The sequence below is a fragment of the Staurois parvus genome, unplaced genomic scaffold, assembly GCF_062004578.1.
Source record: "Staurois parvus isolate SC_StPar_1 unplaced genomic scaffold, SC_StPar_1.0 ptg000832l, whole genome shotgun sequence".
Classification (NCBI taxonomy): domain Eukaryota; kingdom Metazoa; phylum Chordata; class Amphibia; order Anura; family Ranidae; genus Staurois; species Staurois parvus.
Window position 1 is genome coordinate 1,433,123 of NW_028318628.1, and position 72,089 is coordinate 1,505,211.

A 72,089-nucleotide genomic window follows, 5' to 3' on the forward strand; every position below is an offset into this window, starting at 1 on the left:
AGTGCATTTTGCGTTGCATTTTTGCCGCATTCTGATGCATTTTGCTTTTTTACATTTTCTTGTTGCTAGGCAGATTAAAAAGCAAAACGCATAAGAACCACATCCAAAATGCTTTACATGCTTTTCTGCAGCGTTTCCATTGAGGTCTATAGAACCAAAAACACAACTTTTTTGCGTTTCAAAAAGTCCCTGACCCTTTCCAAAAAAACGCTCGGGGCAGGGGCGGACTGACCATTTGGAAACTCGGACACTACCCGAGGGCCCGGGGTCAGTATGGGGCCCCATGAGATGCCCCTGGTACCTTTTTCATAGGCTTTTTTGAGTTTGGGCAAGGACACAGGGGCCCCATGAGTTGTCAGTCTACCCCTGGCACCGGGTGAAATCGCAGAGATGTGAATGTGTCCCATAGGAAATCATGTTTTGTTTTTCTCTGTTATGGTTGAACTGGATGGACTTTTTTCAGCCAGACTAACTATGAAACTATGTAAATGAACTGTAGTGCATTTCTGCAAAATGCTGTGGAAATCGCTTTTAAACTCCGGTCACATCAAAGCTGGTTTTGAAATCGTCTGACTTACAGTAAAATTGCATGATTTAAAAGTCAGGTGACTTGCCGATTTGAGGTGCGATTTGCAAGACATCTGACACAGATGTCTATGCAAATCGCACCGAAAGTAGTGAATTCACTACTTCAGAAATCGGTGCAGATCCGACCAAGTAGGAACCACACTGATATGACTGCTTTAATAGCAGACAATAGGGTGTGACTTGGCATACGATTTGCAAATTGCATGCCAAGTCACACCCGATGTGACCAGGGGAGGGGGGGGGGTTAGGCAGGCCATACACTATACAATTTTCTTGAGAATGTTGCTTTAGATTTACCAAAAACCATATAATATGAGGTCAAACCTAAACCACACTTTCAGTTGTATCCAATTGGGAAAGCCCTTGCACTACATAGTTGAAGGTAAATCTAAAGGAAATTGGACAGACATTTGTAAGAAAATTGTATAGTGTATGGCCAGCATTAGTCCACAGTCACACAGGGGCAAATTTATTACAAGGCAAACAAGGCATTTTCCTAGGGTGGCATTTTTTAGGATGGCAGCACTGGAACCACGGAAAAAGGGACATATGTGGCATGGGGACCAGGTGGGATCCCAGAGAGGCTGCAGACTAATAGTGTTTGAAGAGCCCGCTGGCCAGACTGTGAAGGTGAGTGTCATTTTCTCTGTCGCTGGGGGGGGGAGGGTGTTAATGGAAGGCTCTCTGGTGGGGGGGTGGAGCAGGGGTGTTGTTGGTCACTGTCAGGCTCTATCCGCAGGAGGGGGGGGGGGGTCTGGCGTTGGTTAGTATTATGCTCTCTTTGCTGGGGAGGGGGGGGGGTCCAAATTTTGTGTTGCCTAGGGCAGCACAAAACCTAAATACACCATTGCAGTCACATTAAGCCCGACTTTGTAATCGTGCAACTGACAGTGAAGTCACACGATTTCAAAGTTGGGGGGACTGCTAATTTCAGGTGCGATTTGCAAGACATCTGATACAGATGGCTATGCAAATCACATGAAAAGTAGTGCATGTACTACTTTAGAAATCGGTGCGGCTCCGACCAAGTTTGAACAACACTGATATGACCGCTCTAATAGCGGACAATAGGGTGTGAAGTGTGAATTGGCATACGATTTGCAAGTCTCATGGCATGCAAATCGCCCCCAACGTGACCAGGGTGTTAGTCTACGGTCCCATTAAGCCCAACTTTGAAATCATGTGGCTTACAGTGAAGTCGCACGATTTCAAAGTCGGATGACATGCCCATTTCAGGTGCGATTTGCAAGACACCTGACAGATATCTACGCAAATCGCAGCGAAAGTAGTGCATGTACTACTTTAGAAATCGATGTGGCCCCCAAGTCGAAACCGAACCAATATGACCGATCTAACTGCGGACAATAGGGTGCGACTTGGCATACAATTTACAAATTGCATGGCATGCAAATCGCATGCCAAGTCACACCCAGCCGGGGTTGTTAGGAGTGCACTTAGGGTAAGCACCCTAAAGGTCATGGCATGACAATGCATATGGTGTGAGTGGGCCTCGCTCTTGTACAGGCTGGCCTTTTCCCCACACATAAGTGAGATTTTATTTTGTGACTGGAACATATGTAGGAGCAATGAATACCAGAATGAGGTGGGTAGAAGAAATGACTCCTCCATCTTAGCAGAGTATGCCTGTAGGTAGAGCCGCCTCACAGCACCGCTTCACCTCCGCCACGACTCTACACCGTGTGTAATGAGAGGGTTCTCCCTCATCAAAGATGGTAATGAGCGGCCACAGGGGAGCCAATAGGAAGCGGCGTGGCGTTGCGGCTCTACGCGGCGGTGGGCGGGTCCGGTTGCCTTGGGAGCCCGTGAGCCGGGAGCTGCGTCATACAGAGGGGCCGCCATCTTGTGAGCGGAGAGATGGGGCAGTGCGGGGTGATCTCCTCTAAGACCGTCCTGGTCTTCCTGAACCTCATATTCTGGGTGAGTGCGGAGGGCTGGCAGAGGTGGACGGGGCTGTGTCACACTATGGAGTCGGTGTGTGGGTGGCGGGCTGCAATGGTAGCTGGTCCTTGTACAGAGCTGTGAGGGGTCATGGTGTTCGCCATCACTTCCAGTGTATGGAGGGAGCTCAGCCTGACCAGGAGACACGATGTCCCTTCATGTGATGTCATGGCAGGAGGACCCAGCCCGGGTGTTGTCTGTTCTGTCTCCAGACTACAGGCTCAGTACACACCATACGATCTGCCGTGTCGTACGAGTCTGCCTGGTGTCATATCTAACACAAGCAGTGGCCAGGCTCCGTTCACACCAATGCGTTTTTAGTGCTTCTTGCAGAAACACACTACAGTCCATTTAACCTGGTCTCCTATGGAACACATTCACATCTGTTTTTTTTTTTTTTTTTTTTCAGCTGCTGCCTTTTTGGAAAGGGTCAGGGACTTGTTTAACACTTGGCCTCCAGAAGATTTACCCCCCCCCCCCTTCCTGACCAGGCCATTTTCTGCGACCCGGTGCTGTTACAATTGCGCGGTCATGCAACTCTGCACCCAAATGAAGTTTTTGTCCCCCACACAAATAGAGCTTTCTTTCGGAGGTATTTGGTTGGCTCTGCGGTTTTTATTTCTTGCACTATAAACATAAGAAGACCAACAATTTTGAGTTGAAAAAACTATATTTTTTTACTTTTTGCTATTAAAAGTAAAAATGACCAGTAAAAATTTTATAAAATCGCATTTTGTCATAAATTTAGGCCAAAATGTTTTTGCTAAGAAAAAAAAAATCCCAATATGTGTAAATGAATTGGTTTACGTGAAAGTTGTAGCATCTACAAATGGCGGTATGTACACTGGGATTTCTTTTTTTTGTAATACTAGTCATGGCAGCAATCAGCGGGACTGCGGCAGGTATTCTGAGACTGGGGGAGGAACGAACTGCCAGTGATCACTAATAACAATCATCAGTGCTGATGACATTGGGCAGGAAGGGGTTAACATCTGGGGCAATCAGTGTTATCTGTGTGCTGTGTTTTACAGTGTGCACATGCTGCTTTGTATGGCTGTGCTATGCAGAGCCATACAAAGCAGCGTGCTGGAGCTGACAGCGGAGAGATCTGTATTGTTTACATACAGACCTCTCCCTGTCAGTGATACTCTGCAAGTGCCGGCAGGGAATCTCTATCCAGGACCTGCACTGAAACGCATGTAGTGTGAACTGGCCCTGAAGCAGGAACAAAAGAGCAAGCATAAGTAACCACACCTAAGCAGAAATGTGGAACTATCTTGCTCAGACAAAAGGGACTTTATATGTACCTCATAATGGGATAAATATACAACTCAAAACTATAAAAAATGTATTAATCCATCCAGTTAAAATAGACCTTTTATATAGAAGCAATGAATATCATGGACCACCAGCATACAGAATTTTGTAAGTTGGTGATGAACAAACAATAAGCGTATAGGATCAACGCGTTTCACTCAGTTTGCACATCCCTCTTCAGGTCAGTTTGCATTTTCCATTGTTTTTATTTATTTTTTAAAAAACAATCAGAGGTGGCAAAAGTATAAACAAAAACTGTTTCTTGCCTTAAAAATGGACACAGATGTAGGCAAATGTAAATGCAGGCGTACCTCGGTTTACGAACGCCTCGGTTAATGTAATTTTTGGTTTACGAATGAAAATCCATTGAAAATAATGCCTCGGTTTACAATTATTTTTTTTTGCAATACAAACAGATTAATTGGCTTTCAGTGCATTTACGAATATTTTTTTTTTAATCGTGTCCCTGTACAGTATTATGCCTTTAAAGTGCACTTCATAAAGAGTTTTGAACAGAAGACTTTTTTTTTACTTTTTTCTGACCTCCGGAACGGATTAATTTGTTTTTGAATGCATTATGAATTTTTTTTTTTTTGCAACAGGAATGGATTAATTTTTATTCATGTCCCTGTACAGTATTTACGCCTTTAAAGTGCACTTTATAAAAGTTTTGAACAGATACAGATTTTTAACAGAACAGATTTTTACTTTTTTCTGACCTCCGAAACGGATTAATTGGTTTTCAATGCATTCCTATGGGAAACCACGTTTCGGTTTGCTAATTTTTTGCAATATGAAAAGTTCTGCAGAACTCATTAAATTCGTAGACTGAGGTATGCCTGTAGATAATCATGTGTTTACATCTGAAACCTCATAGGCGTGGTTCACACTGCCAGGACTTGGGATCTGACATGGGAGACCCCGATTCGTATGACATGTGAAATCCCATGTTAGTCAATGAGAGCAGACTTAACCACTTGCCCTCCTGAAGATATACCCCTTTCCTGACCAGGCCATTTTTTAAAATATATATACAGTGCTGCATTACTTTACAGTTGCGCGGTCATGCAATGCTGCACGCAAATGAAATGTATGTCCTTGTTTCCCGCAAATAGTGCTTTCTTTTGGTGGAATCTGATCACACCTGCGGTTTTTAAGTTTTGCACTATAAACAAAAGCAAATTTTTTTTATAACTTTAGGCCCAAATGTATTCTAAATATTTTTAGTAAAAAAAAAAATAATCCCAAAAATTGTATATTGGTTAGTTTGCGCAAAAGTCATAGCATCTACAAACTATGGTGTGTGTATATACTGGAATTTATTACATTTATTTTTTATTCTAGTATTGGCAACAATCAGGTGGTGCTTTTACTATGGGAAGTGATGGATTGTGTTCTCAGCTCAGTAGATACAGCTCGGCTCTTCCTCCCTGACCTACGATCTGTAGGTGCTGGTGGGTAACTGCTCACTGGAACTTGTAGATTGTTTTTTGCTGTGACATTTCACAGCAGAAGCGATCCTCCAGTGGCATGCGTGTGGCGGAAGTACAAAATCATGTTATATACGTGATTTTGCACAGGAATGCCACCCTTTAGCAGTAAAAGTGCTATGGGGCAGATGTTACGTGGTTAGAAAAGGTTCCTGTACTACTTCATGGCAACTTCTATCTGACTTGTACTCATAGACTCATGGATGTCGCCTCCAAGTCAGATCCTCATCTATATTGATATGATTTGGATCCGACATTGGCATCAAAGTTGTGCTTGGGTAGGGTATCTTTTTGGTATTTTTTAGCGCTTCACTATTTAGTATGTGGTATTTATGACTTATTGGTTGAGGCAGATAGCAGATGTTAGGATAGGGACGCATCCATATTAAGCGCAGGAGGATATTCCCATTTTTAAAGTTGTGCTGACGTCGCCAGCAAATTGTCAGGAAGTCACCTGGCAAAGTCATGCAACTTTCAGGTCGCAGTGGTCTGAATAGAGTCTTAAAACAGAATTCCAGTCACATTGTAATAAAAAAAAAAGCTGCTACAAAAACTGTAGCTGCTGATTTTTAAAGAACAGCCACACACCTGTCCCTCGATTCCATGGTGTCCTCACCACCACTTGTTTTACCGGCTGTCCGTTGTTCCTGGTGCCGACATCTTCAGTGTGGGCACCTGGCAATGACAGCTTGCAGCTGAGTGCCGAGAAAAAGGAGAGAAGCGCCTCTAAGTGCAATAAGTCTTTTAATTCAAGTCTAAATGTAGAAACACTCACATGTGTGAAGTAATCATAAGCATAAAAACCGTGGTTAACAATAGTTAACGGTGGGGTGGTAACCCGGGTGAAGAGCCGTCATCTCTCTGCGATGTGGGGAGGTCAGCTCTCGGCTGGAACAGCGTGGTGGCTGGAGGGGGAACAGTGGTGAGGCCAGCCTTCATGCACGTCCTCCCTCAAAGCCGGATGGAACGCATGCTGGAACGTAGCGGCGGCGTGGCCGTGATGACGTCAGATCCCAGGGTGCACTGCGACGCGTTTCGGAGCATGCACTGGCCGTGGAAGGCGGAAGTGCACTCCTTTTTCAAGCAGCTTGAAGGTGCATGAAGGCTGGCCTCACCACTGTTCCCCCTCCAGCCACCACGCTGTTCCAGCTGAGAGCTGACCTCCCCACATCGCAGAGAGATGACGGCTCTTCACCCGGGTTACCACCCCACCGTTAACTATTGTTAACCACGGTTTTTATGCTTATGATTACTTCACACATGTGAGTGTTTCTACATTTAGACTTGAATTAAAAGACTTATTGCACTTAGAGGCGCTTCTCTCCTTTTTCTCATCTACAGAAGTTGCTACAGCTTATTTGGAAGCCTTGCCCTCAGTGCCACACGGAATCCTACGCTCTTCATACAGTAGCCACTAATACCACCATCACCCATACTACCATTTCCCAGGACTTTGCAGTGTTTGCGCTGTTACAACCCTTCCTCATTTTTTCTGCAGCTGAGTGCCCACTGTGCATGTGCGAGTAGCGCTTTCTGAATGGCCCTGTGGTCTTCTAGGACCTATCGCATGTCCCAGAAGACTACGGGGGGGTGGGGGGAGGACAACAAGTGCAAGCGGGTTCCTTTCAATTTCAAGTACCCGCTCCCCATGGGTGCCAATCCTTAATGGGGAGCGGGGGACCAGTCTTTAGAGCGGAACTTTCCCTTTTGGGTAGTGCTCTTCTTTAAAGAATAAGTTCACTTTTTAAAAAAAAAAAAAAATCTATTCTCTTCTGGATTGCTGGTGTCATGCACGTCTCCTGCACACTGTCAATGTACCTGTGTGCTCAAACATCGTATGGGCAGGCAGTTTCACACCGACAGGAAGAATCTATGAACTACCTAGAACACTCAACAGCACCCTGGTAGCTCATAGAGAACTACATGCCGACAGCCGTAAAGGCTGTCGGGACTTGTAGTTCATTCACAGAGCTCTGTGAATGAATGATGCGACTGTGTGGCCGGAGCCCTGCACAGTTGCGCTGTTTTCAAAGAGTGACAGCTGGTACAGGGAGAGAAGGCAGCAACTGCAGCAGTGGGAACATGTAACGTTCCCAAAGGTGAACCTTTCCTTTAAGAATGGTTTGCTGTCCATTTTTCATCCAAAAACAGCTATACCTAGTACAAACGGATGAGAATATCAGGCAAAAAAAGAATAACGCCATTGGAGGGATCATCTGATAATCAGATCTTTAGTACACTGCTTTTGAGAGCTGATCATGACAGTTCGTGAGAAAATATCTGAAGAGACAAACATGAAACGTTTTCTTGTACAATAACAGAGCGAACGATTCGTGTAATTAGTTTAGTATCCAGTGTTCAAGACCATGCATGCTCAGAAAGGAAAGGATACAATACAATGCAATACAACACATTACATGACTTAAGTTGTACTCTGTCTTACAAGAATCTTCATAACTTTAGTAACTGGTTTGTTTTCGATATGAGACTAGCATGCAAAAAAACAATCATTCATCTGATATTCTCAAGCTCCTGATGAAAAATGGGACAGATGAGCACCATAGACGGGTCATTTATCGGCCGAATTTTCATCCGAACAAAAAATCGGCCCATATTCACACCGTTAGTGGGGCAATGCCGTCGTCCGTTTTTCCCGGATCTTCTTTTTTCTTTTTATCGGTCATGCTGGAAAATCCACAAAAAAATGCCGTTTTTCATGAGCATTGGTGGGAGCATCCATGGCAGCAACAACAGATTTTTTTTTTTTTTTTTTTATTTGTTTATCGGCCGACAAATGGCCTGTCTATGGCCTGCATTAGGCTCACTGCACCTGTTACAGTTTGCCTTAGGCTGGCCATACATTATACAATTATCTGGAGATTTTTGGTTTAGATTTACCAAAAACCATATAATAGGAGGACAAACCGAAACAACACTTTCAGTTGTATCCAATTAGGCAGGCCCTTGCACTACACAGTTGAAGGTAAATCTAAAGGAAATTGGGCAGAAAATTGGAAGATAATTGTATAATGTATGGCCAGCCTTAGGCTGGGGCTCACAGGCAATTCCTAAAGTGGAAATAAACCCTCCTATCAGCTTCAGCAAAGGAAGCTGCTATCTTGGCCTCTGTTTGATCTTCAACTGCTACTAACAGCAGTTAGTAGGGTCCATGTATGGTGTAAACACTAGAACAAAAGTTACTTGCACAACCTTTTATGCCGGATCTTGATGCTAGTGACATCTGCATAAATCAATACGGCTGTGTGAATGAGACCTAAAAGGTATTCTGTAATCAATTTCCCAGGTTGTATATACATCTTGAACTTTGAATGTTTCTCTGACTGCTCTCGAATGCAGGCCATAGATGGGTGGAAAACCGGCTGTTTTTTAAAAAAAATAAATAAATCGGTCGTTTAATAGGCCGACGTTACCACCAACAGTAAAAAAAAACGGCCGATTTTCGTCCGTCTATGGCCAGCATTTAATTACTTTTGTCCCTTGCAGAGAGCTCCGCTATTATATTTGACATGAAAAAGTATTGCGGTTGCAACAATGTTTCCATTTGTATCCATTTCAGATACAGATGTTTTATTTGGATACAAATAGATACATTGTTGCAATCGCAATACTTTTTCATGTCAAATATAATAGCGGACTGGAATTTTTTTCTTTTTCTTCTTTTTCTTCTTACAGGTCACAGCTCATGCACGATTCTTTTATCGGTAAAAAGATCGCCCGATTTGCCCATCATTGCCGGGAAAATCGGCCGATTTTATTCCAGCTTCACCGATTTAAAAATGTGCCAAAATCCCAAAAAAAACAGCCGACCAATTAACCCACTAACGGTGCAAAAATCGACCGATTTTTATTTCAGCCGAAAATTGGGCGATTTTTGACCTGTCTATGGCCTGCATTAGTTGATGTCATAGATTCTTAGTTTTTTCTTCAACTAGATATGATTGTTTATAAAAAGTATATTGAGAGGGAATGATGATTTTTTTCCAGTCATGTCCTCTGCACAGAAGTAAATAAATAAAAGCCTGCAATGTTTTTGCGGAATGGTAAGCTGCCTGGAGAGGTCATTTTATTCTGTTCAACCAAATGGTGTATTTTACATAATGGAGTTAAGTTTGTTTTCTCTGCAGCTCTTCCATTTGTCTATGGTAGATTATCTTCATTCAGGGAGTTTCTAGAGTGACAATGTTGTTATCAGGGTTCATTTGTTAAGTTTGGGAGTAAACATAAGTGTGTTTAGTATAGATTTGAGTCCTTATGCACACTGGATGTTTTTACAGCTGCTGTTTTTGGCTTTTGAAGTTTTTTTTTCTGCAGCCAGTAAACCCCCCAGCATGTTATCCTATGTGTCCATGCACACACAGACTGTAATCAGCGTTTGTTGGCTGGAAAAAAACCCCAGGACTAGTGAGTTTTTTAGCTGTAAAAATGCTCTAATGCTGAAAAATGCAGTAAATTGCGGCAAACCAACGTTTTTGGACTTTTTTTGACCAAAAAAAAAGAAAACCGCTAAAGAAATGCTGCAAAATGCCGCTAAAAATTAATACAAAAACGCTGAAAAACTCACATTTTTAACGGGACTTTATACAGCTAACTTTTCCAGCGTTCTTAAAATGTCCAGTGTGCATGGAGCCTGAATATGGATTCAGTGACTCATCATTACAAAATCCCATTTTGTAAAGTAGAGTTGAAAAGTAGTTTCATTGTTGTGAAGAACTAATTGATGTTTCCCAGTTCCTGGCCATGGCAGTCTAGATCATCCAGTCCCAGTCTTTTATACAGTCTTGCGTCATCCCTTTTCAATAAATGTGTATAAATCTGCAGACTGTCCTTGCACTAATAGAAAAAACAAGTCTGTGTTTCAAATGGAACTTCCCCAAGAAATACATAATTCTGTCAAATAGTATAGCCCAAAACGTGACAGGTCACTGCGCTCAGATGTGAACATAGCCTTGCTGGGAATGGACAGAGGCAGATCAATCACTGACAGCAGGCAGACCTTTGTAGATCTGTTGTGTCTTGTAGTCCCTCACCGCTCTACATGATTATCCTAACTGTATTAAAGTTACCTTTTGGAACATGTTGCACACGTGTTTTTGGTTGAATATGTAATGTGTTCCAGCTCCGGCAGCCAGTTTCCCCAACACCCTACACCATCCCCCTCCCTTCTCATTGTGGGTGAGGGATCTTCTCCCACACCTGTTGTCACAATTCAAAAGCAGAGTGGCCGTGCAGGGCTGCATTATTAATTTACTGTTTCCTATGTATACCTGATCTGCTGTCAGTCATTGTGGCTGACTGCTTGTAGTTCTGAATGAACTGTGAGGGCACTGATGAGCACTTTGTTTATTCACAAGCCCTGCAGCTTGTAAACACTCAGCCCATTTGAAGGTACAAGCTTAACCCCTTCCTGCTGGCGCCTCCCGGCCCTTTAAGAGTTTCAGAAGCCGGGACGAGGTTTAGGGATCATGTGACCGCCGTGACACGTCGTCACAGCGGTCACATGATCGGGAAAGGTCCCGATCAAAAGAGCAAACCGGGACCTTTCCGTGAGTACCGGATGTGTGCTGGGAGCGTGCAGGGTGCGTGCTCTCGGCACATATGTTTTTTTGTTAATTGCACGCAAATGTGCGGCCGCTAGGCATCTAGGCCCAGACGCCGGGAGGCCGCACATTTGTGTGCGGATGGCGTGAAGAGGTTAAAGCTGCAGGAGCCCGACATTGCACCCCTGATCCACTAATGATAATAAATGCACTTTTTTTTCCTGCAAAAATGCGTGCACTTATTTTTTCTCAAAAGGTGAATTTATCCTTTTTAAATAGGTGTACTAAGTGGCGAAAAAGAGTGCTTAAACCAATAGGGCCCAACCGCTGGAACTCTTGACAGGTTGCGGTGAGCAATGTGTTACTACTGAGATGAACCTTGTCGTCCTCTACGGTGATGTCACCCCTCAACATTACTCTGACGCGTTTCAATTGAGAATGCCAATCTTTGTCGAGGAATGGTTGTGTGTAGATGTTCATCCCTTTTGCTGCCAGGTCCATACGGGTGGTTTATATTCCCAGTGGCTGTAGCCACCTGGATTGTATGTACTTCTGACAAGTAGATTCCTGCCTGTCAGAATCATTCTGGTGGCTGTGCTGCCACACACCTCTGGTAGTGGTCACCCGCCCTTCCCTGTGTGCCCCCGCCATGTATCATGGGCTCCACTTGCCCAGATGAGGGTCTGGGACATAGTGTGTTCTGCCGAGTGGACAAACCTCTTCTCTCCTCACTTTCTTGTTGCTGACCTGGAAGTGACATGTAAAACATTCAGTGGAGTACAGGGAGAAAGAGTCTCTAAGACCCCCGGATATCTCATTAAAAAGAACCTGTCACCAAAGAAAAATCACATAGGGAACAGAAAGTAATTTAAAAAAAAGTTAATTTTTATCTTAATTGTAAAAAAAATGAGTTAAACCCAAGCACATTAATTCCCCCCCCCACACACACACACATATATATGCACATACGAACGTAAACACAGGCGTTAGGGGCACCTGCTCATGGAAACTTTGATTGTGATACACATATTACATATTGGCATGCATGCCAGAGTAAGAGCAATATTTCTAGCCCCAGCTCCCTTCTGCAAAACTAAGCTGATGACCTATAGGGGGCTTTTACAGCATCACCTATGGAAAATATAGGCTATTGAAGTTTGTCGCCATTTCATGGGTGCACACAAATTTAAGGTTTGATATATTTGGTATCTATTTTCTTGGTGCAACCTTGTCTTTTTTTAAAAAAAAAAATTGGATGATTTATTGTGTTTGCCCTAAAATTAAACTGATTCTAAAGGCTTTTTTTTTTTTTTTAAATAAAACATGTTTCTACTAACATGCTATGTGCAGTGATTTTGTACAGAACAGCCCGGAGCCTCATCTTTTCACTCCTGGCCTCTCCCACATGTCAAATGCCCCTGTAGCAAGCAGCTTGCTATGGGGGCACCCGCTGCTCTATGTCCATTCACACATGGAGCTGCGTCTCCCCCTTTTCATTGGCTTATTGGCTTTGATTGACAGCAGTGGGAGCCAATGGCTTCCGCTTCTGTCTCAGCCAATAAGGAGAGGGAGTCCCATGATAGCTGAGACTCTAGTGCACATCGCTGGATCAAGAGGGGGCTTAGGTGAGTATTGGGGGGGGGGGGGGGGCTGGGGGGATGCTGCACAGAGAAGGTTTTGCACCTTCATGCGTAAAATGCATGAACATAAACACCTTGAGCCTTTAGAACCACTTTAACTTTAGTGTATTTTTAATTGAAATTTTGCATTTCTCTGACCTTTGTGATAATTTGTGTAACACAAAAAATTGGAGCTACCACTGTAATATTCTTTAGCAGCGTTTTTCAGCCAGGGTGCCCTACATGTGCAGATGTTGCATTCTGTAAAATTATTCAATTAGTTTTTTACACTTTTTAATGGTTGCCTCAAGATTTGTGCAGAATTTTAAAGGGTGCTTTGACTGGAAAAAAGTTGAGAAACACTGTTTTATAGTGTCTTCTTTCACAAAATCTATAACGTTTTGGGGGTTTTATGTAATCTTCCGGCCTAAAATTTTTTTTTAAACGTGCAAAAAATGCAAAAACTTGTCTGCCAGCGGGTGGGCTGAAAGCATTCGTCTTGCCACCCAGATTTAATACCTTATCTGGATTGTGCCAAAAATTTCCTCACATGCCATAAACATTTTCTACCTAAAAAAACTTTATTAAAGTAATCTAAAATAATGCACTATAAAATGAATAAAATACAAAACACTTCAATGTCAATATCTATTCTTGTGGGGGCAATAAATTAACCGCCTCCCACCCGCCATATAAGGTAATGATGGGCGGGCGGCGGTTCTCTCATTCTAGGAGGACGTCATATGATGTCTTCCCATTCTAGCCGCGCATGCACTCCCTCAGGGGCGCACAGCGTGGCAATTGGTGGTGCGCAGTGTCCCTAGGACACAGCGGATGACCGATCAGAGGAAAAAGCCGATGACATCGGCTCTGTCATGTGATTAGCTGTGTCCAATCACCGCTGATCGCATGTAAATAAGGAAATGCCGGTAATCGGCATTCCTCAGAGGAGACATGTACACTGATGATCAGTGCCCTGATGATCGGTGTAGCCCCATCAGCGCCACCTGTAAGTGGCCATCAGTTTCACCTGTCAGTGCCTATCAATGCCACATCAGTGCCTACCGGTGCACATCAATGCTACATATCAGTGCCCATCTGAGTTGCCTTTCAATGCTGCCTGTCAATGCCCATCAGTGCCATCTGCCAGTGCCCATCAGTGCAGCCTCATTAGCGCACATCAGTGAAGGAGAAAAATTACTTATTTAAAAAATTTTATAACAGAAACTAAGAGAATTTTTTCTTTTTTTTTTCAAACTGTTCAATTTTTGGATTTTTTTTAGTAAAGAATAAAAAACCCAGAGGTGATTAAATACCACCAAAATAAAGCTCTATCTGTCTAAAAAAAAATTATAAAAATTTCATACGGGTACAGTGTTGCATTACCGCGCAATTGTCATTCAAAGTGCGACAGCACTGAAAGCTGAAAATCGGCCTGGGCAGGAAGGGGGTACAAGTGCCCCGTAGGCAAGTGGTTAAATAATCCATTTGGATTCAATTCTTGTCTTTTATTTAAAAAATAAAAAAAATTCCCCCCTTGCCAGTCTGGGGGCAGTTGCTGTTTGAGCATTACTATAGTGCTGGGATGATATGCTGCAGACAAAGCTGTTTTATCAGGAAGAACGTGATCGGCCAAAATTTCCTGACTGCTGTTCTCATAGATGAGCCTTGACACAGTGTCTGAATGTTTCCTGCACACATGATCGGATCATTGCATCATCAAGATGTTTTCGTTTTGTTTGGGGGACTTGCATGTTGTTTCTGTTGGTTCATTTACAGAAGGTTAGTTGCTGTATCTCTGGAGAAAGTAGTAGAGCCTTGTTTTTAGTCAGCAGTGAGATAAGAGGATCTAAAAGGACTGACCCCACTATATAGAGAATGAGTTCTACACCGATCTGGCATGTCATCTTAAAATACCTTCTCTAAAGCAGGCCATAGATTATGCAATTTTGAAAATCCCTCCTGTGGCGCTATTTTTACTGCTGGCGGGGAGCCCAGGGAACCCTCCCTGACAGCAGAACCCAATAAGTGTTGCCAGTAGCACTGATCGTTCAGAAAAAGCCCAACAAGCTGGTTGTACATAAAATGATCGCTAGGTCAACGTATTTACAGCCAGGGTGCTTATACATGGATTGAAATTTGGCCAGTCCCTGCTGAACCAGGCCATACATTATGTAATTTTCTTTTTAACACTGACTGTGTTGATGGGGGAATCTCTCCCAGACTGCTGTGGTTTTCTGCCAGCAGGGAACCTTTCCCACCAGCAGAATACAATGATCGCAAGAAAAAAACCTGACAAGCTGGTTTTACTGAAGTTGATTGACTTCCCATAGATGGATTGAAATTCAGCTGATTATCACTGAACCGTACAAATTCCAGTCAGTCTACGGCTGGCGTTATTTGATCCCTTTTGGTTTGCCTGGCCATAGATGGCTTTTTTTTTTATCATTCAACCCATAGGTTTAACAAAAAAAAAACACTCCTCCATCCACACATTCGATGTGGATCGAGGAATCCTACCTGCTGTCTTTGTTTTCTTGACAACTGAGAAAATCCAACAGTGTGGTTGTACTGATGTCTATCAATATATTAACCTCCCTGGAGTGTAGCTCGGGGTGAAGTTTCAGCACCAGAAGCGGTAATCCCGAGCTACACTCGGGAATACCTTGCAGTGTTGCTCCGGGATCTCTTCTGCACTTACCTTGTCCTGCACTCCCGCGATGTCCCCCCTGCAGCATTCCCGGCCATCTCCTCCGTCCAATGCCGGCATCTGTCTTCCGGGTTTCAGTCCCTGCGAGCATTGGGACGTAACCGCGGGAAATTTAAAAATGTCAAAACGTGACATTCACAAAATACACTACAATCACATAGTAAAACATTACTGTATCAAACCATTTCACATACATTGTGTCCCTAGTGCTTTGTCCTGTGCCCTGCCTGCATTTTTACTGTTCTTTCTGCCTGGAAACTGAGAAATGTCCATGGCATCCAAAAAGCGTCCCTTTATGTCAAAAGCGGTTTTAGACCAGCTAGAGAACAGCGATAGTAAATCAGAACCACTTGCAGAATTGAGTGATAATGATTTGTGGGGAAATTCGTCATCAGACACTGAAAACGATTTTGTGACTTTGCTCAGCGATGTGCGAACTTGGCGCTGTATTTCAAATTTCAGTGTTTTTGGTTTGATTACATTATTGAAGTAAATTTATTATATTTTTTTATGATTATTAAATTATTTATGATTTTGTGTTTCAAATTTTATCATACCCGGAATATTTACTAGACTCTTGTTCGGACAGATTTCAGTGAGTTATTCCTAAAAAAAAAAAAAAAGTCTACAATAAAAAAACGACATATTTCCATGCAAAAAAATGTACCGCTTTGAGCACAGAAATATGGACATAATAAGACCGCTAGGGAGGTTAACTTCTTTACAACCGCCCTGCCCATACATGAATTGAAATTCAGCTGGTCTGTGCCTTAGCCGTCCAAATTTCAATCCATGTATGGCTGAATTTTGTTTAAAGTGATTCTAAAGGCATGACACTTTTTTTTTTTTTTTTTTTTTTTTTTACCTTAATGCATTCTATGCATAAACAGTAACTTTACTTTTGTTGATAAAAAAACATTCTGGGTGATCTATGTACATTGCAGAGATTTTAACAAACGTTGTAGATTCCTACCTTTTGTTGTTCTAAAGAAATTGTACATGGACACAAACAGCTGTTTCTTCCCTGCTCCATCCCCTAACCTCCTATATAGCAAATATTGTAATCTTGGCTGAGATTGAGTATGCAGCTTCAGCTCTCCTGTCAGAATGCAGAAAGGGCAGACAGTGGGGTAGATTTACTAAAACTGGAGCACTCAGAATCTGGTGCAGCTGTGCATGGTAGCCAATCAGCTTCTAACTTCTGCTTGTTTAAGCTTTGGCAATAAAACCTGGAAACTGATTGGTTTCTGTGCAGAATTGCACCAGATTTTGTGCTCTCCAGTTTTAGTAAATAACCCCCATTGTGTCTGTGTGATCGACTGTCCTCTTCTGTTTTCAGCAGGTTAATTGAAATAGACATCTGATCATCACAGGCCTGATCAGTTTTGTAATACTTTTGACTGAACTGATGTTTGCAGTTGGGGAGTCATAGACTTGATTGGATCTATGGTTGTGTAGATTTGGTTTCCAACACTGTTTGAATGGATTTCTAATTGATTTCTTTTGAGTGTTAAAATGTATTTTCCAAAATAGTGTTTATGTATTAAAAGCACCCTGTCCGTTCAGTGCGATTTGCAAGCTCACTATGTTCAAGCAGCGCTGTAACTTTTATCCTGGAAACACCTCCACTTGCTGCTTTTGCTATTACAGAATGTGTTACATTTCTTGACTACAGTACTGATGGACATGGCAGGGAGGGAAGGTAACCGCCAAAGCAATTTTAGAGCTGTAGATTTCAACACCAGAGCTTTAGGCTGGCCATACATTATACAATTTTCTTGAGAATTTTTCCTTAGATTTACCACAAATCATATAAAATGAGGTCAAACCTAAACAACACTTACAATTGTATCTAATTAGGCAGGCCCTTGCAGTACGTACTTGAAAGTAAATCTAAAGGAAATTGGACAAAAAAATTCTAAGAAAATTGTATAGTGTATGGCCAGCCTTAGAGGTAGTATTATATTCTTTGGAAATTTCTGCGAGGGGAACAGATTGGCTCCAGCTGCCAATCTGAAGGATCATTGTTAACTATAATTTGTTTCTGTTAAAAAAAAAAACCAAAAGGGTCGGGTTCCAGCACACGGTTTAAAAATAAGTATTACATCCTGCCAACTGAGTCTTTTTTTTTTTTTTTTTTTATTATTATTATTAAAAAAGTGTAAACTTTTAAGCCTTGTGCTTATGAAGAGATATTGACTCCTTAATTGCATATGGTAGGTTCTGTGGCTCCTAATATTGTCAGATTGTTCAAGGCAGAAAACAATTAATTTGTCAATATAATTTTTTTTTTTTTTTTTGTATGGTAAAAAGAAACATTATTTTCATTTATTTAATGTAATTATTAGGAACAATATATCAAACGCTTACTGTTGTCTTAGGTATATCTTAACCCAGGCTCAACAAATCCCAGACGGCAGATCGCCATGGTGACTAGAAATTGTGTCCTGGCGCCTGGGCTTTTGTCAGCTGTCTGCACCCGCCAACCTCGCTATTGCTAAAAGTCCGCTACAGGGGAAAGATCGCCCCTGGGACGTGCATCGACACGCCCTGTGATCCTTCATGCACAGCTGATCACAGATTGAGGTAAAGGGCCAATCACAGTGACCCTTTACCATGTGATTGTTTGCAATCACAGCTAATCATATGTAAACAAATACCAGTTATCGGCATTTCCTTTCCTCATTGCTGTCACAGCGTGAGGAAAGGAAAGGCGATAACCAGCTATCCTGTTGCAGGGGACATTTACACTGATAACCAGTGCAGCCTCGTCGCCACACATCAGTGAAGAGGAAAAATGTATTGTTTGCTAAATTTTATAACAAATGAAGAAAAATGTGTTTGGTTTCTTCTTTTCCCCAAAACATTTTTGGTCTTTTATCATTTAGCAAAAAATAAAAAACCCAGTGGTGATTAAATGCCACCAAAAGAAAGCTCTTTGTGTGTGAAAATGATAAAGAATTCATATGGGTACAGTGTTGCATGACCGCGCAATTGTCATTCAAACAGCAGGAAGGGGGTGAAAATGCCCAGGAGGCAGATGGTAAAAAAAAAACATTGGCGCCTAACTTTTTAGCTGGCTCCTAGATTCAAAGTAAATTTGACAAGCTCTGACTTAAGTCACAACAGTACTGGCAACTTTCTGTGCTGTAAGAGGACAAGAGAAATCTACTAATATAGGATAGAAAGCTCCGTTCTGTGTTATTGCTTTATGTATGTGTGTGCAAATGTGACTACGTATTTCTTCTTGGTAACTCTTACTCTGAATAAATTATTTAACATGGTAACTTAGTCATTGTAGGAAGTACGCTTAATATATTACATAAAATATTGTCTTCTTTGCAGGCTGCCGCAGGTATCTTGTGCTATGTTGGAGCCTATGTCTTCATTACATATGACGATTATGAGCACTTTTTTGAAGACATTTACACCTTGATTCCAGGTGTAATAATTATTGCAGCGGGTGCTCTGCTCTTCATCATTGGCTTAATTGGGTGTTGTGCCACAATCCGGGAAAGTCGCTGTGGTCTTGCAACGGTAAGAATGTATGAACATCTTTCACCATAAATATGGTTGAGCCCCCAATTCACCTATTTCCATTCTGAGCAAAGCTTCTTTGTAACTAATGCTGGCCATTTCCAAGCTGGGCTTCTTCTCTAGTGTAGGAAAGAGCTGACTCTTTTGTATATAATCTATTAAGTAGCATATGTGGCCCTGTGGTCCTTCAGTTAAAGGAAGCTTTTTTTTTTTTTTTTTTATGCCGTTTTAAGTGAGGGGTGCGGTGCGTTGGGCAGCATTTATTTTGACCCGATTTCCCCCATCTACACTTCAATCTGGATGGGGGAATTCTTCCACTATGCTATTGTATTCCACCCCCATAAGGAGCAGAATACAGTGATCTCTGTCGCCAGCTATGGCTGACTGCACTGCTTGTTTGAGCAAAACCCAAGAGACACAAGTTGTTTTTGTTAGCTTTGTTTAAGCGTGCAGTTTTTTTTTTTTTTTTTTTGTATTTATGAGCTTCCATTAAAGTCAAACTGCATTTGCATCTAGAAGATGGATAGGTGTGAATATGAACTAGTTTTAAAAAATCTGTATGTTTATGTTCACTTAAATTCCTCACCATGTTTTGTTTTTAAGTAAAAATATGAGACTTGTGTTAGCCTTTGTCTTGTAAGAATGCAGTTTGGTAAAAAGAATGAGCTTAACACATTTTTTTCATGTTTAGACAGATGTTTGGCTTGTACATATTACAGCTTTCTCAACTCCTCACATTACTCTTATATGAAAATTGAATTTCTGCTCACATTTGTTTCATACCTTTGGTCCCCCTTATCTGTTACTGTAAACCTGTGAGGACTAAACATTCTGTGAATATTTCAGAACTGTTACATTATTATTGCTAATGTGTAACTTCTTTTTCCAGTTTGTAATTATCTTATTATTGGTGTTTATCACTGAAGTTGTGGTAGTGGTCCTTGGATACATCTACAGAGCCAAGGTAACTTGATAAGGGCTAGATCTTGTATAAATCTGAATTGCTTATTGTATGTATGCTTGATATCTCAGGTCTGTTTTACACCTGTGATATTGTTTGTAGAATGTAATGATTCTTTTATTCTATTTCCTGCCATGACATTTGCTTTAAGTCATGCTAACTTGCACTTTCCTTTGGTAAATATAATATGTGACCAGATAAACAGCTCTTTAACAGAACATAATTTATATTCACAGGTTGAAGATGAAGTTGATAAAAGCATTACAAATGTATTCAACCAGTACAATGGTGTTTCCCCTGACTCAGCAAGCCGGGCTATTGATTATGTCCAGAAGCAGGTGAGAACTTGGCTTAGAGCTGTTCAATATGTATGTATTTTGAAGGTGAAACTATGAGAGATATATGCTGCAGAAAGCAAGATGTTCTGCTAAACTATGGGGAGATCAGTGTGCATTAAAGTATAACTAAAGGTAAAACTTTTTTTTTTTGTCCCCACAAAAGTAATAGAGGGGAAATGTTCCAATAGAGACAATAGTTCTGGTGACCTGGGGGTCCCACTTCCTATTGTGGCTATGGGACAGGAGGTAAAGGTAAATCTCCCCAATGGGACACATATGGTGAAAAGAAACTAACGGGTTATAATCCTCCCTTACTCTGTTCAAAATACAAAAAAGTTTTGCCTATAGTTCCATTTTTTAAATTGAAGTGAAAACGTGTTCTTATTAATATTACCTAAATGGAATGGCTAAAAAGAATTTCATTATCTATAATGAGGGAATTCTACATTTCTTGGTGGTTGGCGGCAATGAATTGGTCACAGGGTCTCTTGCCGTGAAGGATCACTGTACAGCCCTGACCAAAAGTTTTGAGAATGACATAAATATTAATTTTTCACAAAGTCTGCTTCTTCAGATGTTATGGCGATTTGCATATACTCTAGAATGTTATGAAGAGAGATCAGATGAATTGCAATTAATTGCAAAATCCCTCTTTGCCATGAAAATGAACTTAATAACCCCCAAAAAAAATTTCCACTGCATTTCAGCCCTGCCACAAAAGGACCAGCTGACATGTCGGTGATTCTTTCCTTAACACAGATGTCACTGTTGACAAAGACAAGGCTAGGGATCAAACAGTCATGCTGATTGAGTTAGAATAACAGACTGAAAGCTTTAAAAGGAGGGTGGTGCTTGAAATCGGCGTTCTTCCTTTGTTAACCATGGTTACCTGCAAGGAAACGTGCAGTTTCATTGTTTTGCACAAAAAGGTATTAACAGACAACGATATTGCTTCTATTAAGATTGCACCTAAATAAACCATTTATCGGATCATCAAGAACTTCAAGGAGAGAGGTTCAATTGTTGTGAAGAAGGTTTCAAGGTGCCCAGGAATGTCCAGCAAGCTGTCTCCTAAAGTAGATTCAGCTGCTGGATCGGGGCACCACCAGTGCAGAGCTTGCTCAGGAATGGCAGCAGGCAGGTGTGAGTGCATCTGCATGCACAGTGAGGTGAAGACTTTTGGAGGATGGCCTGGTGTCAACAAGGGCAGCAAAGAAGCCACTTCTCTCCAGGGAAAACATCAGGGACAGACTGATATTCTGCAAAAGGTACAGGGATTGGACTGCTGAGGACTGGGGTAAAGTAATTTTCTCTGATGTATCCCCTTTCCGATTGTTTAGGGCATCCGGAAAAAACTTTGGAGAAGAAAAGGTTAGCGCTACCATCAGTCCTGTGTCATGCCTATAGTAAAGCATCCTGAGACCAACCATGTGTGGGGTTGTTTCTCAGACAAGAGAGTGGGCTCACAATCTGTCTAAGAACAGAGCCATGAATAAATGGATAAACATCCTCTAAGAGCAACTTGTCCCAACAATCCAAGAACAGTTTGGTGACTAACAATGTCTTTTTCCAGCATGATGGAGCACCTTGCCATAAGGCAAAAGTGACAACGAAGTGGCTTGGGGAACAAAACATCAAAATTTTGGGTCCATAGCCAGGAAACTCCCCAGTTCTTAATCCCATTGAGAATTTGTCAATTCTCAAAGGGCGAGTGAACAAAAATAACCCCACAAAGTATCAATTATGCAAGAATCGGCTGCCATCAGTCAGGCTGTGGCCCAGAAGTTGACTGACAGCATGCCAGGGTGAATTGCAGAGGTCCTGAAAAAGAAGGGTAAACACTGGAGATATTGACTCTTTGTATAAACTTAAAGTAATTGTCAAAAGCCATTGACACTTATGAAATGTTTGTAATTACACTTCAGTATACCATAGTAATATCTGATAAAAATCTGAAAACACTGCAGCAGCAGACTTTGTGAAAATTAATATTTGTGTCATTCTCAAAACTTCTGGCCAGGGCTGTACTGTCAGATCCACTGTCTGCTTGGTTCTGCCTAAATTTTAGTCTATCAAATGCTGTGGCATAGACCTCTTGTAAAGCACCAGAGGGTAAACCTTCCTTTTAGTACACCAAGGAATAAACGTTTGTGTTTTCAAGGTGCAGTAGGTATAAAATCTGCTTTTATACCAGCTGAATATAGACTTCAGCTAACAAGGTTAGGGTAATGAGAAAGCAGTACCAGATGTTCCAAGTACCTAATACCCTTGGTAGAATAGGGAATGTCCATTTCACGGTTAGTCGTGTTCACATTGAACAGGTTGGATGAAGTTTGTATCAGTTCAGCGATGTGAAGGTGGGCAGATGCTTCAACCATCTAAATTTTTTCTTTTTTTTTTTTTTTTCTTTTTTTTTGGGGAGATGTTAGCTTCTATGGTCAGCCTGAATCTAACCATACAAAGGCTCATGTCCAAGACTATTCCAATTGAACAACTGGCTGCAGATATTTTCACCTTGCCACCAATGCAGTGCTCAGTTTATGTTGCTTTGCATATCCTGCACTGCTTGGTTAACCCCTTAATGATTCCTCAAATAACAATCACATATTAAGTGATGCTTGTAGGGATACTTTTCTCCAAAAGTCAATGCATTGTCACAGAAATGTAAAAGGCCCAGCAAGGCTTTAGGTCCAGTTATGTTCCTAGTGTCTTTTTGGTCACATGGCCTGGTACATATTCAGCCTTTTTAGAAGGTGTAAAAATTACATTTACAGAAAATGTTTTTCCCTACAGCTTCACTGCTGCGGCATCCACAACTACTCGGACTGGGAGAAGACACCTTGGTATATCAACACACATAACAACAGTGTGCCATTAAGTTGCTGCAGAGACAACGTGGTAAACTGTACAGGGAGTCTGACCAGGCCTGGAGATCTGTATTCTGAGGTAAGATAGAGTGCGCTTTGGATGCTGATGTTGCACTATTCTGCTGTATAATTTACAATTTGACATTTTCTAAGATTTGCAGTTTATTTTTTAAGATTAAAAGCCTATATACAACTTATTAAAGTATATGTTAACCCTAAAATTGAATGTCTCTCGTTTTCTCCCTTTTGGTCTGCCAAATGTAACATTAAAAGTACGTTGTTATACCTGTTCCATAAGTACAAAAAAAAATACCTGTTGATTTTGCTAGAAATCTTGTGAGCTGATAACTTCATAAAGAGTTTTCCTCAGAAATGAAGTTGGATTGATAACACGTGCTTTGGCATTTGGAGCTGAAAATACACTGAGGGGAATTTAGTAAGACTTGAGCAGTCAGAATTTGGAGCTCAGCATGGCAGCCAATCAGCTTCCAGCTTTCAATTTTAAAGCTTAAAGTGAATGACCTCCTGAAATTGAAAAATGAACAAAACCCTTCTTTCTATAGTGTGTGTACTTACCCTGATACAAAACACCTACTGTGATTTGTCATCATTCCCTCAGCTAGCTGCATGGTTCACTTCTGACAGCCTGTGCAACACTGGACAATCCTGAGACGTGTACTGACTGCAGGGGCACAGGACACATTGCAATACATGAGGAAATGCTGTTCTAGAAGTCAGGACCTCCTCCTTTAGGCCCTTTTAACCTCTCTGGTGGTCTAACTAATCAATAATTGTAAATGTCAGTCGTACATTGTTTTGCATGGAAATTTGTTGTTTTAGATTGTAGTCCTGTAATTCTTAGGAATAACTCACTTAAATCTGTCCAAACAAGAGTCTAGTAAACCTCCCAGGTTTGATAGTTTGAAACACAAAATCATAAATTATAATATAATAATTATTAAAAATAATATACATTTAATTCAATAATGTAATCAAACCAAAAACACTGACATTTGAAATAGAGCACCAAGTTTGCACATCACTGAGCTCAGTCGCAGAATCGTTTTCAGTGTCTGAGGAATTTCCCCACGAATCATTATCACTCAATTCTGCAAGTGATTCTAATTCACTATCGCTGTTTTCTAGCTGGTCTAAAACAGCTTTTGACCTAAAGGGACGCTTTTTGGATGCCTCGGACATTCTCAAGTTTCCAGGCAGAAAGAACAGTAAAAGTGCAAGCAGGGCACAGGACAAAGCACTAGGGACAAAATTTAGGTGAAATGGTTTGATACAGTAATGTAATCCTAACAGATTACAATGTATTGTGTGTGTCATATTTTTTTTTTTAATCTCCCGCTGGTTCTGCCCCCCCGTGTACCGACGTTTGCAGGGAAGGGAACCCGGAATACGGATGCCGGCATCTGCCGGAGGACATCAGGGGATCGCAGGACAAGCACTACAGTGTAATCCCGAGTGTGGCTCGTGGTTGCTGCTTTTTTGTACTGTAAATTTATACCCGAGCCACACTCTGGATTCCCGCTAATTAGGTTAAATATTCACATCAGTACTCCATGAATAAGGTGACCTAACAGACCTACTGTGGGCCAGCTTGATTAAAAACTGATTCTGCATATAAAATAACTGTATGGATGCTGGGGGCACTGCAGTCTATCGCAGTTGCATTTGCTGCAAAAAGTAAGCGGTGTCCTCTTCCTTTCTTTTGCTGCCAGAAACATAGGAGTCTAGGGCTCCTGTCCCTCCACCACTCAGGAACCGCCTTGTGTTCATGTCAGTGAATACTAGGTAGGCTCTGATTGGCTAAGGTGGAGATCATGACATCATCCATCCCTCTGCTATCTTAATGGAATACCAAGTTTGTTTCCAAAAAAAGTACTATCCAACTCGCACACCGAAAAGATTTTTGGAGCTGTTTCCGCAGCCACTTCTGTATATATTAAGACCAGTCCAATCATTTGTTTAAAATCTTTTAATGTGAGTGTTTGCCTGTAATTGTAGGAAAAACTGTAGCTCTGAATTGGCAGGTCTGCCACTGACCCCCCTATGCTTTTCACAGATGAGAGCAGGTTCACTCTGAGCACATGTGACAAATGTGAAAGGGTCTGGAGAAGCCATGGAGAACATTATGCTGACTGTAACATTGTTCAGCATGACCGTTTTGGTGGTGGTTCAGTGACGGTCTGGGGAGGCATATCCATGGAGGGACGCACAAACCGCTATAGGCTAGACAATGGCACCCTGAGTGCCGTTGGGTATTGGGATGAAATCCTTGGAACCATTGTCAGACCCTAGGCTTTTGCAATGCCCAGCCTCATGTGACGAGAGTATGCAGGCAGTACATGGAGGATGACGGAATTGATACCATTGAATGGCCCCCACGCTCGCCTGACATAAATCCAATAAAACAACTCTGGGATATCCTGTTTCTTTGCACCTCAGGCTGTCCAGGAGCTCAGTGATGCCCTGGTCCAAATCTGGGGGGAAATACCCCAGGACACCATCTGTCATCTCATTAGGAGCATGCCTCGACTTCAGGCATGCATACAAGGTTGTGGGAGCCATAAAAACGGAGTTGCTGCAATGAAATTTCAGGAAAATGAATTAGCTTGCTGCAGCATTTTTTTTCACTTTGATTTTCTGTGTGTCTTTGAATTCAGTCCTCTGGGTTGATAATTTTCATTTCCATCAAACAATGGGGCATTCTTGCGTTTCTAACACATTACCCGGTCCATATCAGTATAGCTATCCAGCATGATATTTTTCCCCATTGATATCTGATGTGTTCTCAAAGTGTTCCTTTAATTTTTTTTGAGCAGTGTATGTATGTATGTATATGTATAATAAATATATATATTATAACTTTCTTTTTATAATCGCATTCTTGTGTTTTCTTGTTTCAGGGTTGTGAAGCTTTAGTTGTGGAGAAACTGCAGGAAATTATGATGTATGTTATATGGGCTGCACTAGCATTTGCTGCGATACAGGTAACTATTACACTACTGTATGTGCATTGGTGGTGTGTGTGTGTGTATAAATATAATATTCTTGCACTATACTGTTGCAATTAAACAAGTGTGTGTGTGATTTTTCAAGGTACCCCACCCTCAGGTGACATATTTGTACATATTTTGTTTTTTACATGCGTTGCCCTGTATTTTCCGATTAATTGCAAATGCATCTAAAGCTGCATCATGCAAGTTTTTTGTGCAAAAACATCTCTTTGCTGGGAATGGGCCTTATTAGTAATAGTTTTTTAAAAGTACCATGTAGTTTGCCTGCAGTCTGACTGTGCTGTGCCAAATCTCCAAATAGATGGGTTCCTCTACAGTTCTGTTGTTTTTCATGTAATCTGCAAAATCTTTAGTAACACTAAGCCTTTTAGCCGATTCATAAAAGGAATATCTTTAGTAACACTAAGCCTAAGTGAGAGCGAGCAAGTTCACAGTTCGGGAATTTTTCTACCCAAGTCATTGAAAAAACTTCTCACATATTTGGGATTGTTAAGAACCTGTACAACAGCTCTGGCTGTTTTTACTTCTTCCTTATAGTAATAAAGAACCATTGCTTTAGTTCTCGTAAACCTAGCTTGTGAACAGTTCAACAGATGACAATGGCATTGGAGAATTTTGTAAACATTTATAACCGTGGAAAAGGTTTCTCAAACTTGCTGAAAGCTGCGGGGTAATTTTCCACAACATATTTCTTGTTCAGTAATTCAACAAGAGGTTACAGAAATACAGGGTTAGACAAAATAAATGGAAACTCCTTATGCTCTCACCAGAAGATAAAGTTGATCAGGCCCTTCTATTTATGCATATAAGTCTTCCAAATATCCACTATGACTCCGTGTCTCTCTCACCATGTAAAAAAATAAATTTAAAAATGGCATATAGTGTGATATCTTTCCAATGATTTGAAATTAAGTCAATCGTGCTCACATGAGTGAGATAATGTGCCACCTCATGCACTACAAGCTCCCTACAATTGGTAAGGTGCATGATCTGACGGGGTGCATAAATTGAAAGGCCTGATCGACTTCATGCTCTGGTGAGAGCATAAGAACATGGCAACCTTTACATGGATGTTTCCCGGGACTGTGAAATGTAATATAATTTGGGGAGACTAGTTTTGCGCTGGATTGGATATTTACGCTATATAGACTTTGTTTGCTCAAGGGGGTAGTTTTTTTTTTTTTTTTTTTTTTTTTTTTTCTAGCAGCTCAAAAGAATACATAATACCTCAGGCACTGGTTCATTATTTGATTTTAAAAAAAATGGAAACACTGCATGATTTTCAGGTGTGAAAGTGACAACATGTTCTCGTTAAAAGCAGAAGTGATCTTTTGTTTCCACTGTGTGATGTGACACCTAGCATGTGGGAAGTCTCATGTCAGAGCTTACTGAGCTTCAGAGAGTGCATATTTTTGGTGTCGCTTAGCTGGTGCCTCTGTGACTGAAGTTGCAAATTTATTTGCCGTGTTGTGAGGTACAGTATCAAAGGTTATGACGGCATGTACAGGTTCTGGGAAAATGTCGCCTGATAAGCTTAAGCATGGTTAACTGACCGAAAGAAACAGACATTGCGCAAGCTTGTGACCCAGAATAGGAAAACTGCTGCAAAAGTGACTGCAGAGCTCAATCTCAATCCCATGACCGTCTCCAATAGATCCCAGATCTGTCCATAAAGAGGACCTGTCATGGCCCTCACTATCAGCTATGTTGTTCAAAGTTGATTTAAAAAAAAATTAAAGGAAAGTGTAAACTAAAGTTTTAAATATAAAATATGTAGTTTACATGTCCACGTCCCTGTGCTCATACTCAAATGCGAACATAGCAATAGCAGAAATTCTAGCACCAGGGGTGCACTCACTTTTGTTGCCAGCAGTTTAGACATTAATGGCTGTGTGTTGAGTTATTTTGAGAGGACAGAACATTTACACTGTTATACAAGCTGTACACTCACTACGTCACATTGTAGCAAAGTGTCATTTCTTCAGTGTTGTCACATGAAATATATAATAAAATATTTACAAAAATGTGAAGGGTGTACTCACTTCTGTGAGATACTGTATGTGAGACGTGTCAGAATTGCCTGGTAGGGAAGTAGTTAAAGCTGATCTCTGGAGCCTCTCTGCAGGAGCTTGTAGTAAGACCAGTTACTGCTGCTTTACCTTCTTGTGCAGGGTGACTGGTCTTGTATCCACCTTCTCTTGCAGTTTTCTGCAGGCAGCTTGTAGTGGGTGGGACTGTTGGGTCCTCCCCCTAGCTTTGCTGTACAGGAATGAGGTCACCACTCCTTTTATACAAGGTAATATCTGGGTCTCAAAGTGGATTTATATTCTTTTGTGGCTATTAAAGAATATATTTAGATCATTTTTGTGCCTGGAGTTAAGCTTTTATAACACCTCCTTTATCCTGCAATTATTGTCCTTGTACTGTTCCTTTTTTTAATAAGGTGATGGCAACTTCCATTTGTGTTGCTGAATTGTCATCCTGTATGAATGCTTGTGTATAGGTTTTAGGTGGGTATGGGGAGAGCAATATTTAATCGACTTAACATTTTATGGGCTTGAGAGTTTCAGCAATAATTTGTTTTTTTTTTATATTGTCTTTGTGTTGTAGCTCCTGGGGATGCTGTGTGCATGTATTGTCCTCTGCAGAAGAACTCGTGATCCTGCCTATGAACTCCTCATCACTGGAGGCACCTATGCATAAAAAGAATTGAATTTGCCCTTTGTGCTTTGGATCCTTCAGCCCTTGTTCCTAAGGAGGCAGCAACAGGATAGGACTCTCCTTATACTGAAGTAGTTTCTACACTGCTTATTCGCAGTTAAGATCTTACAGTGGGTCACTTCTGCCCCTCTGGACTTTTCTCTACCCTCAGCTTGTCACTTTAATAGGTTTTAATTTTTTGTGCTGATTTGTAGGTTTTACCATTAGCGACTGGTGTTTTGCTATAGGGTTATTAGTGAAGTAAAGCAGCATTGTGATTAAATCATTGCTATGAACGCAGTTCCAGCAGGCATCTGAACACAGCTTGGTGAGCAGTGTCTTTTAAAAGCAAGCTGCTGTTTGTGTGGCATCATGACTTTCTCCCTTTAAGTTGTGGAGGTCGTAATATCTAGATACATTTTATTCACATATATCTTTGCTGCTTCTTGAAAACAGCCTTGTGCAGCAAGCTAAACCAGTATTTTTTAAGCTCCTAATGTCATGTTTTTATCTACTTTTCTGAGGTATGTTTGATTATGATATTTGGAGTATGGGCTCTTGGAAAATAGAGCTCTGTCTACTTGCTACCTAATTTCATCATTCGTGAGTCTCGGGTTGAATAAGAGTCTAAACGCTGGATTAAGGCCTAATCCTTGTAATGCATTCAATGAAAAGATCTCTTGGTTTGCCTTAAAAGACTTGTCTTTTTAAAAGCCCTGGAGGCATCATCATTGGTGGCACCCAAAAGACAACGTATCTAGTTCTGCTAATAAATACAAAGCATGTGCATCTCCACCAACAACTGTCAGCATTAATTATCCTTTTGTGATATGTATTTCTATCTCTTCTCCAAAGGTGTAAAGCATTAGTATGTCTGAATTGTTAATTTATAACGTGTGAAGTAAACCCCCTTTTTGTCATTTTATCTTTTTAACAGTTTGGATTGTGTACAGAAAAGTTTTAAAATGAAACTACTGTTACATTCTCATGGGAGATTAAACCTTGCAGAAGCATCACTGCAAGCTTGGAAAGTGACTTGCCTCAAGCAAACCCTGCAGTATGATACAACACTACTTTCAGGAGGGACATAGTCCGTCTCCACTGACCACACACTTTGTGGGCGGAAATTTGCTTGAAAGAGAATTGAAATGGGAAAAGTTAAAGGACTTTTCCAAACTTAATATTGTACAGTTCATTATGTAGAAGAAATTTTTTTCCTTGATCAGTGTGTAAATTGAACCATTAGTGGCTTAACAGTCCCTCTTGATCAATAACGTCTGCATTTAGAACAACTAATTCTGTGACTGGAACTGACTGTAAATAGTGACTGATTCAATAAAAACTCTACACTCACTATAGTTTTTTGTGCAATTTCTTTTTTAATGTTTTAGGCCCTGTTCACATCACTTAGCGGGAATGCAGGTTTCCATCAGCAATTTAAAAAGGGTAAATCATGCGCAGAAACGAATGTTGTGCATAGGGCAGCCCATTCAAGTGAATGTGTGTTTTGTTGCACTAAAGAACCTCGGGGGTCAAATTTTTGGATTGAGGCAGGTGCAATTTTACTTGTCCGTTTTTGCCACACTTTTCGTGTGTTTTGACCTGCAATTCCAAATCGCCTATATGTGAACGGCGTCTTAAAGTGAATGTAAGACTCTGTGAAATATGAAAAAAATCATATCCCTCTATAGTGTGTACCTGTCTTAATCCAGAGCAGTTAAGCAAGACATAGATGATTCCTGGTTGCAGGAAAGAAAATTGTTTGTTTTTTTGTTTTTTTTTTTCCCATCAACACAGTCAGTGTTGATAGAGGACTCCCGCCCGCAGTGCCATTGCCATTCATTATTCAGATAGTAAATGTCTGAGTTTTCCAAACTTCCCACTTTCTGTTGAATAACTGCATCCTATCCAGTAACATATAATGAATTCTCTCCATGAGCATCACTGCATCAACTCTCTGCAAACCAAGGGCAATGGCACGTGGGTGACCTCCAATGCAGGGCAATGGCCCACAGGACAGAAACACAGATGGTATGGATTAGCCTCATAGCCCCTGTCTGTATTCCTGAGATGCAGGCTTCTAGTAGGCAAGACTGCATAGACAGATGCACAGGGGCATCTGCCACAGCAGAGGCCACTTCAGAGACTTTGCGCCATACCAACGAAAGGCTTGGGCAAGCCCAAAATATATGCACTAAGGTACCAGCTTGGCCACAACCCCGGAAACAAAGGTGGGATGTCCCTGGAAACATGACTCAGCTTAGAAGGGGTATAATACCAGCGGGTTAGTACTTTGAGGGCCCTCTTCCGAACAGAAAGAGATATAGAGCTCTTATGAATATTTTCCACCATGGAGTCCCAGTCCTCTTCAGAAAAAGTGACACCATTATCCACCTCCCATTTCTGTCTATATAAGGGGGGTGAGGAATAGATAGTTACCGATCTGAGATCCTATCTGTGGCCCAACGAAATGGGAAAGAGCTGCGGAGACATTCGCCCAGGGAACCAGTAACATTAATAGGCATATCAACTGATTTGGCAAAATTTACAGTGAGGCCTGACATGGATGCAAATTCATTCAATAATGTGCATAAATTTGGCAGTGATATTAATGGGTTAGTAAGGAAAAGCATGACATCATCTGCGTACATACATAATTTAAATTGCGATACCAATGTGTTCTTATAGCAATCACCAAGGGTTCCAAAATTAGCACAAATAGGGTGAAAGTGGACAGCCCTGACGGGTGCCCCTGCCCAGGGTAAAAATCCGAGTTGCAGCCTGGGAGTCGAATTCTTGTTTGGGGGGAGGCATACAAAGCATGTACACCGGACAGAAATTCGTCGTGGAAGCCCATTTTCTGCAACAGTGAGAACATATAGGACCAGAGGACACTATCGAAGGCCTTATTAATGTCCAGGCTTGGTAACACTTTAGAATTTAAGTTGGCATCTTGAATAACATTTCGTGTGAGATGTATATTATCTGTGATAGGTCTATCTGGAATAAAACCCGATTGGTCAGGTGAGACCAAAGAGGAGATAATAGGGGCCAGTCTAGTTGCCAAAATACGACTGAATATTTTAAGATCGTTGTTAATCACTGGGATGGGTCTATAGTTTTGAGGTAGATGATGATCTTTTAGGGGTTTAGGTTGTAGGGACATGTTAGCCAACAGTATCTCCTCCAGGAAGCTTCCCGCCCTGCAAAGTATCATTGAACAATGACAGCAAAAAAGGAGCCAACACGGGGCAAAATGTTTATAATAACTACCCGTGAACCCATCTGGGCCCGGTGCTGTGGAAGTTCGTAGTGCACTAATCGCACAGGTTATTTCCTCCAGGGTACATGGGGCATTAAGGGAGCATATCTGAGAGGGTGTGAGAACAAGGAAGGGCAGAGAATCAAGCCATGAGCCATCTGGAGTAGAGGTCGTTTGTGGGGGAGCTAATAGGGTGGAATAAAATTGTTCAAAATTGCCCAATACTTCATGAGGTAAAGAGGAGATGGTACCATTTTTAGTTCGTAATAAATAAATATATATATATATAGGGGGCTGTATAGAATGGGTCAGTTTCCGTGCAAACATAGTAGACGCTGAGTTACTATGTAAGAAGAAAGAGGCCTTAGACCATTGTAAAGCTTTTTCAGTTTTCTGGGATAGTAAAGTATTCAGTTCTAGCCACTTTTGCAATATCAACGTTTTGTTAAGGAAAGAAGGATTGCCAACATAAGTTCTATAATGTGTTTCTAATTCCTGGGTAAGCTTCTAAATCTGTTTCCACCGCTCTCTGTTCCTAGATGATGCCATGGATATAAGGTGGCCTCGTAGGACCGCCTTATGGGCCACCCACAGAGTAGCCGGGGAAATATCAGGAGTGGCGTTCAACTGAAAGTATTCTTGGATAGAGGTAACTATGTCCTGACGAGAGTTAACATCTGTAAGCATAGAGTCGTTTAGTCGCCAGGAGTAGGGGTAGGTGCTAGACCTATGAAAGTGATAGAGAATGCCACTATGTTATGATCCGACCAAGTGCATATATGTATGCATGCCTTCCTGGAGTTGGCTAGTAGTATGGGGGAGCAATAGATATAATCCAGCCTAGCGTAAGAGTCATGTGGGTGGGAGTAAAATGAATAATCCCTCGCTCCCACATTATGTGCCCTCCAGGAGTCTACCAGTTGGAATGTTTCTAGTTTTTTAGTGAGGGATTTTGGAAAGGCCAGGGAGGAAGGTGAGGATGAACGTCTGTCTAGAAGGGGGTTAGCTACCAAATAAAGTTCCCTCCCACCAATAAATGGGGGGATAAGAACTTATCAAGAACTGTAAACAAATGTGAAAAAAAGGATGATTGCACCAGAGGTGCATAAACATTGGCTATCGTGAGTGCACGACCTGAAAGGGTGCCTTTTAATAATGATAAATCTGCTTTCAGGCTCACGATTAACATGTTGAACGTCAAAGGGGAACGAGTTGTGCAGAAAAATTGCTACGCCTCTACTTTTAGTAGAATGTAAGGTGTAAAACCCCTGCGAAATTAGTTTCCTGTAATAAAATAATCTTTGCCTCTAGGCGTCTATACTGGAGGAAGGCGTTTTGCGCTTGTTTGGGGAATTGAAACCCTGGACATTATGTGAGATACAATGAACCACCATGGCAAAAAAAAATTAGTATAAGTCAGCATTATTATAACCATCTGAAAAATGTAAAAAAAGATGGTCTAATCAGTGGAGCATCTAGATCTGCATCATATAAGAAAAAATCTGTCCGTATCATTTTATGAAGCAACCCAGTCCCAAAGTCATGGGCGGGATGTCTACAAAATTGTGTATGACTACCATCATGTACCAAAGTTATCAAAAAAACCAAAACATAAAACAATAGAAGTAGGGCTCTAGAAGCCTCTATAACAAAGGAAATCACAATAAACCATGGATCAGGTAGGCTAGCTGCCTTTCTTGGAAGGGCATAGAAACTTAACATCAAAAGGTCAACCGGGCCCAAGCCCCGCCACCGTAAAACATGGAGAGTGGAGCAGCCACTCCACGTCTGGGCAGTGACATTTCCAGCCATGCTCCGTGGCAGGTTGGGGTCACGTGTCAAGGAATCACATGAAATCAGCATACGGGCTGTAAATAAAGGGTTCTAAGACCCATGTAAGGAAAATTTTTTGCACATCCTAATAGCTAAAGGAATAATCAAAATTAACAAACACATGAATATGATAAGGCTGCAGCATGTCTCAATATTTTTTCAATATAGTGAATTATATGCAAATGACCAAAGACCCTTTCAACCCAAATCTTGTCTGACTCTCCTTTCCCTTCGTGGAGATGGAGTGTTCCAGATAGGAGATGCCCGAGGGGTGGGGGGAGGACGTTGAGGTGAAGGAGCGTCCGCCAGGCCTAATTTAGCCAGAATTTCTCGTCCCTCGAGAGGAGATGTAGCTGTGTATGTGCTGCCATTGTGTGGAACTATCAACTTAAAGGGAAAGCCCCAATTGTAGCAGATGTGATTTCCTTCATTTTTCTGTGCTTCTCCAACGTAGCAGGTGAGACATCCAGAAAGACTTGCAGAGTTGTACCTTCAAAAGAAATCGTGGCGGTATTACGAGCAGCCCTGAGTATATTTTCTTTGGTCAGGAAATCTTTCATACACTGAACAATGTCCCGAGGCGGTTTATCGTTAGGGGGTTTTGGGCGTAGAGCTCTATGGATACGGTCACATGCAAAGGATCTAGGGTCATGGTCTGGAAGGAGAGACTTAAACAATTTAGATGTAGCTTGTGAAAGAGCAGTCACCGTTTCCGGAACTCCCTGAATGCACAGATTATTCCTGTGATTACGATTATCGAGATCCTCCACCTGTGTCTGCAACTGTGTAAATGTCGTTTGTAAGTGGTCATGATCTCTGGAGAGCTCACCATAAGCCAAGCTGAGCTCATCATGTTTGGTTTCTAAACGGTCAGTTCTGGAGCCTAACGCAGCTATTTCCTGAGAGAGGACGTTTGTACTCTTGTGGAGTTCGGATTGGAATTTAGCAGCCAACTTGGTGTACATAGCCTGCAAACAAAATTCTAAGTCCCCCTCTGTAAGTTGCTGGGCATATTCACCGTCCTGTGCAGATGGATGAGCTGCTGCAGTATCCTGCACTAGGTGGGATGGGGATGCTCGGTCGGTATTATTTTGAGACATGCTGCAAATTTCCTGCGTCTTCAGTAAATATGTTGTAAGGGATTTTTGAGCATGCTGGAAGTCTCCTGGGGGTGATCAACTGAAAATTATATAGCCAAGAATGCGAATAACCCCAGGGGACCAATACAGCCTGATGCAGATATAAGGATACGGCTACATAGGTGCAATTAGATGTCTCAACACAGTCTGTATATTGTAAACATTTTTGTCACCATGAGGGAGGAAGTAGTATTTATAAACTTTGAGCAGATGATCACAATAAAGGCCAGAGGCCCAGATGCAGGCCCCAGTCTCTGTGGTAGGGCCGACAGGCACAGGGGCTGTTATAATGTAGACCCCCCTGGGGTGCTGGCTCCAGAGCCCTCCAGAGGGGTTGCAGGAAGCACAAATTCTCCCTCAAGGGGCTGTCCACCATAGCAGGCTTTCAGGCCCAGTAGGGGCCATTTTATAATACCCTTTAAGGGAGGGCCTTCGAGGCCATAACTAGACCACAGTCCCCGGGGTCCGGGTGGGGTGCCTGATGAACGCTAATAGCCCTCCCCCACTGCAGACCGCACTCACGTGTCCAGCGGATGGATGCGAGCCTGGCGCCGAACAAGGCCGTGATAGTCCACTGCCCGGGAGAGGAGCCCAAACCACTCGGCTCCCCTCCTCTGCGTACAGGCAAGGACGGCGGGACCTCCGGTGCTCACCACGGGTCCGCCACCGCCAGGATGGCAGCGGATTAGCTAGAGAGGCGATGGAGCTCAGGATTATGCAGCTGCTCCGGTCACCATCTTGGACACGCTGCGGAAATCCCCTTTTAGACAGCCAACATGGGAATATTGGACGATTTTCCCTCTATTCCTATTAGGGTGGCAGCTCAAGCTTTACCCTCTTTCTAATTCCTTGTAGCATTGATGATAAGAACATCTAGAATAAATCTCTCTCAACATGGATACAGGCAGCAATAAAAACCTTGTTTACACTTGCTTCAAAATGTGGCATTGGACACACTTTTTTTTTAAAGCACTCGGAATGCCAATCAAAGCTCCTGTCACTAAATAAAATGGTCACCCTACAGTCCTAGTATAAAGAAAGCATGCAGCGCTTAAAATGAAGATGATCACAAGTATTGGATAATGCATACAATGTAAACATGAATGATGTATAAAAGACTTATAGTAAAGTGCAAATAAAGAAATAAATAATGTGCCTCAATGTGTCAAGCAGTATTTGTCACTATGCGTGACCAAAAAGGTGCATACATAAAGTGCAAGGAATCAATAGTAAACATATAATAAATATGCACGTCACTGCGTCGTGAATCAAACGTGTATATAACGTGATATATGAAACCATATAGTCCAAAATAAGTGTGAAAAAAATCCAAATATATAAAGTGCATGGAAGATCACAATATTTTTATAAAATATATATTGACGATATTTTGCTCATTTGGAAGGGGGAGGAGCAAACACTAATACCTTTTTTTAAAACTTTGAATAATAATACTATGAACATGAAACTCACTTATGAATATAGAGTGAAAAGTGTTAATTTTCTAGATCTTACGTTATTAAACCAAGGGGGAACTATTATTACAAAATCTTTTCTTAAGGAGATGGATAGGAATAGTTCTATTCCCATGAATAGTTGCCACCATCCTACATGGCTCTCCAATATACCGAAAGGTCCGTTTCAAAGGATCCGAAAGAATTGCACGGAATTGGACACATTTTATTCCCAAGCCTCTATTCTTAAAGACCGATTTATAGAAAAACATCGCACCCTACGACCCCTCCACTCGCCGATCCACCGGACCCACTGAAGACCCCTCGGACGCCAGCATACTGCACTCACAGATTGCAGCTACAGAAGGACTCTAGTGGACTCCTCCACGGTGATACAGACTCTCCACATCACCTCGCCCTGACCCATATCCCTTCACCTCCCCCGACCCGAACAGCACTGCACTCACCCCAGCATGCCACCTGCACTTCTCCTCCTCGTCTTCCTCTCCTCCATCCCAAAAATCGCCTCCCTCTACCCGCCCACCCCCCCAAAACAGCTCTACATTGCCCCTTCACTTCTGCCCTCTCCCCACTACGGCACTCACCACCTCCTCCTGGTACTCCACTCCCCGGTCGACCCACGTGCCACCACTACCAGACCCACACGCTCCTACACCTCCCATTCCCATGCCACCCTCCTCACCCTTCTCCTTCTATCCGCCGGGGACATCTCCCGAACCCTGGCCCCTCACCACCTCTCCCCCCCACCAGGGACCCCCCTGCCCCTGCCAGCCGCCGCAACCCCCTCAACCTCATACCTGTGCACCTCCTCCCTGCATCCATCCCCCCTCTCTCGGTTGCACTTCTGAACGCCCATTCGGTTTGCAACAAACTAACTGCCATCCATGACCTCTTTATCTCCCGCTCCCTCAACCTCCTAGCCATCACCGAAACCTGGGTACAGGCCACTGACACTACCTCCCCTGCGGCACTCTCCCATGGAGGTCTCATCTGGTCCCATTCACCTAGATTGGGCGGTCACAAAGGTGGTGGTGTCGGCCTGCTCCTATCACCGCTGAGCACCTTCCAGGTCCTCCCTAACCCCCCCACTCCCTAACCTTCTCCTCCTTCGAGGCTCACTGCATCCGGCTCTTCTCACCCACCCCCCTAAGGATCGCAGTGATCTACAGGCCCCCCGGATCCATAGCCCGCTTCCTGGATGACTTCGCCGCCTGGCTTCCCTTCTTCCTCTCCTCTGAGCTACCGACCATCATCCTCGGGGACTTCAACATCCCCATCAATGACAACACCCCAGCTACCTCCCAACTCCTCCACCTAACCTCCTCCTTCACACTCACACAATACACTCAATCCTCCACCCACATCAATGGGAACACCCTGGACCTCGTCTTCTCCCACCTCTGTACCCTTAACCACTTCACTAACACCCCCTTCCCTCTCTCCGACCACCACCTCCTCACGTTCTCCACCTCCCCTTCCCCTAACTCCCCCCCCCCCCCCCCCCAGTGCGCCAAACCATCACCAGCCGCAACCTCCGCAACCTGCACCCAGCCCCCCTCCACTCGGCTGCCGACCGCTTACACGACAGCATCCTTCCACTGTCATGTCCTGACCTAGCCACTAACACGTACAACGACTCACTATCAGCTACCCTAGACTCTCTGGCACCCCTAACCACACGCAACATCAAACCCAGACCGCTCCAACCATGGCAGAACGACCACACTAAATGCCTCAAACGTCGCAGCCGTGCGCTGGAGAGACTATGGCGCAAAACCAGGTCCCCTCATGCATTCTCCCTCTACAAATCTGCCTTCCTCACCTACACCTCCTCCCTCCACGCCGCCAAGCAGGCCTACTTTGTTAACCTGATTAACACCCTCTCCTCCTGCCCTCGCCGACTCTTCTCCACCTTCAACTCCCTGCTCTCTCCCCCCCCTCCTCCACTTAGTACCTCACTCACCGCCCACGAAATTGCCACTCATCTCCACAACAAGATTGACGCAATCCGCAAGGAGATAGTCAACTTGCAATCTACCTCCCCATCTAGCCTCCCCCCTTCCATCACCCCCTCATCTCTCCCCTCCTCTGACCTCGCAACGGCACTGCCCCCCACCACACCCAAGGCCCTGCTTACCGTAACCCCCCCATCACTGCACTCCTTCAGCCCTACTACCACTGAGGAAGTCAGCAGAGTCTTCTCAGAAGCCCGCCTCACTACCTGCCCCCTGGACCCTATCCCCTCTCAACTCCTCCGGTCACCCCCCTCTTCCCTCATCTGCTCCCTTACCCACATCTTTAATCTCTCCCTCTCTACTGGCGTCTTCCCCTCCCCCCTAAAACATGCGCACATCACCCCCATACTCAAAAAGCCCTCCCTGGACCCCACTGACCTCAACAACCTCAGACCAATTTCCCTGCTGCCACTCACTTCCAAGCTCCTTGAGCGCTTGGTCTTCGATCGCCTAAGCGCCCACCTGACTGACAGCAACCTCCTTGACCCACTACAGTCCGGCTTCCGTCCCCTACACTCCACCGAAACTGCCCTCCTCAAAATCACCAACGATCTACTAACCGCCAAAGCCAAAGGCGACTACTCTGTCCTCCTCCTCCTAGACCTCTCCGCGGCCTTTGACACAGTCGACCACCCCCTCCTCCTTAATAAACTACTCTCCCTTGGCATCAGAGACACCGCTCTCTCCTGGTTCTCGTCCTATCTATCCCAACGCTCCTTCAGCGTTTCCTACAACGGTGCCACCTCCTCCTCACTCCCCCTCTCTGTTGGGGTCCCCCAGGGCTCTGTCCTTGGACCCCTTCTCTTCTCCATCTACACCTCCTCCCTTGGCAAACTCATACACTCCCACGGCTTCAATTACCACCTCTATGCCGATGATACTCAAATCTACCTATCCACCCCTCACCTCACCCCCACATTCTCCGCCCGCATCACTCACCTCCTAAACGACATCTCTGACTGGATGTCGCTCCATTTCCTCAAACTCAACCTCTCCAAAACCGAGCTTCTCATCTTCCCCCCAGCCCGCGCCCCCCCCCATCCTTTCCATCACTACCAACAACACCACCATCAATCCCGCCCAGCAAGCCAGGGTCCTTGGCGTCATTCTGGACTCAAACCTTTCCTTTCAACCTCATATCAAATCTCTCACAAACACATGCAGACTCCACCTCCGCAATATCGCCAAGATACGCTCCCTCCTTACCCCAGACACCACTAAACTACTAGTACACTCCCTGATTATCTCACGCCTGGACTACTGCAACTCCCTCCTCACCGGCCTACCCCAGTGCAGGCTCTCCCCGCTTCAGACCATCCTGAACTCAGCGGCCAGACTCATCCACCTCACCAGCCGCTCCACCTCTGCCACCCCCCTCTGCCTCTCCCTCCACTGGCTCCCCATTGCCCAACGCATTAAATTTAAATTGCTCACCCTGACCTATAAGGCCATTCACAACACTGCCCCTAACTACCTCACCGACCTGATTCCCAGGTACCATCCTACCCGTACCCTTCGCTCTTCACAGGACCTCCTTCTATCTTGCTCCCTGGTCTCCTCCTCCCACGCACGACTGCAAGACTTCTCCAGGTCCTCCCCCATCCTCTGGAACTCACTACCCCAATCCATCAGACTGTCACCTTCCCTCCTCACCTTCAGGCGCTCCCTGAAAACCCACCTCTTCAGGAAAGCCTACCCCACCCTCACCTAACAGCCGCTGCCCTTCCCTCCTCCTACCACTCCATCCCCCACAGCCGTTTCCTCCTGTCCCTCTACCCCCTCCCTCCTAGATTGTACGCTCAAAAGAGTAGGGCCCTCTAACACCTCGTGTGCTGTTTGATGTTACTGTTCTGTTTCATGTATTGTCCCCCCTCTATTGTACAGCGCTGAGCAAACCCTTTGGCGCTATATAAACTCGATAAATAAATAAATAGATAAATAAATAAATAGAAAAAGGCTATGATGAGTCCACACTAACATGCACTTTAGAAACAGTTGCCAATTTGAACAGAGATCTGATGCTGAGTGATGTTACAAAACAAAGACAACCTAAAATATGTCCATTCGTTACTACCTTCTCCACTCAGCATAAAGCTATAACTAGGATTATTAGGAATAACTGGAAAATCCTTAAAGCTGATCCTGTTCTTACACAGATCCTACCTGAGAAGCCTGAAATTACCTTTAGAAGGACCATACCTCCAAAGGAACAAAATAGCACCTAATATAATTAATCCTCCCATCTAATATCTCCTTTTTTAATAATCTAGTGGGATTTTTTCCGTGCAATAAGTGTGTAATATGCACATGCAATACATATAGAAAAAGAGAGGTGAACAACTTTGTCTCTTCCACCACTGGAAAATCCGGCAGCATTGACAGATTCATATCTTGCAAGAGCAGATATGTGGTCTATTTGCTACAATGCCCATGCAAAAAACAGTATATAGGCCGTACAACAAGGAGATTGAGGGACTGCCTACAAGAGCACGTGTATAATATTAAACAGAGTTATAAAGAACATTCCCTCTCCAAGCATTATTGGCTGTGCCACAACAGAGACCCATCATCTTTTGTCCTTTATGGGTATAAACATTGTACAGACCCAATGGAGGGGCACTAATAAAAAGAGAGCAGTATCACAAATGGAATCTAGGTGGATTTTTGAGATGGTATCCATGCACCCTAGAGAATTAAATGTCGATATGGACATTAATTGTTTTATTGACAACAGCTGATTATTCCCTCTATATGGTTTTACATTTTTATATATATACTTTTTACAGATAAGTTTTATGGATATTATTTACTCAGTTAATTTTAGTTTATAGCCTCCTTTTTTATCCTCCTTTTTTATCTTCATAATATTTTAATATTTTATTTTGATTTTTTATTTGGTTTTTAATATACATAGATATACATATATTTTTATCATTTTAATAAAGATTAATAATATATTTGGTGTAACATTACTATATATATTTTATCTATCGTGTTCTATGCATACTTTTTTTATATATATATTAATAACTTTTATTGATTTTTATATTCATCTGACCTATACGTTTACAACAGTGAATTCATTTTAAGCGCTGCACCCTTTATTTATACTGTTGTTTTGGAGGTTACTTGGTACCTTTTGGTGTTTCAGCAGCTGTAATGACTTCCAGCGCTCACTTACCCTTCTGTGCTTTTACACCCTACCCTACACGTTTGGTTAGCTTTGCTTTACTTGAAAAATGATACCCCATGTTGCTTTTTTGGTGCTTCAAAGCATCGCCAAAGCCTCCACAGAAGTCTAACAAAGCTTGCTAGCAGCACCTGCAGCTTTTGAGGGGCTTTTATTCAGAGTTTGCTTTGGTTTAGATGTATTGCAGGTATAAGATATCCCAGGATACACTGGGAAAACAACAAGCAAACTGGAAAGACATCATCAGCAGTCACTTCATGTGTATATATTCCTAGTGTCTGGTGTAGACCTCACATCTGGTGTGCAGTATAGAGCAGCAGGAAGGTGAGTGGGATTCGGACCGGAGTTGATCAACTAGCTGACGACACACGTGGTGTACAACATGGGAACACTATAGCAGAATGTAAGCAGGGACTATAGAGAGGACTGAGCGTCAGAGGATCTGCAGAGCTGGGGAACTGGAGCAGGAAAAAATAGCAATGTCATGTGGTATGCAGTATGGGAGCAATATAGCAGGAGGGTACCAGAGAGAGCGAGGAGGACCAGCAGAGCTGGGGGTTACTACTGAGTGGGGGATCAGCAGAACTGGGTGAGCGTAGGTACTAATAAGTTTGGTGTCTGCTAAACTAAGGTACCAATAAGCTGGGGATCTGCTGAGTAGGGGTACTACTGAGCCAGGGTTCTACTGTACCCCTTTAAAACAAATAGAAAATAAACACACGCAGGGCACATGCCGAGTTTTATTAAGCCTGCAAGAAGAAAATAAAGAAGCATCAAAAAAGCATGTTGAAGCGATAGGCGCGTTTAATGTTTGTTAAAGTGGAAGCAGGTGAAAATGGGCTCTAAGAGTGTTTATAATCCCTCAACACTTGATCCAAATATAAAATATTAAAGTGGTAGTAAAGTCTGTTCTTCCACTTTTATCTACAGGTAAGCTTATAATAAAGTTTCCGTATAGGTCAAATGAATATCTCATAAACGTGCACCGTTTAGGACATATTCTAGTGAGCAGCAGCCAGTGACGTCACCGGGGCATGCACTCTGAAGGAACGTCATACCTGTGCCGTTCTCTGAGTCCTGTGCCATGGACTCCCACACGCATGCATGGGAGTGACGTCATTGCGGCTCGACCAGTCAGATGGCTGGAGCCCAAGAACCTGAAAGGAAGACCAGGTGAAGATGGAAGCCCTGTCAATGGTGACAGCATGCCGCTGAAGGGCTGTTTTTGCAGTGGGAAACCGTTTTCAGAAACTTAACTACCGCCTTAAGTTATACCTTTTTAATCACTTTACAACCGCGCTATAGCTAAATGACGGCTACAGCGCGGTTGTCCAGTTCTGTGAGGGCATAATATGACGTCCTTCCAGAACGGCGCTGACTATGATCGCTGTGACCTACGAACACAGATGATCACATGACAAGGTAAAAGACCAATTGCAGCAGCCTTTTACCACGTGATCAGCTGTGTCCAATGACACAGCTGATCACAAGGTAAATACAGTTGCCGGTTATTGGCAGCACTTTCCTTACACTGTCACAATGTGAGGAAAGTACTGTCGATAACCGCCAAGTGTCAGAGTGCCCGGATTATCAGTGCAGCCCCAAAAGTGCCCATCAGTGCAGCCTCATCAATGCACATCAATGAAAGAGAAAATTTATCTGTTTGCTAAATGTTATAATGGAAACAAAGAAAACTTTTCTTTTAATTATTTTTTGCTTTTTTTTTTTGTCTATAGTGCAAAAAATAAGAAAACCCAGTAGTGATTAGATACCACCAAACGAAAGCTCTATTTGTGTGAAAAAAAATAATAAAAGTTTAATTTGGGTACAGTGTTCCATGACTGCGCAATTGTCATTCAAAGTGCGACAGCGCTGAAAGCTGAACATTGGCCTGATCAGGAAGGGGGTGTAAGTGACTGGTAGGCTCATGGTACTAGATTTCCATGTTAGTTTTTTTTTATTCTGTCACTTATGCATGGCTTTCCAGTTCTGGGAGGGCATCATATGATGTCCCCCCAGAACGGCGCTGTCATTTTTTTAGTTTGTCTCTAATAATTCTGTAGACAGCCTTGAAAATGCCACTTTATATGAATGAGACATGCAGTGCCAAAACCATTGCACAGAGCAGGCAAGTATAAAGTGGAAGTGGCACTAAACCCTCCTACTCTTTTCAGCCAAGGAAGCTGCCATCATAGACTTTTCGGTCTGCAACTGCAATGGTGCTGCACACGTGATCAGTTATGACACCAGGCATTTGATGCGTTGAAACTTTGGTTGAAAGCACTAGCAAATGTGACAGCATGCCAGGAATGTAACGTTTTGTTTTTTTAATCGTTAAATCGATGGGTTTGGTTCTGTTTGAAAATTATTATTATTATAGAGGATTTATATAGCGCCAACAGTTTGCTCAGCACTTTACAATATAATGGGAGACAATACAGCAACAATACAGTTCAATACAAGAGGGATAGGAGGGCCCTGCTCCTTGGAGCTTACAATCTAGGAAAATAAACACATCCGTCTTTATCATACAGAAAGAAAATACATTTCGAAGATAAATGCAGAAGCCAAAAAAAGTTTTAGTTGGGTTTTGGAGGGGGGAGATTGGGTTGTATTCTTGTCCTTTTTGGGGCAAGTTATAAGGAAACTCTCTTTGACCATCTGTATTTAGCTGGTGGAAATGGGTTTTATTTCAATGTAGAGAAACCAGATTTTGTCACAGGTGGCTGCATGCATTGTACGAGCATCCAATCTTAATGTACTGTATAAAATATTGTTGTATAAAAGTTCTTTGGTAAGAGTCTGTGGATGTACACACAACCTCTCGCACAGCATGCATATTTGTGATTTAATATATATATATATATATATATATATATATATATATATATAAAATGTATGTGTGTGTGTATATATATGTATACTGTGTATATATATATATATATATATATATATATATATATATATATATATATCTCATATATATATGTATTGTGTGTGTGTTGTGTGGTTTGTTTTGTTTTTTTGTGAAGAATTTGCCAAAAGCACCCTATGTAGGTCAGAGGTCTCTCTTTTCCCAAGACCAGTCTGATTCATGTGGTTTCAAAACATGGAATCACATGACATTGTCTACATCAGGAATTGAATAGAATGTAAAGAATGGCCAGTCACTTGGCACAGCCCTTGCCTCAAAAAGAGAGAATACAAAGTGGGGTAAGTGAGCTGGGCTTCTGTTTAGTCACAAGCCTGTATCAAATTCCCACAAATTCCTAACATGACTGCTGAATTCGCTGATATGTTTAAGTCCTTTTACGGTTACTATTTCTGCCCACCTTTTTACACAGTTTTGTTTTTATCCCAAGTATAACAGAACAAACTATGTGCTCTAGTTGAGTATTTGCTGAAATTAGATTGTAGATAAGGTATGCGAAAAGCAAATATAACATTGAGCTAAATAAAATTGGAATAAATGGTAGAGGAGCTGAATCAAAAGGAAATAAATGATAGATGTCACCTGAGGCCCATGCATACTTCCAAAAAAGATTATAGCACTTTGATAATTAACATTATAGTCATAATTTCAATTACCAACATTTTATCCCAGAGGAAAGGCCATAGAACCTTCTCTGTAGTATGGGATGCACATTTCTGTAATGTGAAATGTAGCTTTTATTAACTGAGGACAGTTTGGGGTCTTATTTAGTGATATGTAGCCTAAATTCAAATTGTTTGGTAGGATGATATAGAAGTACAATCTGCCTTGTAACACATTGCAGAATAAACCTCTGCTTCAGGGCAGACATAATCTGTGGATGGTACTCATGCATAGGCCATTGATCAGCCAAAGGAATTGCTGGATTGTTGCATGTTGATAGCCTAGGTTATCACTTTGATCATGTTGTTGTGTGTGTTTTTTTTCCAATCATGAAAATGCACATGTCATTTGCTTCTAGAGTATCAGCATAGATTCTATTGAGAGGGCACAGGAAGGAGGCTATTTAGCATATCAGAAGCTTTTGATCACATTCAGCTCCTGGCTATAGATATCTCCAGTGCTTTTGGGTAGCTTATGTCCAGACTGATTAATGTGAAACAGAGACAATCCTTAGCTGATAGCAATCTAAACTGCTTGTGAAGACTGTGATCTGTGTACACTGCACAGATAAGTGACAATGGTATTTGGAGCTTGTAGATAAATGTTAAAAAATAGTAGCAGTAAAAAGCAGGATATACACCAGTGGTCTCCAAACTGGGGCCCTTTGCTTGTTTTTGTCCTGCCCTTAGGCCATAAGCAGCAACAGTGGGGCATCGTTTGTGCCATTGATGAGGCACTATTCCTCCCAGTGACAGCAATGATGGGGTACTATTCCTCCACCTGACACCAATGATGGAGTACTATTCCTCCACCTGACACCAATGATGGGGTACTATTCCTCCACCTGACACCAAGGATGGGGTACTATTCCTCCACCTGACACCAACAACGGCGCACTATTCCTCCCAATGACACCAAAGATGGGACACTGTTAACTCCCACTGACACCAAGACATTTTCTACTCCAGCTGGCCATAGTCCGGCCCTCCTAAAGTTTGAAGGACAGTAAACTGGCCCTTCATTTTGGAAGTTTGAAGACCCCTGGTATACATTTATCAAAGTTCAGCTGATTTGGCAGGAATCAGCCAATTTCAACGTGTGTGCATCCCTTCCTGTTCAACAGAAGCTGTTCATTAGAATGGTCAAATGGTCCTGCTGGAAAAAAAGCATTCAATCACCGATTGCAGCCAATGAAAGCAGCGCTGATCACTGTAGCAAAGCAGGAGAGATTTCTGCATCACTTGTGTGCATGTGGCAATCTGTCAGGTTTTTTTTTATCATTTAACCCATGTGTATACATAGCTTTTACTCTTTTGTATGTTATATGATACTCAACAAATAATATTGTAATTCTATGTATATGTAATATCTTAAAGTTGACAGCAACTTAAAATTGTTCATAGGTTTAGATGCACTTTAAAAGTTATCTACGCTCAACAACAGTGTGATATATGACAGCTGACCAGATTGTATATGTGGTGGCTGCATTTTGCTTTCTTTTTCCAGGCTTATTTTTTTCTGGCTTTGCGATCCTGCCAGTAAAGCTGGATCTTTTTTTTTTTTTCTGATCAGGGACCAAGCTGATCAGAAAAAAATAACAGATTCCCCCATCCACACATTCAAGATTGCTGAGGGAATGCCCCCACTGCACTATTGTATTCTGGTAGTGGGATTCCTCTGCTGCCAGAATACACTGATCAGTGCTGCAGCTGATTGGCTGCAAGTGCTGATCAAGCAAAAATTCATCAACTCCTCTGGAATGGAAACAGCCATACATGGATCTAAATTTGTCCAGTTTGTGCCGAAGTGGTCAAATTTCGATCCATGTAAGGCCAGTCTTAACACACCTTCTATCCGAGGGTAACAGCGCTCATTTACTCTACTGTATCTATGGAGAAGCAGCATTGTCATCCTTGAACAAGACTTAAAAAAACACCTCCTATTCTCCATAATAAAGAGTGGGTTCTGTAGTCCTTGGAGATGGCTGGAAATATTGCAGCTGAAAAGAGTGCAGGACTTGTAGGGAGCCTAGAAATTGCAGACAAAATGTCTGCCATGCTCATGTGTTTTGTATAATTATTATTGCCTTGGAAACAGTAGCCAGTAAAGCTAGCTAAACATGTGCAGATTCCTTTTTTTCAGCCACCAATCCCTTCCCCACCAGGCTGAATAAGAGAAGTCCATTGATTCCTCCATATGTGCTCAAAAGTGTGTAAACAGGAATCCCCGCTGCTGACCTTTGTATTCAGTTCCAGCGGCTGCTGCATACCCGATATCTCAATAAAAATACTGTTCAGACAAAAACGTTTCTGACTGGATCCTTCGACAAAATTTGATTGAAAGATTGAATTTTGTTGAGCAGAGGTCTGTTAACAGGCTATCCACAGCTCGAATTTAGACTGATTCACCAGGAGTGTATGGCCACCTGTCTCAGGTCTACTATTGCAGTATACATCTTTCTTTGTCCTCTCTCGGGTGATTCTTCTCAATCTTTCTTCCTCTCCCATTCTTAGGGATTCCTCCTCTTTGACATCTGGTGGGTCCATCTAGTCCCCCCTTTCTTTGATGACTCGCAGGCAGTACATGAAAAACCTAACCATAAAGAAGTAGATCCAAAGCTCATTTAGCCATGGATCACAGGACTGCACTTCATTTTGCACTCCTGTGACCCATTTTCAGCCAACAACAGGCTAAAGTTCACTGTCAGCTGACATCACTGAGCAGCTCCAGGCTCTCAAGAGATCCTGACTTTAAAGTCAGGATCCACCAAGATATCTGGACTGGTAGCTGGCTCAGCCAAACAGTAAACCGCTGAGAGCTTGAGCCAGCCGCACCTGCCTCCTCCACAGCCTGTTGTTCCAGTGAGTGCAGGAAGGGCAGAGCAGAGAGCCAGTGGCTGACAGTCACCAGCTTTCTGCTCACTGAAGACCGAGAACTGAGCAATCAGTGGTTTTTGATCACTTAGTTCTTGGTCTTATTGGCTGCGGGAGACAGATGCAGCATCAGGCTGATTATAATTATGTATAATTAGTATTATATAACATATTATTATTATTATATATAATTATAAATTATAACTTTTTTATTACATTCCCAAACTTCTCTATTAACTTGGCATATTTGTTAAGCTAGCGATGTCATCATGTATAATGAATCGTTCTTTCCTAACCCCAGACACCACTAAACAACCCGTACACTCCCTTATTATCTCACGCCTAGACTACTGCAACTCCCTTCTCACTGGCCTACCCCAACGCAGGCTATCCCCGCTTCAGTCTATCCTGAACTCAGCGGCTAGACACCTCCACCTCACCAACCGCTCCTCTTCTGCCACCCCCCTCTGCCTATCCCTTCACTGGCTCCCGATTGCCCAACGCATTAAATTCAAATTACTAACTCTGACATACAAAGCCATCCATAACGCTGCCCCAAACTACCTCACTGACCTGATACCCAAATATCACCCTACCCGCACCCTTCGCTCCTCACAAGACCTCCTACTTTCTAGCTCCCTGGTCTCCTCCTCCCACGCCTGACTGCAGGACTTCTCCAGGACTTCCCCCATCCTCTGGAACTCCCTACCCCAATCCATCAGACTGTCACCTACCCTCCTCACCTTCAGGCACTCCCTGAAAACCCACCTCTTCAGGAAAGCCTACCCCACCCTCACCTAACAGCCGTTCTCCTCCACTCCTCCTACCACTCCATCCCCCACAGCCACTTCCTCCTGTACCTCTACCCCCTCCCTCCTAGATTGTAAGCTCGAAAGAGCAGGGCCCTCGAACCCCTCATGTATTGTATTGTTACTGTATTGTCTCATGTACTGTCTCCCCACTTTATTGTACAGCGCTGAGCAAACCTATTGGCGCTATATAAACACTATATATAATAATAATTATAATATAATAATAGTAAAGGACCCTCTTCCTCGTTACATTGGACATGGCTTACAACTTTGACTGCAGTGAGCTTTTTGTCATTAATAGTCCTGCTTCTGACCACCCTCAAACTATTGTTTATTATGCCTTGTTATGTGCTTTGTGATACATTGACACTGTATCTTTTTCTGCTTGTGGTCCACCACTTCCTATTCTGTCTTTGTAAGAAAGTACAACTGAAATAATTAACAGAGAAAAAAAAAATCATTATAGCTTAAAGCTTGGCTTCCCCTAAAAGCTGACGTTCCGCTCTTTCAGGTTTGGCAATCTTTATGGGAGGGAGCAGGAACCTGGTTTTAACAGGTGCCCGTTCCCAGTGGTGTATTTTGGTTTTGTGCTGCCCTAGGCAAGACTAAAATCGCCCCCCCCCGCATCTAAATTTGTCCCACCCTTTCATCTGCAAACGCCACCCCTTCCTCTTTAGGCTCCACCTCTTCCTATTAGAGCTCCACCCACTGACAACGATGGGGCGCTATTCCTCCCACTGACACCAATGATGGGGCACAATTCCTCCCACTGACACTGATGATGGGGCACTATTCGTCCCACTGACACCAATGATGGGGCACTATTCCTCCCACTGACACCAATGATGGTGCCCCATCATTAGTGTCAGCGTGTGAGGAATAGTGCCCCATCGTTGGTATCAGTGGGAGGAATAGTACTCCATCATTAGTGTCAGTGGGAAGAATCGTGCCCCATCATTGGTGTCGGTGGGAGGAATCGTGCCCCATCATTGGTGTCAGGGGGAGGAATAGTGCCCCATCATTGGTATCAGTGGGAGGAAGTGCTCCATCATTAGTGTCAGTGGGAGGAATCGTGCCACATCATTGGTGTCAGGGGGAGGAATAGTGCCCCATCATTGGTATCAGTGGGAGGAAGTGCCCCATCATTAGTGTCAGTAGGAGGAATAGTGCCCCATCATTGGTGTCAGTGGGAGGAATAGTGCCCCATCATTGGTGTCAGTGAGAGGAATAGTGTCCCATCATTGGTGTCAATGGGAGGAATAGTGCCCCATCATTGGTGTCAGTGGGAGGAAAAGTGCCCCCTCATTGGTGTCAGTGACACCAATAAGGGGGCACTATTCCTCCCACACTGACACTAATGATGGGACACTATTACTCCCACTGACACTAATTATACTTACATCGCTGTGCTGACCCCTGCTCCAGCCTGGGCCCCCTCCTTCAGGCACAGACACTTACCCATCAGCTGTCTTCCTTCTCCAGCCGCTCTCCTCCTCTTCACCGGCTCCAGCTGCTCCCTCACTCGATCTTCAATCTTCGCATCGCCGCTCAGCTCCTCCTCTCCAAGCTCTGCTTCCTCGCCTGTGATTGGCCACCTGTGTGCCTTTTCTGAGCTACAGATCTGGCGGCCAATCACCGGCGAGAAGGTGGAGCTTGCAGAGGGAGGGGCAGGCTGCCATAGGCTGCCCAGTGATCCCAGGGGTGTGGCCAGATTAGAGGGGCGGCTTGTCACCCCGCCCACATCGTGATCAAGATCCAGGAAGATGAAGACACCGGACGGACACCCTCTGCACCCCTCCTCCAGCAGCGCCTTATGGACCAGATTGATGGGGGACACGAACTCAGGTAAAACACAGCAGTCCCTGTCCCTTTCCCATGGAAGTGACCCTGCTGTGCCGCCCTCCTGAAAAGTGCCACCCTAGGCAAATGCCTTGTTTGCCTCGTGGCAAATACGCCCCTGGGACAAGTGAGGGGCAGTGGGACAGGAGGAGCGCAGTGGGACAAGTAAGGGGCAGTGGGACAGGAGGAGCGCAGAGGGACAGGTAGGGGGCAGCGTGACGGGGGGCATGGGACAGGATCGGGGCAGCGGGACAGGAAGAGCATAAAGGGACAGGATCGGGGCAGTGGGACAGGAGGAGCGCAAAGGGACAGGTGAGGGGCAGTGGGACAGGAGGAGCACAGAGGGACAGGTGAGGGGCAATGGGACAGGAGGAGCGTAGAAGGACGGATGGGGGGCAGCGTGACGGGGGGGCATGGGACAGGATCGGGGAGGCGGAACAGGAGTAGTGCAGTGAGACAGGAGGAACGCAGTGGGACAGGTGAGGGGCAGTGGGACAGGAGGAGCACAGAGGGATAGGTGGGGGGCAGCGTGACAGGGGGCATGGGACAGGATAGGGGCAGCAGGACAGGAGAAGCGCAGTGGGACAGGAGGAGCGCAAAGGGACAGGTGAGGGGCAGTGGGACAGGAGGAGCGCAGAGGGAAAGGTAGGGGGCAGCGTGACGGGGGGGCATGGGACAGGATCGGGGCAGTGGGCCAGGAGAAGCTTAAAGGGACAGGATCGGGGCAGTGGGCCAGGAGAAGCTTAAAGGGACAGGATCGGGGCAGTGGGCCAGGAGAAGCTTAAAGGGACAGGATCGGGGCAGTGGGACAGGAGGAGCGTAAAGGGACAGGTGAGGGGCAGTGGGACAGGAGGAGCACTGAGGGGCAGGTGAAGGAGCACAGAGGGACAGGAGGAGCGCAGAAGGATAGGTAGGGGGCAGCGTGACGGGGCATGGGACAGGATTGGGGCAGCTGGACAGGAGGAGCGCAGAGGGACAGGATCGGGGCAGCTGAACAGGAGGAGCGCAGAGGGACAGGATCGGGGCAGCTGGACAGGAGGAGCGCAGAGGGACAGGTGAGGGGCATGCCTTGTTTGCCTCGCAGCAAATACGCCCCTGCCCATTCCCAGTGAACCTGGAAGCTGATTGGTTTCTATGCAGACCTGTGCCAGATTTTGCACTCTCCAGTTTTAGTAAATAACTCCCTTTGTGTCTACAGTGACAAGCATGAGATCTCAGTGAGTAGTCTTGAGGGCTTTATCCTTGAAGGGAACCTTGGGAAACACAAGATGGCCATAGATGGATCGACATTTGGCCAGTTTAGCGGGGACTTTCCGAATAGTTACTTTGTGTGGCCACAGCAGTTGAACAGAAGTCAATCCACCAGCTGACTTCTGTTCAACCACTCTGTCAGATAAAAAAAACACTCGATCAGCGGCTGCACCCAATGACTGCTGTGCTAAACTGTGTTTTCTGACAGCGGGAGAGTCTCCTTGCTGTCAGAATTCAACACAGCAGGGGGGGGGGAATTCCCCCATCATCTTGAATGTGTGGATGGGGGAATTGGTTCAACTGAGCCATGTATGGCCAGCTTAATGTCTTCAAGTGTGCCCCTCTGACAAAAGCAGATGATCTCACATGCAATTGAAATACTGGATTGCCAAACAAAAACAGTCTGGTTGGAGCAGGCAGTGTTCAGACAGAATCTGATGCCAGAAATGGTTCAGGGCAGGTGGGTTTTAGGTTAAGTAAAATAGATAGCAAAGTTTAATGCATAGGACAGACGGGAACTGAAGGACAGGCTTGGGAGAGAAGTAATTAGGGTTTATATATTAAATGCTGCAGCTCACAAGAGTCAATGGGTGCCACTTGCTGAGTCCCTGATACTGAAGACTGACTGAAGACTGACTCAACTATGGGCAGCCTAAGTAGAAGTGGTCTTTGCCAGCTTGCTAACTTCATCTATTGCTTTCATGTTTCTAGTCATGTAAGGAAAGGGGAAAAAAAACACCATGACAGGTTAAAGTGGAATTCCAGTCAAATTCTAACTAAACCTAAACCTACTCCCACCCCCATTCTAAGACTATTCTATCTATCCTGTAAAAGAACAGATGTCCATACTTACTATTCTGAAGCTGCTCCAGTCCAGTCCCATGATCGTATCCCAGTGCTGGCTTCAGTATAAAGGAGAGGCAGTGACAATGGCTGTAATGCTTGGGGGACGACGTCACCCATAGACTTGCTATGGGGTATCTGTTTTCGGCTTCACTCCTCTACATTCGTGTGACTGGAGTGGCTTTAGAAAAGGTAAGTACAGACATCTTTTCTTTTACAGGGTAGATAGAAAAGTCTTAGAATGTGAGTAGGTTTAAGCTTATTTAGAATTTGACTTGAATTCCACTCTAAGTTGGAGCCATCAAGTGTAGCCTGCACTGATGAGTAAAGGACAACTTCACACATCCACAACTTACTCCTTACTGTAACCCCAGAGTAAAATACTTGCCTTCTACCCAAGAATTTTACTGTGAAGCCCTGCGTTGAACAAGACCCAGCTGAGCTCTGCATATGTGCTGCACAGCCCCATTAATTTTTTGGCTGGGTCCACAGTCCTCTGGATGGCTGTATCCTCAATAAGCACCAATCAACAGTAAAAATGAACAAGGCTGTAGTAGTACATACCATAGCTTCTAAATAGTGCATAGCTTGCTGTGAAGGGATAAAGATGAGGTCTAGTGATGTTTACGCATGCCAGACAGACAGTAAAATCCATGGAGCTATTTCCTATGAGCCCAATCAAGTATTCATTTTTCCCATTTTCAATGGGATGGGATAATTATCTTGTTTTATGGTATAGCAGACTCTTCGTTTTTCTCCAATACTTTCTGTTTTGCTTTTCCTCCTTTTTACTTCATTTTGGACACTTGCTTTTTTTTTTCTTCAACATCTTTGGCCCATTTGATTGGTCTGGTTCACACAGGGCTATCTTAATGTATGGGCACCCCATGCTCTGCCCAGGGGCCCCAGGTGCATGATAATCTTGTGTTACATCATACTTGCCAACTGTCCTGGATTTGCCAGGTCAGTCACACTTTTCACTAAGCTGTCCCGAGATAGCCCAAGCAGCATCCCAGAACCTGTACTATGTCGTCCTGACTCCAGTATTGTGCCTGTCTGCGCCCCCTTCCAAACTGTGCTCTTTGTGTTGGTTAGTCTTTGATTTTTGGCATGTTTTCTTATGTTTTAAGACCAATTTATTCAAAGTACTAATAAATAAAAGTTTAATTTTATCAACTATTTATTTTAATTCTTGAGTGTAGGTGGCAAATTGGGGCAGGCTGGTAGGGGCCCCAATGCATTAATTTGCCCAGGGACCCATGATGCATTTAGGACAGCCCTGGGTTCACATAGTACTGGACACGGCAGTGCATCAAACATCTATTCTGGTATTAACTGTTTGAGTGAATCACTTTGTGTTCTGTTGACTCTTTGGGAGGAAAGAATAGATTAGCTGAGAGGTTTCCTGATCTTGCAAGCTAGTATTTCTTTCTCTTTTTCCTGGAGTCTTAAAGAATATGTAAACCCAGCATTTCATATATTGGCCTTAGTATGTGTATGTATGAATGTGAGATAGAGACCTTAGATTGTACACCGCTTGAGGATTAGGGACTGATGTGAATGTACTATATATACAGTGCTCAGCATAAATGAGTACACCCCAACAGATTTGTCAGAAAACCTTTACTTTACTTTCAGTATCAACATTTTCTATGGGACACTATACTACAAAATACTCCCACAAATGTGGGCCATTGATTGCAAACAAGATTTGTTAATTTGCACACACAAAAAAGTATTTTTCCTAACAAATTCATTCAAGACCATATTGCAAAAATGAATACACCCTAATGAAAGTCTTAGGAATAAAGCAAAATTTTAGACAACAAAATCCTAATTAACAAGAATTCAACTACAGGTGAGTCTAATTAGTCATTAATCAGGTGTTCAGCAGACAGTTGATTATAAAAGGGTATTGCTTAATAAAGAAAACCCCTTCCCATTTCATGCTGTCCGCAAAGGCACCACATGGAAGGCCTGAGAAAGAAAATCATTTCTTTACGCAAGAAAAGTGAAGGCTACAAGAAGATCAGCAAATACTGTAGTAGAAGTGATACAAAAATTTAACAAAGATGGAACTGCAACTATCTCACAGAGAAGTCCAGGCCATCCACAGAAGTTAACACCTCAACAGGAGCGTCTTCTGATGAGAGAGGGTGAAGAAAATCGCCAAGCAAGTTTACTGTAGTTAGCTAAAGAAGTAGCCAGACTGGGGTGATTGTTTCCCATAACACAATACGGCATACACTGCAGAGGAATGGTATGCACGGGTGTCGTCCATGAAGGAAGCCTCTCCTAAAGCCCATGGATGAGAGCCCGCCTAGAATTTGCCAGGGACCATGCCCTCTGGAGTGATGACCAAGATAAATGTTTTTGGAACTGATGGCTTCAAAACTGTATGCTGCCTACTGTGAAACGTGGTGGCAGTGTCCTTCTGTGGGGTTGCATGAGTGCTGCTTGTGTCAGGGAGTTGCATTTCATTGACGGTATCATGAATTCACAGATGTACTGCTCTATATTAACCACTTCAAGTCCGGACACTTTTACCCCCTTCCTGTCCAGGCCAATTTTCAGCTTTCAGCGCTATCACACTTTGACAATTGCGCGATCATGCAACACTGTACCCATATGAATTTTTTTGCATTTTTTTGAGACAGAAAAAGCTTTATTTTGCTGGTATTTATTCACCACTGGGATTTTTTTTTTTACTATATAAATGAAAAAGTACAAAAAATTGTTTTTCTTATAAAATTTTGCAAATAAATAATATTTCATCATAAATCTTGGCCAAAATTTATTCAGTTATTTTTTTATTAAAAAAAATAACCCAAATTAGTTTATAACCAAAAATGATAATTTAAAAAAAAATTTTTACATTTTTATTTAATTTTTTTATATTATTATTTGTTTTTTTTTTTTTTACATACTGTCACCCTAGCAGTACAGTGTCACCATGTGACACTGTACTACTTGTAGGGGGTGATGAAGATTTTTTTTTTTACACTGATTGCTCTTACACCCATAAAGGCTGTAAAAGCAATCATTTCTCCTTCTCTCTAGCTGCATTTTTGCAGCCATTGAGAAATACTGTGTGAGCTGTGATTGGTCACAGCTTGTCACATGGTACAAGGCTGTTGTGAATAGCCTTGTACCATGTGACCTCTGTGGTCATTCACAGATTTCAAACGTAGTAAGCAATGATGTCAGAAGTGACATCTTGCTTACTACTCTGCATGTGATCACTGATTGGCCAGTAAGTGATCACATGATTGGGACGTCACACAGAGGGTCCCGTACGACGATCGGTGTTCCACTGTGTCTTCCGGACACAGCGGACACCGGATCGCTGTGCTGCGCGCTCCCAGGGAGCGCGCACAAGCAGGGGGTGGGGAGGCCGTTTATAAATGGCCACCCGCCCCTGCACTGCCACCATCTGGCCGTTTATATACAATGGCTGGATGGGAGGTGGTTAAAAGAGAAGATGCTGCCATCACTCTATGCCCTCAGTCGTTATACACTTTTCCAACATGACAATGATCCAAAACACACATCTAACGCCACTGTTGCGTTTCTGAAGAAGAACAGGGTGAAATTGATTCAGTGGCCAAGTGCGTCTCCTGATCTGAACCCAATCGAACACCTATGGATAATTCTGAAGAGACAAGTTGAGTATCACTCTCCATCCAGCATCCAGGACGCCATCATTGTAGCGATCAGGCTTTTACATTTTCTTCATTTTGTGTGTTTGTTTTTTGTCTTTTATAATAAATCTTGGATAATGCGCTAGGTGTTTGCAACACCTGTGTGCTTCCTTTCAAGTCTTTTGCAGACTCTACAGGTTTTCTTCTAAGATTGCCCTGTATTTGGCTCCATCCATCTTCCCATCAACTCTGACCAGCTTCCCTGTCCTGCTGAAGTAAAGCACCCGTACAACATGATGCTGCCACCACCATGTTTCACAGTGGGGATGGTGTGTTCAGGGTGTTGTGTAGTGTTATTTTTCCACCACACATAGTGTTTTGCTTTAAGGCAAAAAGTTCAATTTTGGTCTCATCTGACCAGAGCACCTTCTTCCACATGTTTGCTGTGCCCCCACATGGCGTCTCATAAATGGGACTTCTTATGATTCTCTTTCAATAATGGCTTCTTGCCACTCTTCCATAAAGGCCAGATCTGTGGAGTGCACAACTAATAGTTGTCCTGTAGACAGATTCTCCCAACTGAGCTGTGGATCTGTGCAGCTCTTCTAGAGTTACCATGGGTCTCTTGGCTGCTTCTCTGATTAATGCTCTCCTTGCCCAGCCTGTCAGTTTAGGTGGTTGGTCATGTCTAGGTAGGTTTGCAGTTGTGCCATACTCTTTCCATTATTTGGATGATGGATTGAACAGTGCTCAAAGCTTTGGATATTTTTTTTTATAACCTAACCCTGCTTTAAACTTCTCTACAATTTTATCCCTGACCTGTCTGGTGTGTTCCTTGGCCTTCATGATGTTGTTTGTTCTAAAATGTTTTCTAACAAACCTCTGAGGGCTTCATAGAACAGCTGTATTTATACTGAGATTACATTACACACAGGTGGACTCTATTTACTAATTAGGTTACTTCTGTAGACAATTTGCTCCACTAGATTTTAGTTAGGGGTATCAGAGTAAAGGGGGCTGAATACAAATGCATGCTACACTTTTCAGATATTTATTTGTAAAAAAAATGTGAAAACCGGTTATTTTCCTTCCACTTTACAATTATATGCCACTTTGTGCTGGTCTATCACACAAAATCACAGTAAAATACATTTACGTTTTTGGTTGTAACATGACAAAATGTGGTAAATGTCAAGGGGTATGAATACTTTTTCAAGGCATTGTACCAGCTAGCCTGCCTACAGTCTCACTAACATGACTATTTACCCCTCAGCTGCTGATATTATAGTTTATCAGTTATTTATTGTGGTGGGGTGACTGAATTTGTTTTCTTTTGTTAGTCCAAAGCTGACCACACACTGTTAGATTTCTTTTGCTAAGCATATGGCCTGGATCAGGGGGGACCGAACATTTGGGAACTTGGGCAGTGCCCGAGGGCCCGGGGTCAGAAGGGGGCCCCATGAGATGCCCCTGGTACCTTTCATAGGCTTTTTTGGGTGTGGTTTGAGTGTGGGCAAGGACACAGGGGCCCCATGATCCCCTATGGCCCAGGGGCCCATGAGTTGTCAGTCCGCCCCTGGACTGAATGAAACAAATCTAACAGGTTTTTTCACCCATGCTAAACAATATGGATAAACGAATTGCCCTGCTGTCCTATTGTGTGTAGGATACCACAGCATTTGCTGCCTCTTATACAATGCAGATGCTGTTTTGCTGAAAATCTTATTCCTAAGGACCTAACTAGAGATGAGCGAATCGAACATGACGAAGTGGAATTCGTTCCGAAGATTTGAAAAATTCTATTCGCGACGAATCCGAAGATTAGCAAACTTCGGATGCACGAATCAAATTTTCCCAAAAATGGCGGCGACATGTGTGGCGACAGGAGAAAATGGACAGAGAAGATGGGGCGGGGATCTCTGGGAAGGCGCGCAGACAAGGCGCGCTGACCCATAATGCATTCATGAGTCATGAATCATGACATGTGATCGCATTAGCCAATCAGCAGCCAGCCAGCCAGCACTGTGTAATGGTGGAGCTATAAATCGCGGCCATCTTAGAATTCTCCATTAGCCTCCGGTCATTCAAGAGAGACAGACCTCTGTGTATTGAGGGACAGAGTTAGGGCCACAGAGACTTTAGGGCCACAGAATCGTTACTCAGGGACACAGAATTGTTACTCAGGGACACAGAATCGTTACTCAGGGACACAGAATCGTTACTTAGGGCCACAGCTATCAAATAATCGAAAATTTAAAGTGACATACCCCATTTTTTTTTTGGTGGCTGTCGTGCACAGTTGGTGCTGCAGTTTGCCGATTGTGCAAAATAAACTGACTTTCTGCTTCACAACCACTATTGTACGTTCAAAGAGTTAAATCCATTTACACGCCGGCTGGCGGTAATATTTTTTGGGTGATTAGTGCATTCCAGTGACACAAACGTACAGTTTCCAGCCAACGGCAAGCTGCAATTGACCGATTGTGTACAATAAACTGACTTTCTGCTTCACAACCACTATTGTACGTTCAAAGAGTTAGATCCATTTACACGCCGGGTGGCGGTAATATTTTTTGTGTGATTAGTGCATTCCAGTGACATAAACGTACAGTTTCCAGCCAACGGCAAGCTGCAATTGACCGATTGTGTACAATAAACTGACTTTCTGCTTCACAACCACTATTGTACATTCAAAGAGTTAGATCCATTTACACGCCGGGTGGCGGTAATATTTTTTGGGTGATTAGTGCATTCCAGTGACATAAACGTACAGTTTCCAGCCAACGGCAAGCTGCAATTGACCGATTGTGCTAAATAAACTGACTTTCTGCTTCACAACCACTATTGTACGTTCAAAGAGTTAGATCCATTTACACGCCGGGTGGCGGTAATATTTTTTGGGTGATTAGTGCATTCCAGTGACATAAACGTACAGTTTCCAGCCAACGGCAAGCTGCAATTGACCGATTGTGCTAAATAAACTGACTTTCTGCTTCACAACCACTATTGTACGTTCAAAGAGTTAGATCCATTTACACGCCGGGTGGCGGTAATATTTTTTGGGTGATTAGTGCAATCCAGTGACATAAACGTACAGTTTCCAGCCAACGGCAAGCTGCAATTGACAGATTGTGTACAATAAACTGACTTTCTGCTTCACAACCACTATTGTACGTTCAAAGAGTTAGATCCATTTACACGCCGGGTGGCGGTAATATTTTTTGTGTGATTAGTGCATTCCAGTGACATAAACGTACAGTTTCCAGCCAACGGCAAGCTGCAATTGACCGATTGTGTACAATAAACTGACTTTCTGCTTCACAACCACTATTGTACGTTCAAAGAGTTAGATCCATTTACACGCCGGGTGGCGGTAATATTTTTTGGGTGATTAGTGCATTCCAGTGACATAAACGTACAGTTTCCAGCCAACGGCAAGCTGCAATTGACCGATTGTGCTAAATAAACTGACTTTCTGCTTCACAACCACTATTGTACGTTCAAAGAGTTAGATCCATTTACACGCCGGGTGGCGGTAATATTTTTTGGGTGATTAGTGCATTCCAGTGACATAAACGTACAGTTTCCAGCCAACGGCAAGCTGCAATTGACCGATTGTGCTAAATAAACTGACTTTCTGCTTCACAACCACTATTGTACGTTCAAAGAGTTAGATCCATTTACACGCCGGGTGGCGGTAATATTTTTTGGGTGATTAGTGCATTCCAGTGACATAAACGTACAGTTTCCAGCCAACGGCAAGCTGCAATTGACCGATTGTGTACAATAAACTGACTTTCTGCTTCACAACCACTATTGTACATTCAAAGAGTTAGATCCATTTACACGCCGGGTGGCGGTAATATTTTTTGGGTGATTAGTGCATTCCAGTGACATAAACGTACAGTTTCCAGCCAACGGCAAGCTGCAATTGACCGATTGTGCTAAATAAACTGACTTTCTGCTTCACAACCACTATTGTACGTTCAAAGAGTTAGATCCATTTACACGCCGGGTGGCGGTAATATTTTTTGGGTGATTAGTGCATTCCAGTGACATAAACGTACAGTTTCCAGCCAACGGCAAGCTGCAATTGACCGATTGTGCTAAATAAACTGACTTTCTGCTTCACAACCACTATTGTACGTTCAAAGAGTTAGATCCATTTACACGCCGGGTGGCGGTAATATTTTTTGGGTGATTAGTGCAATCCAGTGACATAAACGTACAGTTTCCAGCCAACGGCAAGCTGCAATTGACAGATTGTGTACAATAAACTGACTTTCTGCTTCACAACCACTATTGTACGTTCAAAGAGTTAGATCCATTTACACGCCGGGTGGCGGTAATATTTTTTGTGTGATTAGTGCATTCCAGTGACATAAACGTACAGTTTCCAGCCAACGGCAAGCTGCAATTGACCGATTGTGTACAATAAACTGACTTTCTGCTTCACAACCACTATTGTACGTTCAAAGAGTTAGATCCATTTACACGCCGGGTGGCGGTAATATTTTTTGGGTGATTAGTGCATTCCAGTGACATAAACGTACAGTTTCCAGCCAACGGCAAGCTGCAATTGACCGATTGTGCTAAATAAACTGACTTTCTGCTTCACAACCACTATTGTACGTTCAAAGAGTTAAATCCATATACACGCCGGGTGGCGGTAATATTTTTTGGGTGATTAGTGCATTCCAGTGACATAAACGTACAGTTTCCAGCCAACGGCAAGCTGCAATTGACCGATTGTGCTAAATAAACTGACTTTCTGCTTCACAACCACTATTGTACGTTCAAAGAGTTAGATCCATTTACACGCCGGGTGGCGGTAATATTTTTTGGGTGATTAGTGCATTCCAGTGACATAAACGTACAGTTTCCAGCCAACGGCAAGCTGCAATTGACCGATTGTGCTAAATAAACTGACTTTCTGCTTCACAACCACTATTGTACGTTCAAAGAGTTAGATCCATTTACACGCCGGGTGGCGGTAATATTTTTTGGGTGATTAGTGCATTCCAGTGACATAAACGTACAGTTTCCAGCCAACGGCAAGCTGCAATTGACCGATTGTGCTAAATAAACTGACTTTCTGCTTCACAACCACTATTGTACTTTCAAAGAGTTAGATCCATTTACACGCCGGGTGGCGGTAATATTTTTTGGGTGATTAGTGCATTCCAGTGACATAAACGTACAGTTTCCAGCCAACGGCAAGCTGCAATTGACCGATTGTGCTAAATAAACTGACTTTCTGCTTCACAACCACTATTGTACGTTCAAAGAGTTAAATCCATATACACGCCGGGTGGCGGTAATATTTTTTGGGTGATTAGTGCATTCCAGTGACATAAACGTACAGTTTCCAGCCAACGGCAAGCTGCAATTGACCGATTGTGCTAAATAAACTGACTTTCTGCTTCACAACCACTATTGTACGTTCAAAGAGTTAGATCCATTTACACGCCGGCTGGCGGTAATATTTTTTGGGTGATTAGTGCATTCCAGTGACATAAACGTACAGTTTACAGCCAACGGCAAGCTGCAATTGACCGATTGTGTACAATAAACTGACTTTCTGCTTCACAACCACTATTGTACGTTCAAAGAGTTAAATCCATTTACACGCCGGCTGGCGGTAATATTTTTTGGGTGATTAGTGCATTCCAGTGACATAAACGTACAGTTTACAGCCAACGGTAAGCTGCAATTGACCGATTGTGTACAATAAACTGACTTTCTGCTTCACAACCACTATTGTACGTTCAAAGAGTTAAATCCATATACACGCCGGCTGGCGGTAATATTTTTTGGGTGATTAGTGCATTCCAGTGACATAAACGTACAGTTTCCAGCCAACGGCAAGCTGCAATTGACCGATTGTGCTAAATAAACTGACTTTCTGCTTCACAACCACTATTGTACGTTCAAAGAGTTAAATCCGTTTTTATTTTTGGGGTGCTTATTGAATTAAAGAGTATGTCAGACAACACGCAGAGGAGTGGCAGAGGAGGCAATGTTTCAGGAGCGAGCAGACGTGGCAGCAGAGGAAGGGGTCGAGGCAGCACTAGTCGCAGCCAGAGGCCAGTGCTCCCGGTGTCATCCAGCGGTTGTGTCTCCACCGACAACCCTGCCGTCATCGATTGGTTGACTCGGTCGTCTTCCTCTTCCCAGGTCACCTCTGACACCTACAGCCAACGGTCGGTGGGTACGTCAGACACAACCGTTAGTTGGCATGGCCCGGGAGCAAGCCCACTGAAATCACGTGTCCTCGACCTGCCCCTGTCCTTTGGTGTTCCCTCACCAAGCGAAGTATCGCATGCTGTGGGCTCAGCCCCACTGTACAGTGAGGAAGAGCTAACAGAGGGCGGTCAGGAACGGGGGGAGACATCCGCCTCTTCAGCAGCCAGGCGAAGAAGTACTGGCGAGGAGAGTGGCTCGGTAGCCGGTCTAGAGACAGGTCTGTCTCCTGACCCACATGCAGCCGAGGGGGCTAGTAGTGACACGGAGACCCTAATTGATGATGATGAGGCTGATCGCACTTGGCAGCCTCGTCGTCATCAGGCTATTGCTTCCGCATCATCAGGAGAAGAGGGTGCCAGCTTGCCAGCGAGCAAAACAGTCGGTGGGTTGCCCAGGAGGCAGCAGGGTCGCAGCAGTGTCAGTGGAGCCAAACGGCCACGGAGTAGAGCACCAGCTCCACTGCAGCCTACCACCACGGCCAGTAGTGGTGCCGGTGTGCACGGAGGAAGTAGCAGTCAGCCAGTGAGGAGTAGCGGGGGCAAAGTTTCCTACTCGGCGGTGTGGCAATTTTTCGTCAAGCCGCCCGAGGAAGTAAACGTAGCCGTATGTCGACTATGTGGCCAGAAAGTCAAGCGTGGCCAGGGGGCCAATGTTGGGACTACAGCGTTGCGTCAGCATATGCAGCGTCGCCATTCGGTGGCCTGGAAAAACCGTGATAAAGATACGGCGGTTCTGCCTGCCCCAGCCCCCGCTCCATCACCCGCTCCGTTACTTGCTCCGTCACCCGACGTCAATCGCCCTCTATCAGCCAGTCAAGGCTCCAACACCTCTGCTGAGGGGAGTTGTCGCTCGTTGGCATCTTCCGCTCGTTCAGATGCTCCTTCTCCTGCTACTCCTCTTCACGGATTCCGTCAGCAGTCTTTCTTGGAATCCGTTTCCAAGAGACAACAGTTTGCGAGCACGCCCCCGACGGTGCAGAAGCTGAACGTCCTCCTGTCCAAGTTGCTGGTGCTGCAGTCCCTCCCTTTCCAAGTGGTGGACTCAGCACCTTTCCGAGAAATGATGGCTTGTGCCGAGCCGCGGTGGAGAGTGCCAAGCCGGCATTTCTTCGCCAAAAAGGCAGTGCCAGCCCTGCATTCACATGTAGAAGAGATGGTGGGCCAGTCTTTGAGCATGTCGGTCTCTGCCAAAGTGCACGGCAGCGCCAACGTGTGGAGCTGTAACTACGGTCAGGGACAGTACATGTCATTTACGGCCCACTGGGTGAACGTGGTGCCGGCACAGCCGCACCAGCAACTTGGACAGGTCACGCCGCTTTTGCCTCCACGTTTGCACGTCCTTGGTCCAGCAAAGATGTCCGCCTCTACCACCTCTTCTTCCGCCGTGTCCTCAGCCACCACCCCCGTGCCAAGTCCCATTACCCGACCGGCATATCACATGTGCAGGGCGCAACGGTGTCACGCTGTGCTGCACCTGGTATGCCTTGGCGAACGTAGTCACACAGGGGAGGAACTTCTGAGTGTAATGAACAGAGAAATCGACAGATGGCTGTCTCCGCGCAAACTGAAAATCGGAACCATGTTGACCGACAACGGAAAGAACATGGTGTCTGCTCTGCGTCAAGGAAGGTTGTGCCATGCGCCATGCATGGCTCACGTGTTCAATCTGGTTGTCAAGCGGTTCCTAAAATCCACCATCCCACTGCAAGACATCCTTAAAATGTCACGTAAACTTTGCATGCATTTCAGCCATTCCTACACCGCAAAGCACACCCTCCTTGAGCTGCAGCGGCAGAACGGAATTCCACAGCATCGCCTGATCTGCGACGTTGCAACAAGGTGGAATTCAACCCTACATATGTTAGACCGCCTTTACGAACAGCGAAAGGCCATCACCGATTTCCTGATGTTACAAGCGGATAAAGGTACTCCCCTGTGTAACTTAGATGTCAGCCATTGGCAGCTCATGCGTGACACCTGCCGCTTGCTCAGGCCCTTTGAGGAGGCCACGCTATTCGTGAGTCGGCAGGACTATGGGATGAACGACGTCATTCCTCTGTTGCACGTCCTGGAACAAATGCTGTTAACAATGGCTGGTCAGGGTGCGGTAGACGTGGCGCACAGATCTCAACGCCACATGACCCCTGTGGGGGCAGGACAGGAAGAAGAGGAGGAGGTAGAGGAGGACATTGGTGCTCAGGAATTATTGAGTGAAATGGGTGGTTTTTCCACTCAGCGGACAGGAGTGGAGGAGCAGGAGCATCTGGTAGAGGAGGAGGAGGAGACAGAGGACCCAGACGCACCGTGGCAGTATGCTGTGGAGATGGAGGCAGGGAGTCCCTCGCATTCCTTGGCACAAATGGCCCATAGCATGCTCGGTTGCTTGCGTAGCGACAGCCGAATAATAACCATCAGACAGAGGGATGACTTTTGGCTGTCCACCTTGTTGGACCCTCGCTACCATTCAAAAATGGTGGCCTTTTTCACACCTGCTGAGAGGGAGGCCAAAATAAAGTACTATAAAAACCACCTATGTAGTCAGTTGGTCTCTGCCTTTCTGCGCCAACGTCCATCCTCAGACACTGTGGGCCCTGTGCGCTCGCGTTCCGCTGCCATGGCAGCAGGGGAGGGGTGGGGTGGTAGGAGCAGTGGCAGCTCCACCAGCAGCGGCTGCCTCAGTCTGCAGTCGATGATGAGTAGCTTTCTTCACCAGCGCAGTGAGGAAACTACTAACCAGCCGCAGCAGCAGCAGCATCAGCAGCATCAGGTGGACCTGGAGCAGGACCTCAAACAACAGGCTTGGGCCTACTTGGACAGCACCCTGCCAACCGAGGTAGACAATCCCCTTGACTACTGGGCAACGAAACTTGACCTTTGGCCCCAACTAGCTGAATTTGCCCTTGAAAGGCTGTCATGCCCGGCCAGTAGCGTGGCATCGGAGCGCGTGTTTAGTGCGGCAGGAGGTATTGTAACTCCGCGGAGGACACGACTGTCCACCCAAAGTGTGGAGAGACTCACGTTTGTAAAAATGAATCAGGCGTGGATTAGTCTGGATTTCAAACCACCAGTTCCTGACACAACTGACATAATAACCTAGCCGTTCAGGCCGCTCCCTGAACACCTCGGGAATTGCTTTGTATATCTGTCGCCTTAGAGGCCGCTGTCTGAACAGCTCATGAATTGCTTTCTATATGTGTCGCCTTAGAGGCCGCTGTCTGAACAGCTCATGAATTGCTTTCTATATGTGTCGCCTTTGAGGCCGCTGGCTGGACAGCTGATGAATTGATTTGTATATATGTACTTATTGTCCGCTGTCCGGACAGCTCATGAATTACTTTTTGTATATAGCCTTCCAAACCACTCTCAGAATAAGTCATGATATTCATGCTTTGTATAGCCTTATAGGCCAATGGTCAATTAAGTCATGATTGTTATAGTGTGTATAGCCTTATAGGCCGCTGTCTTTACAACTTTATAATTCCATGCAGTATATAGCCCTATCGGCCACTTTCTGGCATCCAGTTGCTGTAGCCCCATCACCACACTGTGCCACGGGCCCCTGTACTGCCTTCTCATACTGCTGCCAGATCCATCCTCTGCCATGTGTGTCTTTGTCGTCTGCTCACGCTTCCGAGTTCCAGTTTTAAACCGAGGCCTGTGTTTGGCTTCCGAATACTGCTGCATCCACCGCCACCCTGCGCCATGTGTCTCTGTCGTCTGCTCACGCTGCTGACGGCTTCCGCTTTTTAACCTAGGCCTGTGTATGGCTTCCGAATACTGCTGCCTCCACCGCCACCCTGCGCCATGTGCCACTTTCAGGTCTCCTTACACTGTTGGTGGGTTCCATTTTGTGATAGGGTGCTGTATGGCCTTCCATTGCTGCTGCCTCCACCGCCACCCTGCGCCATGTGCCTCTGTCGTCTGCTCACGCTGCTGACGGCTTCCGCTTTTTAACCGAGGCCTGTGTTTGGCTTCCAAATACTGCTGCATCCACCGCCACCCTGCGCCATGTGTCTCTGTCGTCTGCTCACGCTGCTGACGGCTTCCGCTTTTTAACCTAGGCCTGTGTATGGCTTCCGAATACTGCTCCCTCCACCGCCACCCTGCGCCATGTGCCACTTTCAGGTCTCCTTACACTGTTGGTGGGTTCCATTTTGTGATAGGGTGCTGTATGGCCTTCCATTGCTGCTGCCTCCACCGCCACCCTGCGCCATGTGCCTCTGTCGTCTGCTCACGCTGCTGACGGCTTCCGCTTTTTAACCAAGGCCTGTGTTTGGCTTCCGAATACTGCTGCATCCACCGCCACCCTGCGCCATGTGTCTGTCAGGGATCCCCTCGATCCCCGCCGCGTTGGTCCCGGCGCAGGCGCAGTATGCCGCCCGGCGCAGGGACTCGAGCACTGGTTCCGGGCCGGCCGCGGCGTTCGAGTTCGCGCATGCGCAGTAGAAGCCGCGGCCGCCCGCTGGGCACCAATGGCAGCGCAGGGCGGGATATTTAAATGACCCTGAGCTGTCATTCAGTGCCTTCTGGTCTTTCCTGCATCCTGAATCCTGTGAACCTGTACCCTGTAAGTTATTGACCCGGATTGTACCTGACCTTGCTGTTTCTCCTATTCTGACCCTTGCTTTGCCTGACCTCTCTTCTGAATGCCCCCTATTGGATTTGACCTGCTGTTGCTGACCTGGCGTGTGACCCGACCATTCTATGCCCGCTGCCTTGTACCTTGCCGCCCTCTCTGTTACTGACCCGGCCCGTCTGACCTTGCTCATCCATCCATCCATCCCGTGCAGCGGGGTCTTCTGACCTCCTCACATCAGACTCTTCCCCGTGGGAGCCCCTTGCGCATACTGCTACCACTGACGGGCGCACCCAGTAGCCACGACCTGGTCTCAGGGAGCTCCAAGTCCATCCCCACCATCAGGGGCTCTGGTGAACAAGCACCCTGGGACTTAGACTCCGTGCGCTGGGGACGCCTATTCAGTGGAGTGCTAGTAGTACCGCCGGGCGGTCCCTTACAGTACCAGAAGGCCATGACTGAGTCTAGAGGAGGTCCATCTCCGCTGGAGGAGATCTGCAGGCACCTGTCCAATTTGACTCAGACCGTATCGGCCCTGCAGGATAGATGTCAGCGGATTGAAACTCAATTCCAGGCCTGCACTATATCCGCTCCCGCCCCACAGGCCGCGGTCACCACGTCCCCAGCTGTAGCAGCCCCTGTGCTGGTGTCTGGGGCATCCGCACCACTCCCGGCGGCCGACCCCCGAGTACCCTTACCGGAACGTTTTCACGGGGACCGCACACGTTTTAGATCATTCCGCGAGTCCTGCCTCCTCTATTTTGAGCTACAACCCCGAACCTTCGTGACTGAATCCGTGAAGGTGGGGTTCGTCATCTCCCTCCTGCAGGGTGAACCCCAAGACTGGGCCCATCGATTACGGGGAAAAAACGACCCTCACCTCGGTTCGGTTGACAGTTTTTTTGATGCTATGGCCATCCTGTATAATGACCCACAGCGGGCAGCTTCTGCTGAAGCTACTCTGTACACGCTCCGGCAAGGCCGCCGAGCGGCGGAGGAGTACGCAGCTGATTTTAGGCGATGGATGGGGGATACTCGCTGGAACGAGTTCGCACTCCTGCATCAGTTCCGTATTGGCCTATCAGATGGCCTGAAAGACGAGCTCGCCCGGGTGGAGGTACCTGAGACTTTAGAGGACTTAATAGCACTGACCATCAAAATTGACCGTAGATTGCGGGAACGCAGGTTTGAGAGGTCCGGCCAGGGTCATGGAAATCCCTGGGGATCATTTCAGGGTCCCAGTCAAACACCTAGGCCAGTCGTCCAAAACCGGCCACCTGGAGACAACCCCGAACCCATGCAGCTCGGCCTGGCACGGCCTAAACTATCCCCAGAGGAACATCTGCGCAGACGATCCCAGAACCTGTGCCTCTATTGTGGCGAAGCTGGTCATATGGCGCGTTCCTGCCCGCAGAAACTGAGTAAGTGCACCTCTTCTTCCTTATCCATTGGCAATGTTGGTCCACCCCAATACTTAGTGGTACCCCTTTCCTTTCAGCTTCCAGAAAGGACCGTGGAAGTATCGGCCATAATTGACTCTGGGGCATGCAGCTGCTTCGTGGATATTAATTTTGCTCACCAGCAGGGTATTCCCCTTCAATTAAAACAGAAGGGGTTCAATATTTTTTTGGCCGACGGTTCCCGAATAAAATCGGGAGTAGTGAACCAGGAAACCCCCTCCATCACCACTGTCATTGCCGGCCAGCACCAGGAATGCCTCCGCCTGGATGCTATAGCTTCACCCCTCTTCCCAGTCATTCTGGGGCTCCCATGGTTACGGGCCCATAACCCCCAGATTGACTGGGCGACCGGAGTAATCACGTTCCCTTCCCCATACTGTCGGATATACTGTCGCACTTCGGGCCCGGGGGCCCCCCAAATCCTCCTGTGTTCTGAGGGGGAAGCGGAACTAAAACAAGTAATCCCTGCGGTCTACCATGGGTTTTTAGACGTGTTCAGCAAACGGGGAGCTGATGCTCTACCCCCCCACCGCCCTTATGACTGCCCCATTGACCTGTTACCCGGCTCAGAAATTCCTTTTGGGCGAATCTTCCCCCTTTCAGAGCCCGAATTGGGGGCCCTAAAGGAATATATCGAGGACAGCCTCCAGAAGGGGTTCATCCGTCACTCCACCTCACCGGCGGGGGCGGGAATCTTCTTTGTTGAAAAGAAGGACAAAACCTTAAGGCCATGTATCGATTACAGGGAATTGAACAGGGTCACGATAAAAAACCGTTACCCACTACCATTAGTACCAGAGCTGTTCCAAAGCTTAAAGTCAGCAGTGGTTTTTACCAAGCTGGATCTGAGGGGGGCGTACAACTTGATTCGCATAAGGGAGGGGGACGAGTGGAAGACGGCCTTCCGCACCCGCTTCGGTCATTTTGAATATCTGGTCATGCCGTTCGGGTTGTGCAATGCTCCGGCCACTTTTCAACACTTTGTAAACAATATATTTAGGGACTTTCTGGACGTCTTCGTGATCGTTTATTTAGACGACATTCTGATTTTCTCCCCGTCTTTGGGGGAACACAGAATACACGTAGCAAAAGTATTGGGGCGGTTGCGGCAGCATGGGTTGTACGCCAAGGCAGAAAAATGTTGTTTTGAACAATCCAGCATTGCCTTTTTGGGCCTGATTATCTCCACCGCGGGGGTCGCGATGGATCCCCAGAAGGTCGCTGCAATACTGGATTGGCCTGAACCCACAGATAGGAAAGGCGTCCAACGATTCATCGGCTTTGCAAATTTTTACCGGAAGTTCATCAAGAACTTCTCGGGTCTGGTCTCCCCCATTACTCAGCTAACCAAGCTGGGAACCCGATTCAGATGGACACCAGAAGCGCAGGGAGCTTTCGGAGTCTTAAAGAAGCTGTTCACTTCGGCACCCATTTTGGGTCACCCAGATGCCGCTCTGCCCTATATCGTGGAGGTAGATGCATCGGAGAATGCGGTGGGCTCCATCCTCTCCCAACGAAAAGGCACCAAGGAACTACTCCACCCTGTAGCGTTCTTCTCACGGAAGCTGACCCCAGCGGAGAAGAACTATGATATCGGTGATCGAGAGCTACTAGCGATCAAAACGGCGTTAGAGGAATGGAGGTACCTGCTGGAAGGTGCGGTGCACCCCATCTTAATATTTACTGACCACAAGAACCTAGAGTATCTGAGAACCGCCAAGCGTCTACGCCCGCGACAGGCGAGATGGGCACTATTCTTTTCGAGATTCAACTTCCATATTACGTACCGGCCGGGATCAAAGAACACTAAGCCGGATGCGTTATCACGGATGTACGAAGACGCCAAGGAGACCCCAGTACCTGACACCATCCTGTCCTCGGGTAACTTCTTGGTCCTTCAGTCGGATCTTCGTTCCAGGCTAATGGAGGCATCCACAAACTTCTCTACCCCAGGCGGAGGGCCGCTCCGGAACAAGGGGGGACTCCTATGGAGGGATGACCGAATTGTGGTGCCGGAAGAAACCCGAACCCTGGTCTTGGGGCATTGCCACGACCACCCAATGGCGGGGCACTTTGGCCCAGAAAAGACCCTGGAACTTCTCCGACGCTCATTCTGGTGGCCAGACATGGCTAAGGATTGTAAAGGCTATGTCAGGTCCTGTGTCACCTGCCAGAAGAACAAGCCAGCAAGAAACAAGGTTTGGGGTCTGCTGCGACCCTTACCTATTCCTGAACGGCCTTGGCAAAAGATCTCACTAGACTTTATAGTCGAGCTTCCGCCATCCCGAGACCACACGGCAATCCTGGTAGTCGTGGACCGCTTGTCCAAGATGGCCCACTTCATCCCGTTGAAGAAAACCCCCTCGGCGGCCGAGACCGCGCAAGTCTTCATTCGAGAGGTAGTCAGGTTGCATGGGGTCCCTGAAGACATTGTCTCGGACCGAGGGGTCCAGTTCACGTCCAGATTCTGGAGGGCACTGTGCAAAGCCCTGGACATCAAATTATCTCTCTCCTCTGCGTTCCACCCTCAAACTAACGGTCAAACCGAAAGGACCAATCAGACCTTGGAGCAATACTTGAGATGCTATACCTCGTTTACTCAAGATGACTGGCTGCCACTTCTTCCTTTAGCAGAATTTGCGTATAACAACGCCCGCCACTCAGCAACAGGGCAGTCCCTGTTCTTTGCCAACTATGGCTTTCACCCAGTCTTCCTCCCGGATTTGGTGTCGGAATGCCCAGTACCAGCAACACAAGATGTGGTAACGTTCTTCGCTGCGAACAATAAGAAGCTTCAAGTGGCCATCAGTCGGGCCCAGGAAGACTACAGGAAAGCATTCAACAGGAAACGGAGAGGAGATCTGGTATTGCGGCCTGGGGAGAAGGTTTGGCTGGCGACGTCCAATCTAAAGATGCTTTGCCCGTCAAAGAAATTGGGACCCAAATTTATAGGCCCCTTCTGCATTAAACGGATGGTTAACGAAGTAGCCTACGAACTCGCCCTCCCTGACACGCTCAAGATCCACCCGGTCTTTCATGTGTCCCTTCTGAAGCCTGTGGTCCCAGATGCCTTCCCTGACCGGGAATCTAGACCCCCGGAAGCGGTAACGGTCGAAGGAGAAGAAGAGTTCGAGGTTGAAACAATCCTGAAGTGTCGAAGGAGGGGAGGCCAGACCCAATTCCTTATCAAATGGAAGGGCTATGGTCCTGAGGACAATTCTTGGGAACCAGCCCATAATGTCCATGCACCCAGACTTGTCCGGAGGTTCTTTCGCGATCACCCGTGGTGGAGAGATCGGGTGGGCATCCGGAGGTTGCCCGTAGGGGGGGGGCAATGTCAGGGATCCCCTCGATCCCCGCCGCGTTG

General features: G+C 44.7%; 1 protein-coding gene across 1 annotated transcript; it reads left to right on the forward strand.

Moving 5' to 3' along the window:
- Nucleotides 1–2,366: 2,366 nt before the first annotated feature.
- TSPAN3 (tetraspanin 3) lies at nt 2,367–30,027 on the forward strand. Its single transcript, XM_089655286.1, has 7 exons — nt 2,367–2,526; nt 18,587–18,778; nt 19,668–19,742; nt 19,976–20,077; nt 22,871–23,023; nt 25,863–25,946; nt 28,584–30,027. The coding sequence occupies exons 1-7, from the start codon at nt 2,464–2,466 to the stop codon at nt 28,674–28,676; spliced, it is 762 nt and encodes a 253-aa protein (XP_089511412.1). The 5' UTR covers nt 2,367–2,463; the 3' UTR covers nt 28,677–30,027.
- The last annotated feature ends 42,062 nt before the right edge of the window (nt 30,028–72,089 follow it).

Excerpts from the sequence above, each read along its gene's own strand:
- TSPAN3 (XM_089655286.1), top strand. The coding sequence starts at position 2,464 with ATGGGGCAGTGCGGGGTGATCTCCTCTAAGACCGTCCTGGTCTTCCTG. Across the intron at positions 19,743-19,975 it reads GATACATCTACAGAGCCAAG|GTTGAAGATGAAGTTGATAA; the intron begins GTAACTTGATAA and ends TTATATTCACAG. Across the intron at positions 20,078-22,870 it reads TTGATTATGTCCAGAAGCAG|CTTCACTGCTGCGGCATCCA; the intron begins GTGAGAACTTGG and ends TTTTCCCTACAG.